This window comes from Coenobita brevimanus, chromosome 38, assembly GCF_032717465.1.
Source record: "Coenobita brevimanus isolate Jiangsu-jjx chromosome 38, ASM3271746v2, whole genome shotgun sequence".
Classification (NCBI taxonomy): Eukaryota; Metazoa; Arthropoda; class Malacostraca; order Decapoda; family Coenobitidae; genus Coenobita; species Coenobita brevimanus.
This window is the reverse complement of record NC_136991.1, coordinates 17,304,350-17,376,438: the sequence shown is the minus strand read 5'-3', so window position 1 is coordinate 17,376,438 and position 72,089 is coordinate 17,304,350.

Sequence of the window (72,089 nt, the reverse complement as noted above, 5' to 3'; positions counted from 1 at the left end):
CAAGTACAACCTAATAAGGAAATCATGTGCTGACACTCTTAATTAATAAACATTAACTCACGTGTGGCAGATATACTGCTATATACAATATGTCCCAGAGCAGACCACACCAACACACCAGTCAAACTTCAGCTGCCAATTCATCTTGGGACAGTTCGTTCATTCGTTTAAAGATTTATCCCTCCTACAGCGGGAACCGGGCCATACATTAGCCCGGTCAGTGGGGATGGCTTTAGCTGGGGTTGTCCCCTGGCTGGCAACTTTGTCATCCACAGGGTCCCTTAGTGGGCAGCCCAGCTGTCCATCAGAGAAACCCAGCTGCCCACCAGAGGGATTACTGAGCAAGGCGAGCGATGTCTTGGAACAGACGGTTCACTCGTTCGGTCACAGATTTCCTGCACCTATAATACAGGGCAGGCCATACATTAGCCCGGTCAGTGGGGTATGGGCTGATTAAAAGTAGTAGGGGGGGAAGACAGGGCCTGTGGATTGCCCAGCACACACACCCTGTCTCCTGGCTGGCTTTGTGGTGTGTGTGTGTGTGTGTGTGTGTGTGTGTGTGTGTGTATGTGTGGAACTGACAGATGGCCCGGCCTTTGTATACAAGCTAACAGAAGCACAAAAGGCATAACAGGAACTCATTAACAAGGTTGAAACCAACATGGAGGGACATGAGAAGGTAGCTCTAATAGCAACAACTATATGGAATGTTACTGAAACTTATGTGCGCTTCAGCTTACACACTGAAAAGGCTCAAAATTACATATCAGTAGATGATAGAAACTCCGACTGGCAAATTTCACCTCACGATAAAACCATTCAGTAAACGTTAACAGGCAGCCAGGCCAGCTGGTCTCTCACGGTTTGATAATTCGCAAAAACTCTTCTCTAGTCACACATGTGCTAAGCATGATGTTAACAACCTGAGTGGATAATAAATGCTCTGAATGATTTATGAGATGATCGGCCACACGTAACACGCCCTCACGTAAAAAAGAATTTCCCAGAGGAACCCTAGTTCAGTAGCATCGTCCGGGATTCCGAATTTAGGCCTACTTTGCGTTGTGGAGGAGACGCTCCAAGGCCTACGGCGCTCAGCTGCCATGACATTTCAGTTTGTACTCTGTCCTGTGTGTGCGAGGTGTGTTCGTGTTGCTCCTGTATTTTTCTCATCTGCTATAGCCAATTGTCCAGTATTCTGTACAATGCTATTAAAATAGGACCTTGTGAGTGTGCCTACGAAACATATACTGTAAAATGTCGAATTTTGTCTAGGGAGGCTGGAGCATTTCGGGGGACGTCTGGACTTCATGCGTGGCACAAGTCATCACCATCAGGCAACACTGTGGCTTGCTGTGATGAAAAGATTACAAGGATGTGGCATTGTTTGTTATTTTTACACATTTTTTTTTTATATTTTTTTTATAATATTTAGTTAAATACGGTACATTTAGTTCATAGTTCCTAGAGTGAAGATTAGCATCTAATTTAAGTGAAAAATTTTTGAAGTAAACTGTACCATTTCTATATGTATATTTCTATACCCAAAGTTTGTCCGGGATTCCGGACATCGCTAGTAGGCACGTGGTGCTGACAACGCTACTATTCCAGGGTTAAGAGTGCGTCAGGCAATCGGCAGTCACATTATTAACCCCCTTGATATGCTCTATGTTCAAATTATAGTAATGCAAAAAGAGGCTCCAGCGAGTCAGCCTTTCATCCAGCAGGAGGACAGCTCCTGCTCCTACACTGCTGGCATCTACGGCCAGTTTGAATGGCTCTGAAAAATCAGAAGCAAATATTACAGGTGAAAAAAACTAAATTTCCTTTAACAGATTTAAAAGCACTTTCACAATCTTCAGCCCAACACAGTTTCATTTCTTTCTTTAACAAGTTTGTCAGTGAGGCCACAACACTTGATAAGCTCTTAATAAACAATCTTAATAAACAAAAGTTCCAAAGAACCCCTAAAGCTCATGCCTGGTTTTAGGTGCAGCAAAGTTCTGCATGGCCTCCACCTTTGAAGATGGGCAGACATGACCGTGACCAGCTATGTTGCCAAGGTACGAACTTCAGCCTGAACAAATTCTCACTTCTTTAAGTTAACAACAAGGTGAGCTTCCAAGTGCCTTGAAAGCAACTTATTAAATTGTTGTAGGTGGTCTTCCCAAGTATCACTGAACAACACTACATCATCCAAGTACACTACACAATTTGGAAGCCCACTAACGACTCGATTCATAAGTCTCTGAAGGTAGCTGGGACATTTTTCATCCCATACGGCATCACATTACAGTGATAAGCTCAAACGTCTACCACAAAACATGAGACTTCATTCTCCTCCTCCATCAAGGGTTCCTGCCAGAAGCCCTTCTCAAAGTCCAGCCTAGTTACGTAGCAGCACGAACCAATGAGGTCAACACATTCTTCTAGTTATGGGGGGGTGGGGATATGTGTCAGTTCTAGTCAGCACGTTGACCATGCAGTAGTCAACGCAGACTCTCGCTGTTCTATCTTGCTTGGGCTGCAGGGTCACAGGGAAGCTCCACAGGTTCACACAGTGGGAGATAAGATCACTGTACAGAATGTACTTCAGCTCCTTGGAGAGGACTTGTAGGCACTGGGACAGACACAGTAAAGTGGCAACTTAACAGGGAATGCATCGCCCACATTTACATCATGCTTTATCCAGGTCATCTGCCCAGGGTAGCTAGTAAAGACATCCTTAAATGAAGAAATCAGAGGTAATAGCTGTTTAGAATGATCTTCTGGCAAATGCAAAACCTTCTAACCAAGAGATAACCAACCTCAGCGTTATTCCACCAGACACTCGCAGTATCAAAGTCAAAGTCCTGCTCATATTATTCATGGGTTATGAAATCACTGGGAACCTCCTCACTCTGTTCAACCAAGACTAGATGCACATGTACAGGGGCCTCTGGAGCACGATAATAGGGTTTCAGTATGTTAACATGGCAAAAGTGATGTTTCTTATGCCTGTCTGATGTTTCCACTAAGTAATCATTATTACCCGCTTTATGCACCATGGGATAAGGGCCACAGAACTTAGCAGCAAGAGGCTGTCCTTGAAATGGCAACAGCACTAACACTTCATCACCAATTATAAATTCTTGCAAATGAGCTTTCTTATCATACCACCTCTTCATGCTGTCTTGAGCCTGTTTCTGATTCTCTCTAGCCACTTCCAAGCATTTAGACATCTTGTTCTTAAAATCATTACTAAACTCAAGTACACAATGGCTCATGGTGGAATCATTAGACCCAGCCTCTTCAATGATAGACAATGGGCCTCTTACCTTGTGGGAAAATACTAGTTCATGAGGGAAGAAACCCAAACTCTCTTGAGGAACTTCATGGGTGGCAAGCAAGAGGAATGGCTCTCCCTGATCCCAGTCCTTCAAGTACTCCATGCAGTACATTCAAAGCATCGTCCTAAGGGGCTGGTGGTACCTCTCTTAGGCACCCTGGCTCTCGGGATGGTAAGCACTGCTCTTCACATGGACGATACCAAGCTGGTCCATAGACTGCAGGAAGGCATAAGAAAGAAAATTAGACCCTCTGTCTGACTAAATCTCCCTCAGAAACCCAAACTTAGTAAAGAAATCAAGCAATGCGTGAACAACTATTCTAAATTTAGGGGAACGAACAGGGATAGCCTCAGCGTATCTAGTGGAAGAATCAGTTGTAGTTAACAGGAACTTATTATATAAGGAAGTAGGAGGCAGGGGTTCCACCATATCAATGACAATATGAGAAAATGGAGGGTGAAATGCAGCAGTTGGAATGAGGCAACTTAGGTATTAGTTGGTTAGGCTTCCTCACAAGCTGACAAGTATGGCAGCACCGGATGAGCTGGACCACATCTGAAGCCATGCATGGCCAACAGAACTCCACATGCAGCCACCCCAGGGTCTTCCTCATGCTCATGTAGCCTGAAAATGGGGTGCAGTGAGCCAGCACCAACAATTCCTTTCTACATGCACTTGGAACAACAATCTGATGACAATCCCACACTTTGTCATCAACACTAACATACATGGGATGCTAGCACCTCCACAATACTCTGTCCATCACATAAAAGCAACCACGTTTTTCGATGGCACAATCCTCCACTGCAGCTTACTTCAGCTTTTGAATCACTGGGTCACTTGCCTGCAACTCCTACAATCTCTTCAACACTCACCTCCTCAACAGGAGTGGGGCAGTCATCGTTGGGCAAGTTCATGAACGTATCATCCGTGGAACAGCAATCGTCAGAGCATCTCTTGTTGGTGTCCTTGGTGGTCGCCTCTGGGCGAGTTTCCACTATGGCTGCAGGATCATCAGACTCCTCTTCACTGAGTGGCACATTTCTCGGCTCTTCCCTGCCGTGCCATAGATGTGGTCAGAGCACATGCCGGAAACCTAACTGCTTCCTCTTTATCAACCCATGGGGGATCATCAGGCACAGGCATCTCAGACATTACAGGGGCAATATACATACTCTCACCTGCCAAGTCATTTCCCAACAGCAGGTCAACCCTTTGAAGAGGTAGAGAGTCAATTGGCGTGTGGCACACTGGCCCATCAAATAAGTTTCAAGTCTCAAGTCTTCATAGCGCAAACCTTTGCACCAGTTACTCCTTAAAGTACATACTCCATAGTTAGGACTATAAGTTCAAGGCTTTCCCACATGACATCGAGGCTCCAGTGTCACAGAAAATTTGGCTCTGTCAAACAGTGCCATGCCAGAAAATAAATATGGAGCAAAAGAAGAGGCAGAGGCAGTTCTGCTAACTACCACCTGGACAACGTCTCCAGAGAGTGACTTGGCATCAGGAACCAATGCGGGCATACCATCTCCCGCCTGCAGTTCAAACGTGGGCTCCTTATCCCTATCCTCTGAAACAACAGTCTGACAGCAGGAAGAGGGACGAGACTCCAGCCACCTTTGGGTCTGGAGGGCCCACTTCGACCAAGCTTGATGTGTTTAGATGAAACATTCTTCTTAAAACACTTTCCAACATTGTGACGTGGATGCTTCAGTAAGTGCAGAACTGATAAAGGTGCCTGAAAGAACTTGAGGAGGTAGTAGACAGTACAGAAGAAGGATTAGGCTTGGAATTAATGGCTAAGTCTGGCTTACCCATGCGTTGGTTGTTCTGTGAAGGATATACCTCTTAGATGGGAAAGTCCTAGAAAATTCCTTAGGCTTATTGCCATATTTGTGCAATACATAATCATCAATGATGGCAGCTGCTTCAGAGACTGTTTTAACTGTCTTGTTTGATTAAGGTGTCCTTAATTCACTGTCTAATTTATGCAGGAAATTCTCAAGGATAACGATATCACGCAACCTAGTACAGCTTAGGTTATCACAATTTGCCTCATTTTCACTATGAAACCACAATTGGAAAGTGTCAGTCACATGTCTGACAAATTCTACGTAAGACTCCTGGAGGAACTTCTTAGCATTCCTAAACCGCTGATCGTATGCCTCAGGTCTTAGTTTATAAGCACGTAAATCTGAACTCATTAAAACCTCATAATCTGAGCATTCTTGAAAACTTAAACTGTCAAACACTTTGAAGGCCTTGCCTTTAAATACACAATGAACTAAGGTAGGCCATCGGTCTTTAGGCAACTTATTCCTAACAGCAATCTTTGCGAAATGTAAGAACTCCAAAACAAGGGTCTCGTTTAAAGAAGTACTAATATAGTGGGATCAATAGGACTGAAACCTGGGAAGGAATGGGAAGAATTTGTCTAGCCTTCCAAGAATCTCATAAGGTACTCATGATCAAGTTTCATTTGTTCTAACTTAGCATGTTCTCTGGCCTGCTCTAACTTTGCCTGTTCTATCTTTGTCTGCTGCTCTATCTTTGCCTTTTTTTCTAGCTTGCTCTATCTTTGCCTGTTTTCTAGCTTGCTCTAACTTTGCCATATGTAACTTCATCTGCTCTAACTGAGCCTCGTGTTCCCACTTAGCTTGCTCAAACCAACATTCTGGAAATATGTGTTAGAGAGAGGGGAACTTAGATCTTCCCGACTAGGACAAAAGGAATGAAGCACTGACTTCACAACACCTTCAAGCAGAAGTGAGGAATTTACATGAGCATGGGCAACCTCCTCCAAAACATCAAGGAGAGGGGCAATGGGAGAGCTAGGGGTTATGTACTCCATGACGACTAAAGCTTGGCACTCCAACAAACAAATATATAGTACCCAGGGGATACGACAACTTACACAAACTTTCTTAAATTCTACAAAGGCCAGTATTGACAATCCTGGTTTAATGGGGCGTATAAAAGCCCACGCTGCTTAGAGACAAAGCGGGGATCCTCTCTTTGGCTCAATGGTAATGTGCGCACTTATGAAGCGCTAGAGCCCAGTCAAATCTCAACCACGACAGTGTGATTAATTTGTTAAGTTTCAGTCCGGTTATTACATTGGTTGGCAGTGGTGTGGGATGTGAGGCAAGACCTTGGGGGCAGTGATGTTTAGCCTTATATTTCGGGGGTGGGCTGTCCGGTGTGGTCCACAGCACCCCCACTGGTGGCCTCCAATGCGCTAGGCTACAACGTGTGTTGGTATCTGACCAAATTAATCACCAGGGCAAGAAAAGAGTGATGTAATGGGTGTATAAAAGCCCTCATTACTGAGAGGCAAAGTGGGAATCCTCTCTTTGGCTCAATGGTAACGTGCGCGCCTATAAAGCCTGAGGGCCTGAGATCAAATCCCAACCAGACCAGTGATTTATCTGTTAAGTTTCAGTTCAGTTATTACACTGGCAGAGGTGACCACTCCATTACCATAAGCTGGGGCTAAAGATCTGACTTCCTTAAGATTAAATTAAAGTGCGCAACGAGAATTTTAGAGTTCAAAGTGGGTGTTTAGCCACACCAAGTTGCAAGCTCAAAAAGGGAAAATGGTAATAAAGTATAAAACAAATAGCAATGACTAAAGGGTGGAAAAAAAAACAGGCAATTAAAAATACTTACTTGACACTAACTTAATGCTCCAAGAACAAAAATCAAACAGGTTCGAAAAGGACTGTCAAACAGAGACTTGTAGAAATTATCCAAAGGTTCCAAACATCAATAATAAAGGTAGACCAGAACACTGAAACTTGCCATTGGGTTGTAAAACCGCTGGAGGCAAAATAAAGACATTAAAATTAAATATACAGACTCTTGACACTTGATTGAAAAGGTGATCTTTGCACAAGCAACTGGAATTACGTTAAATTTACAGTTCTTATACTCGAAAATATTTGCAATATCAGTAGGTACAACCTAAGTAGATCATATGCTGACCCTCCTAATTAATAAATATTAACTCACATGTGCCGGATATACTACTATACACAAAATATTCCAGAGAAGAGCACACCAACACACCGGTCCAACTTCAGCCGCTAAGTCAACTTGGAAACATCGTTTGTAGTTTTCCTCCACCTATAGTGGAGGCCGACCCACAGAAGGATCAGAATGGCCACAGAAGGATCAGACAATAAGAATGATAGTGGTGCGGCAGACGCCCCAGGCAGTGATGACGACAGTGAGGAGGAAAAGGAGAAATGATAAGAAAATGGTGAGAAGCAGGAGCCCAAAATCAAAGACACAGAAGCACAGAAAAATGTTGAACAGCAAGAACGGAAAATTGACAGGCGAGGGCGAATGAACAGGAGACTGACGACAAGAACAACTCAGTAAACATTACTTTTAACAGTCTGGAAATCATAACATCTACACAAAAGTCTCCAAATACAAAATAGAAAGTGTGCTTGAAGCAGAAAATATGTGGGGAAACAAGACAATGCAATGTGGTATGATGGGTGTGAAGATGGATTCATATACAATGGGGACAAGAAAACACTGCACTGAGCACAAAATGTCAAGTGAATTATATGAGGCAGTTAGGAAGGACAATGGAGAGTGCGTAAATATCAGGTATAAATGCAATCATTGTCTAATAATTGAGAGAGAAAATGGAGCAGGGAAGGAAAAGAAGGGATTAAAACAAGCTCATAAAAAATTGGAAATTATGGCAAAAAGGTATTATGTAAGAAAATAGAAGAAAATCTGAAGAAAGCAAAGATATGAACAAAGTGAAAAGAAGGAAATATTGCGTAGTGAGAAAGAAAAAGCAGAGGAAATGCAAAAGAAATTAGAAAAACAACTTGAAGAAAATAGGAAAAATTCTTATGATGAAAAAGAAAGTAAAAATCTGAGGAAAATAATTAAAATTTTGGAAGAAAGGGTCACGTATGAAAGTACTGAAAAAGAAGAAGCAAAAATGAATGAGGAAAAACAAGAGAAATCCTAACTGTAGTAAAGGAAGACAACACTGAAGAGAAGATTAGATACAGTCAACAAAAACTTAAAGAACAGTATGACAGGATGGAAGAAGAAACCAAGAAAAGAAAAAGATTAGATTACAAACAGCTAACGATGCCAAATCACGCAATATCGCTAAATTGTTTTCAATTATTCTAACCTTCACGGACCCCCTGAAGCCCATCCATGGACCCCAGGTTAAGAACCCCTGCTCTAGGCATTCTGTGTATTCCTTATATTCTTTTGTTGCTTTATTTGTTTTGTATATCTATATTATTCCGTGACTCTTATCTTTCCTGGGTTTCCTATATCATTTCCATCATTATCTATCACTATATACTGTCACTGGGCTTTGTTGTTAAGTCTTCTTAATTTCCACAGCATATCACTATTAGTCCTATTATCATTAAGCTGATTGGTAATGTCTTCTATCCTTCGTTCCTCATTTTCATTTACATATTTTGCTATATTTTGTTCAATCTCTTTTCTTTCTGTTATAAAGTTTGCTTTTCTGATTTTATCATTCTCTTTTCTTATTTGTTTCCTTATCTTCCTTCTTCTCTCCATTAATATCTTCATCCTTTATCTCTTCCTCATTTAACCCTTTTAGCTATTATCCCAAATGCTCTATCCAGTATACCATACACTGCATCCTTCCACTTATTCCACTCAATTTCTATACTTTGTTCTTGGTTGTTTACTTTTTCCACATGCTCTCAAAAATTTCATTTTTCTCTGTCATTTCTTTAAAATTTCTCATCCTCTTTCTTTTTTAAAGTACAACTTTTTAACATTTTCATTCCTTACTTCTTTCATTTTATCATCCATTGCTATTATGGTCTGGTTCTTTAACTTCTTTGTTTTTGTATTTCGTTAGCTTCTGCATTCCCTCTTCATCTATATTCATATCTGTTATGTCCTCATATACACTTGTATTCTTTACCACATAATCTAATATAGATTTTTCCTCATTATTTCTTGTGTTTAATCTTGTCCATTTACCTTTACATTTTTCAGTTCCATTTACAATTACACCTTTAACATTTTCTCTCATTTGGATCAGCACTTTGCTTCATTTTTCTCTACATTTTTTCCAACTATACCATCTGCCTCATTTCCTATTTTTGCGATTAAGTTTCCAGTGATTATGTAATCCTCACCTGTTTTTTCTATGTTTCTAATATATATGTTCTTTAAGATGCTGGACTGTTCCCTAATTCTATCGTTCGTCACCCTTCCTTCTGTTTTTCTATAAACGGTTATTACATTCAGTGCTCTTTGTCTGGTTTATGTTCTTACTGTCATTTCTCCTATATCTCCTGTTCCTCAATAACTTTTACTGTTTAACTCTGAATTTATTTTGACCATAATTTCTGTTCCTCCACCCACTTTACTTTCTCTGTTATTATTATATGCTTTATATCCTTCTAACTTTCCCACTTCTCCTCGTCTCAAGAATGTTTCATTAAGTACTAAAATTTCTGGGTCTATTTTGTTTGTCACTTGTTTTAAACTTACTTGCTTTTCTTTAATTCCTCTGCAGTTTGCATACAAAATTTTGATTTCATTTTTACCATAATTTTGATGTTTTGTACTGTTTCCTATTTTCATTTGTTTTATGAGTAACTTTGTTCTTTATTTTCTCTTCTCTTTCCGTCTCACCTAGATACCCATTTTCCCTCACATTCTTCATGCAAGTTTTTCATTTCCTTTTATACGTCTTCCACTCTCAGTATTAATTTTCTAGTACTATTTTTCTGCTTTCCCCCAAAATTTCTTTCTTCAATATTTCATGTTCCTCATTTTTTTTTCACTATTTTCATTGGCCGGTACTTTTTTGTTGTCTTTTGTTTCCTCGTGCATATAGTTGCAGTATTTACCCTTTTTACAATACCCTCTTTCAAAGAAACTGCACCTTTCATTTCTTATATGATAAAACCTACATCCATTCCCTTTCATACATTATCCTTACTTATAGTATTTGCATTCAATGTTCCTTTTTTCTATGACAGCCTCATTTATTCTCACTATATGTTTGTATCTACGCCCTTCTCCAAACTTACAGCTTCCTCTAGCAAAATATCAGCATTCCTTTATTCCCTTGCCCTCTTCTGGATTTCCCTGACCATTTTGTTGTTTAACTTTTTCTGTACCTTCTTTTTGATCTTTTCTGTTTTCTACTTCTTCCGCCAGTTCTTTTTTAGCATTTTCTTTTCTGTCAATGGCTTCGTAATTTTCTTGTTCCTTATGTTTCTCTCTATCAGTTACTGTTATTTCACTATTACATTATTCTCACTGGATTTCACTACTTGACAGTTTTCCCTTCTATTTCATATAATTCTCTTTGTTTTTTATTTTCATCTATTTTTTTCTCTTTGCTTTCTCCACTTTTTTCTATATTTTATTTGTAATCTGCTCTTTTTCTTTTCCTGGTGTCTTCTTCCATCCTGTCATACTGTTCTTTAAGTTTTTGTTGACTGTATCTAATCTTCTCTTCAGTGTTGTCTTCCTTTACTACAGTTAGGATTTCTCTTGTTTTTCCTCATTCATTTTTGCTTCTTCTTTTTCAGTACTTTCATACGTGACCCTTTCTTCCAAAATTTTAATTATTTTCCTCAGATTTTTACTTTCTTTTTCATCATAAGAATTTTTCCTATTTTCTTCAAGTTGTTTTTCTAATTTCTTTTGCATTTCCTCTGCTTTTTCTTTCTCACTACGCAATATTTCCTTCTTTTCACTTTGTTCATATCTTTGCTTTCTTCAGATTTTCTTCTATTTTCTTACATAATACCTTTTTGCCATAATTTCCAATTTTTTATGAGCTTGTTTTAATCCCTTCTTTTCCTTCCCTGCTCCATTTTCTCTCTCAATTATTAGACAATGATTGCATTTATACCTGATATTTACGCACTCTCCATTGTCCTTCCTAACTGCCTCATATAATTCACTTGACATTTTGTGCTCAGTGCAGTGTTTTCTTGTCCCCATTGTATATGAATCCATCTTCACACCCATCATACCACATTGCATTGTCTTGTTTCCCCACATATTTTCTGCATCAAGCACACTTTCTATTTTGTATTTGGAGACTTTTGTGTAGATGTTATGATTTCCAGACTGTTAAAAGTAATGTTTACTGAGTTGTTCTTGTCGTCAGTCTCCTGTTCATTCGCCCTCGCCTGTCAATTTTCCGTTCTTGCTGTTCAACATTTTTCTGTGCTTCTGTGTCTTTGATTTTGGGCTTCTGCTTCTCACCATTTTCTTATCATTTCTCCTTTTCCTCCTCACTGTCGTCATCACTGCCTGGGGCGTCTGCCGCACCACTATCATTCTTATTGTCTGATCCTTCTGTGGCCATTCTGATCCTTCTGTGGGTCGGCCTCCACTATAGGTGGAGGAAAACTACAAACGATGTTTCCAAGTTGACTTAGCGGCTGAAGTTGGACCGGTGTGTTGGTGTGCTCTTCTCTGGAATATTTTGTGTATAGTAGTATATCCGGCACATGTGAGTTAATATTTATTAATTAGGAGGGTCAGCATATGATCTACTTAGGTTGTACCTACTGATATTGCAAATATTTTCGAGTATAAGAACTGTAAATTTAACGTAATTCCAGTTGCTTGTGCAAAGATCACCTTTTCAATCAAGTGTCAAGAGTCTGTATATTTAATTTTAATGTCTTTATTTTGCCTCCAGCGGTTTTACAACCCAATGGCAAGTTTCAGTGTTCTGGTCTACCTTTATTATTGATGTTTGGAACCTTTGGATAATTTCTACAAGTCTCTGTTTGACAGTCCTTTTCGAACCTGTTTGATTTTTGTTCTTGGAGCATTAAGTTAGTGTCAAGTAAGTATTTTTAATTGCCTGTTTTTTTTTCCACCCTTTAGTCATTGCTATTTGTTTTATACTTTATTACCATTTTCCCTTTTTGAGCTTGCAACTTGGTGTGGCTAAACACCCACTTTGAACTCTAAAATTCTCGTTGCGCACTTTAATTTAATCTTAAGGAAGTCAGATCTTTAGCCCCAGCTTCCCACACCTGCAGCTCAGGTGAAGTAATGGGAGTGGGCTCCATGCAAAGCTCCACAATGGAAAGGGAACACTGCCAGTATTCATCCCCTCCTGCCCGTGCTCCCCACTCCAGTCCAGTCATCACCTCCCTTCAGCTCCCACCACATCCAGTCCCGAAGCATTGAAACATTGAGTTAAAAGAACATGTATTCGAGGCAGCATAGAATATACAGTCTCTGACTTGACACCCAAATCCAATGATAAAAAGTATCAGAATCTGTCTAGTAGGCTGGCAAGTGGAAACAGTGCTCGCTGAGGGCGATAACACACACACACACACACACACTGGTGCAGTGGTAACGTTCTCGCTTGCCATCTGGTAGACGGGAGTTCGCGCCTCGCTCAGGTTGCGAAAAGTTTCACTGACGAAGTGGGTGGTTACTGTCCCCCTTGAGCAAGGGGACGGGTGTGTGCGTGTGTGAAGGTCACAGCCTTGCCCTTAGATCGGACTATATGAGCTCTCAGCTCCCTTCCGGGAGGGTAAAAGCTGACCATCACGACCATCAAGTGATCCTGACCGACCCGGTGAATTACACACACACACATTCTGAGAAAGAAAATGAACGAAATGGGAAATACAGTAGTCACCTATGAAAGAGTTTTGAAGGAGTACAAAAATGATAAAGACAATATTAGACAAGCGGGTAATCTGATAGAGCAAAACAGAGACATTGATGAGAAGATAACTCAAGCAAATGAAAAGATGAGAAGTTACACTGAGGAAGTACAAAATACATGGGCAGAAGTTGCCAAAACAAGTCAAGCTCTATAAAAGAAAAAAAAAGTGCTGAAACAAAAGACATGACAAGAGAAGTGAAAGACATCATAAGGAAGAACCCAAGGCTGATAAAGGAAACAGCTGGGATTAACAAATCTGTAGTCATCGCTGGTAGAGATGAAAAAGAAATAAGGAACAGAATCACCAGGGATAACAAGGAGATGGTAAATATAATGAACATATTGAAAGTAGTATAAAAGGAAACCTGTGAGAAAGATGTTGAGGAATTTAAGAGAAATATGAGAGAAACAAGTCAAGGTCCCTGAAAGTAACCTTACAAACTGTGAACACTGTAGAAGACATATTAATAATGCCATAAACTTAAAGAATCTGAGGAGTACAAAGAAGTGTGGATAAAAAGGTACCTAACTCAAAAGGATAGGGAATTACTAAAGGAAAAGAGGGGAAAAGCAATAAGAAAGAATGGTGCAAGATCAGATGAAAAGAGAAGTAATTTTTTTTTTTTTTTACAAAATACTAGGATTGCAAGTAAAAAATAGGGGCAGATAAACAGCAGGGACTAAATAAAAGCAAGATAGTAGACTCAACCAATGTCAAATATATGAACAACATGGCTAAGTACATGTAATCAAATGTAGATGGAATGGTATCGAAATTATTAAGAGATAAAAGACTATCACAGAAAATGAGCCTCATATTATTTGTCTAACAGAAACAAAATTAACCCCAGCGATATCAAATAACTCTTTAAATATAGATGAGTACAATATTTGGCTAAGAGACAGAAAAAAAAAAGAGTTATGATACTAAAAGAGAAAGGACTCAAAATAAAAGAGACAGAAATAGACATACCCTTACAAGTAGAATTACTTGCAGTAGAGATTAGTACATCAGAAGGGATAATAATTGTGGCAAATTTATATATGCCACCCAAGACAAATACATGGGGTAAAAGTAAATACGAAGACCTGGCAGAAAAGACAGTTCAGAGTTTAAGAACCCTACTATACAGAATGGAAGAAAAATCTGAAAGAATTATACTAACGGGAGATTTTAACACCAATTTAAACTGGAATACTCTAAATGTAAAAAAAACATGAAAGTTGTTGGAATCAAAAGGTCATGGATATACAGGATTTTTTTTTTTTTTTTTTTTTTTTGTAAACCAACATGTAAAGGAGAACACCAGAATAAGAGGACCAGAAGACCCCTCATTATTAGATCTCATATTTATTAGGCAAGACAATTAAATTGACAATATAATCTGTCACCCCCCATTCGGCAAAAGCGACCATGCAATATTAGATCACAATTTCTTTATAGCATACGATATAGGTAGAGGAAATGGAATTTACAAAAGGAGGCTAAACTACAAAAAGGGCACCTATCATGACCTAAAGAAGTATTTTATGCATACAGATTGGGAAAAGGAGGTAAGAGAACAAGGTAAACATGTTATGTATAAAAAATTCCGCGAATTTTATGAAACAGGACTCCATAATTATTTCCCATTGCACAAAGACACGGAAATAAGGATAAAACTCTGGTTTAATACTGATCATAAAATTGCAAAAGAGAAAAGCCATTTGCTATGGATCAGATATAGATGATATAAATGTGAGAGAGCATATAACAATAACAAACAGGCAAGAAATGATTATACAAGGAAAAGGAGAGAACCTGAAAGGCAGTTCGAGGAAGACGTTATAAATCAAAGTAGGCTACTGATCAGTCGAAGTTGTTTTACATGTACATACAAAGGAAAGCTAAAGTTAAAGATAAAATAGAATCCATCATGGATAAGGGGAAAATCCGTATCAATGAAGAAGATTTTTGTGATGTACTAAACAAAAATTTCCAATCAGTTTTTACTAAAGAAAGTACACTTGCGAGGATGAAAACGAAAACCATGCCCACACTGATTAACAATTATACGTATAATGAAACAAGAGGTCCAGGAAGAGATAAGGAAATCAGACAAGGGAAAAGCCAATGGCCCTGACGAGATTGCTTAAGACAAGGAAAACAACCTGATGTTTGGAAGAAAGAAAACATTGTGCCCCTTTTCAAGAAATGAAATAGACAAAATCCACTTAACTACTGCACAGTATCACTAACCAGTAACATTAAAAGGACACTGCAGAAAACTCTACAAAAAGGGAAGTGATAAAGACGTAAGGTAATTCAGTTTCTCAAACAGAGCAGTTGATCAGTGGAATGCACTACCGAATGAAATAATGTGTGCCAAAACAATTCATAAATTTATAGACATATATGCTAAAATTGGTTCAAAACACAGAACAGTACGACCTTGACTCATTCTTGTAAAGATACAATTAGGTAAGAACACACACACACACACACACACACACACACACACACACACACACACACACACACACACACGCACACGCGCGCGCGCGCCGGGGGTGGACTTGACATGCCTACACACTGACGAATATATCAGAGACAGGGATGGGGAGGCTAAGTAGATAAACGGAAGTGAGGTAGATTTTTTGCAACAGGATGTATCCTTCTCACTCCTCCGCCTGTAGTGGGAAAGATTACAGACAGGTAAGGAAGGCGGACATACCAACAGCAGAGGACAGACTGACAACTGAAAAATTATTCTGTAAAAAAGTTAACATTATAAAAAGGACATACAATATACAGTACAGTTAGAAGATGAATGAAATGAAGCTTGATAAACAAAAATAATGTGGATAGACTGGGTACAACAAAAAGAGAGACAAGGAAAACAGAAGAAGAAAACTGAGAACACTGAATGTGAAGACAACCAATAGAAATGATGCATAGTATAAAGAAGAAGGAAAATATTAGGCGAGAAGAAGCTGGAGCAAAAGAGGTAATAACAAGAGACAAGCGAGATAAGTACACCATAAAATGAGAACAAAGATGGGGAATAACGAGAGTGTAACAATAACGTGTGGAAAATGGCCCCGGAAGCGACCGAGGAGGGGGAAGAAACGGAGAGAAGAGTGGGTTTGGTAGGAAGGAAACGCTGTGCGAAAATATAAATGGTGAATAAAGGAGACGGAATAACCATCAAAGAGAGAACACAAGGAAACTTATATTAGAACTGCAAGGAACGATTTGATATACATGAGAGAGAGAGAGAGAATGTTACACATTGCTACATCCATACACACCATAAAGACCTTATGGTCCCTACGACACGTTTTGGTCGCAACGATCGTCAATAGATTTTCGTAACAGAAGTAGATGTGAAGAGTAAAGCAGAATGGTCTCTCTCTCCCCCATCCTCTAAACCCTTTGTCATTTCATATCAAGGAAAACACTGAGAAGCAGCACCTTGTAGGACTGAAAAACCTCAAGGAATTTTCACAGTATCGGCAGAAATTTTCATTATATGAACGCAGCAGCATTTAAAAACATGAATATATTTTCATGGGATAAACAGAATGCAATCGCATAACAGAAATGGAAATGTTGAACATACAGTCACATATTACTGCTAGTTGTAAGGCACGAATGATTATTTTGTGAGTATTCTTCAGGATACAACATTAACTTTTATTTCTTATAGCTTTTTAACATTGATAAGGTAGGCATGTACTGTACAAACAAGCATATATGTAAATCTACAATATATTCATAACTGCATGTGGACATCAATGCATGTGCATATAAGCCTACGTAAGTCTATATAACCCTTCTTCACAAACGTATGTCAAAGGCCACCAGATGTCAGGATTATGTTGCCTTTATCTATTTTGTTGTTGTGAAAGAAGATGTATTAACTTCTCTGATTGATTGACGAGACCCAGGCAGAGAGAAAATAAAATGTTGGTATTGTAGGGGATCGTCAGGGTACGACGTTTCTGTCCCTTTATCCTCTTCGTATCGTAAGTGAGGTGACGTGATGAAAAGGGCAGATTGAGGTCGATGGAGTTATATTGTGAGACAGTTGCTTGACTAAAAGTTAAAGAGCTTGACCAGACCCGTGTGTCAGGGGCAGTTTGTGCTAGCTAACGCCTTCCCATTCTCTCTAGCTCCTACTCTCCTTGTCGCTCTCTGGGGATCTCTCTGGTTCCCTGACTCTCCTACATGTGATTTCGGACTTATATCCCCCTCTGACCTCCGGATAATGTGTGTGGACTCACGTGTGCGTACGTATGCGCGCGCGCGCGTGCATATATATATATATATATATATATATATATATATATATATATATATATATATATATATATATGTGACTGTGTGTGTGGGAGGGGGGAGGTCTCGCACACTTCCAACATGAGAACGGCTGTCAGGTCATCCTGTGTTTGGAATACTTGAGTGTCTGGCTATAAGGAAATGTATCTAACCTGCTCCTCCAGAACTCAAAAATAACTACCTGTCTATTACATACTGTTACCTGTAGCTATCTAGTTAAGTAGTTACAAATATTACACGTTGTCTCATATTAATGCCTACATATCGCTTGGTCACGCCAAACCATCGTACCCACGACGTCTGTATATATTACAGTGTTACAAAGCATATACAGTAGTTACATGGTACATCGATATAAATATATTAAACAAACATACATGGTATTCATCATTGTATTGTAGTGACATTATAACACTGCAAAAACAATAAATAGTAGTAATATATTGCAGTAGCATAACTATGTATGTATAACAGACATATGCATTTATTTATACAATGGTAATAATGATTATTAAACAATGACAAGTCTTAGTCGCCAAGATACAGCTATATGAAATGTACTTACTATATATATATATATATATATATATAGCATGTATTCAATATGGACGGTGGGTGTTAGCGCCGAAGTGGTGACATGCAGAGGTGTATGATACGTAGGAGGACTGCTGGGCCTTGATAGCAGGCTGTGAAGCCTATGCCCAGAGTCGGACACATAAAATATATATATATATATATATATATATATATATATGAGGTATGTTGCTATTGTTATAATACAAGTACTCGTGGGCCCTTCAGGCCCCTCGCACTTGCTCCTGTGGAGGGCTCTTGCATTTATGTGCTGCTTTAGTGTAACGTTGTCACTTGGATTTTTTGCAGCTAACCAATTGATCGTGTTATTTGCAGCTTTGGGAATGGAACCCAAGTTGTCCGAACGCAGGTCCGAAGTACACACACAGACACACGGCTACTGCTACAGTTTATTTTAGTTCTACCTCTGGGCAAAAAATTCTAAGGAGATCCAATGCCGGGCTTCGGGAGCAGCGTTTTTGGTCAAAATGTGATCGCTCATTAAATGTAGTAAAAGTTTTTCAATTGTGATGGGACCAAGTTTTTTTTGTTTACATCAGCGATTGTTTTGCGATTTTTGTGCCAATTTTGGTGCGATTTGAATGTGTAGCTTCGGCTGCCCAAAATACACACACAGACACAGGGCTAGTGCTATAGTATATTACAAGTGCTCGTGGGCCCTTCAGGCCCCTCGCACTTGTTCCTGCGGAGGGCTCTCGGCCCCTCGCACTTGCTCCTGTGGAGGGCTCTTGCATTTATGTGCTGCTTTAGTGTAACGTTGTCACTTGGATTTTTTGCAGCTAACCAATTGATCGTGTTATTTGCAGCTTTGGGAATGGAAACCAAGTTGTCCGAACGCAAGTCCGAAGTACACATACAGACACACAGCTACTGCTATAATATATTTTAGTTATAACTGTGAGCAAAAAATTCTACAGAGATCGTATGCAGGGCGCCAGGAGCAGCGTTTCTGGTCAAAATGTGATCGCTCATTAAATATAGAAAAAGTTTTCAGGTGTGATGAGACTAAGTTTTTTCACTTCAGCGAATTTTTTGCGATTTTTGTGCCAATTTTGGTGCGATTTAAATGTGAAATTTTGGCTGCCCAAAGTACACACACACACACACACACACACGGCTAGTGCTATAGTATATATATATATATATATATATATATATATATATATATATATATATATATATATATATATATATATATATATATATATATATATATATTGCTCTTCTTATAACGGATAAATGTTTATTACCTATGCACAATATTATCTGTGACCAAATAATTTTTTTTTTTTTCCTTTTTTTCTGTATACCGGTATAAATTATATTTCCATTATTTATATAATATACGAATGTACAACTTCCATTCAGGAGGTCTCGTTTGGATATTTAATGCTCTTCCCCCAGTGAATAATGATTCTAAGTTTGCTAGCCTCACTTGCATTCTGTGTTTAGTGAATAGTAATATAGACAATATGATGGAGAAGATTATGAAGACAGATGGAGCTGGGGTATACACATAAAATTGATTTTTTTTTTTTTAATCCGAGGAAGAAGGAACCAAAGGCCATGAGCCCGCAATAACAGTTCCTTCCAAGAGAAAAACAAAATACAATACAGAGCCAAATTCACGATCCGATCATTTTGAGATGCATGGACACACTACGTTTGAAAGACTGGACATCATAGGCAGCAGGAAATACAGACAGAGAGAGACATTTCCAGAGTTGACCTGTTGCATAAATGAAGTACTGGAAGTAATGGTTAACTCTTGCATTACAGAGTTGGACAGAAAAGGGATGAGAGTTTGCTGCTAGACGGGTGCTACGCGCCCATCGTAGAGGTGGAGGAATGCATGCAGACAGTTCAGAGGAGCAGTGACCATTGAAGTAGCGATAGAAAAGAGATAAAGATGCAACAGTGCAGCGAAGAGACAGAGGTTGAAGGGAGTCAGTAAGAGGAGGAGAGTTAATGAGACGAAAAACCTTTGACTCCAGCCTATTGAGAAGAGCTGTATGTGGGGAGCCTCCCCACACATGAGAGTTGTATTCCACACAGGGGCGGATAAAACCCCTGTATAGAGTCAACAATTGTGCAGGGGTAAAGAAAGAACGGAATTGGCTTAGCACACCCAATCTCTTGGAAGCAGATTTTACAAGAGATGTAATATGATCTTTCCAAGATAAGTCTCGAGTAAATGAAACCCCAGGCATGTTCAAGGATGATGCAGGATTAAGCTGAATATTATGAAACATTAGTGGGTATACCTGTGGAAGATTTTGTCAGGTTGATAGGTGTAAGAACTGAGTCTTATATGCATTAAAAACAACCATATTATTTTTACCCCAGTCAAAGATACGAGCCAAGTCAGACATTAGGTGTGCCATAGCCTTATCCCTTGTTTGTTGAAGTAACTGCTGAGATGGGCGTTGTGGGAACCGAATGGAAAGGTTAAGGGTGGAGTCATCAGCATATGAGCGGATAGGGTTAGATGTACAGCTTAGAAGGTCATTGATGAATAAAAAGAAGAGAGTTGGTGATAGGACAGACCCCTGAGGAACACCACTATTGATAGATCTAGGAGAAGAACGATGGCCGTCTACAACAGTGGCTACAGAATGACCAGAAAGGAAGCTAGCGATGAAGGCATAGACAGAAGGATGGAAACCGTAAGAGGGCAGTCTGGAAATTGAAGATTTATGCCAGACTCGATCGAAAGCCTTTGAGATGTCAAGTGCAATGGCAAAGCTTTCGCCAAAGTCCCAAAAGGAGGATGACCAGGAGTCTGAAAGGTAGATGAGAAGACTGCCAGTGGAGCTTCCCTGACGGAACCTGTACTGACGATCAGAAAGAAGGTTGCGATAGGAAAGATGCCTTAAAATTTTTCTATTGAGAATTGACTCGAAAACATTTGAAATACAGGACGTTAAAGCAATTGGACGATAGTTGGAGGGTTGGGAGTGGTCACTCTTCTTTGGGACTGGCTGAATGAAAACAAACTTCCAGCAAGAAGGAAAGGTACAAGTTGACAGACAAAGACGAAAGAGTTTGCCTAGGCAGGGTGTAAGCACAGAAGCACAGTTCTTGAGAACAACGGGAGGGACTCCATCAGGCCCATATGCCTTGTTAGTATTGAGGCCATTGATGGCAGAAAGTACATCAGCTGAAGAAATTTTAATGTCAGCCATGAGGAAGTCAGAGGGGGGAAGTGATGGAGGAACAGCACCAGAATCGTCTAAGGTGGAATTGGAGGAAAAGTCTGTGCGAAGAGATCTGCTTTATCAGTAGAAGAAATAGCTACAGAACCATCAGAGTAGAAAAGAGGAGGGAAGGATGATGAGGTAAAGTTGTTAGAAAGGTTTTCGGTAAGGTGCCAGAAGGAGTTGGAAAAATTCGAGTTGGAAAGTTGAGAGCATTTAGTACGGATTAAATTGTTTTTAGCAGCGCGAAGAACAGACTTAGCACGATTCCGGGCAGAAACGTAAAGATGATGTGATTCAGGGGTGGGTTGGCTCCGGTACCGTTTGTAGGCCCTCTCCTTCTTGTGGACAGCATTAGAACAAGCATGATTAAACCAAGGCTTTCTTGCGTTAGTCAAAGGATATGAGAAAGGAATGTATGTTTCCATGCTCGAGAGAAGAACATACTCATAGTATATTCTTCCCAGGACTTCATTGTTTGGTTGATCAATTGCATGGTTTCAAACTTTGGTGAAATCAACTTAGTATGTATACTTATTTTTATCCCCTACACTGCGGGGTTGTTTTTGCGCTCCTTGAGTGTCCCATGAGGATATTCGTGCTCCGACTGACTTGTTAAAAATGTTTGCCAAAAATCAGTTATTAGTCCTAGAATATTAAAATTATATATGCATATGGCACATATCTTCCCCCCTGGGGGTAGGGGGGTTTTCAAGAATACTCCCCCAGTATCCCTGCTTGTCGTAAAAGGCGACTAAAAGGGTTGGCGGAGGGTTAGTGCCCCTCCCAGGAAAACAACTAACTAAAAAAACAAACAATAAGCCTCGGACAAGGACTGACCAAACGATGACGACCAAGGACGGGACAAAGGACATTGTAATTGGAACCTGGAATGTAAGGGGAGCGAATGATGAGGTGAAAGAGAGAGAGAGATTGTCCAGGTGCTTGAGGATGCGAAAGTGGATGTATGTGGAATAACTGAAACAAAATGGAGAGGAGAAAGTGTGAGAGAATGGGAGTATGGATGGGGTATATGTGCAGGAGTAGGTGAGAATGAGAGGGCAAAGGAAGGAGTATGTATATTCGTAGTTGTGAGTAAAAGATGGAAGAGGAGCATAAGACAGTATGGATCAGTTGGGTCAAGGATTGTGTGGGTAAAGTTGAAAGTTGGAATACAAATGTGGGCGATTGTATGTGTGTATGCGCCAACTCAAGATCGTGCTAGAAGAGTGAGAGAAGAGTTCTGGACAAATGTAGAAGTGTGCATGGAAAAGTTTGGAAGGAATGAGAGAGTGTTTTTGATTGGTGATATGAATGGTAAAGTTGGGAATGTGAAGGTGGATGGAATAGTTGGTGAGTGGGGTGTGCCTGCTGAGATAGATGAGAATGGGAGTGTGTTAGTGGACATTTGTGCTGGGAGGGGGTTGGTGATAGCCAATACCCTCTTCAGGCATAAAATGATTCACAGGTATACATGGCGAGTGATGAGAAGGGTGGGTGGTGAACTGTATGAAAGGAAGGCAATGATTGATTATGTGTGTGTGGATGAAAGGATGTGAAGATGTGTAATGGATGCAAAAGTGTATAGAGGTTGGGGGAGTGGACTTTCTGACCACTACTTGGTGATGGCCAGAATTAAAGTACAAGAAAGTTGGAGGAATAGAAGAAGGGAAAGACGAGAGGAAGGAGTAGTTGCAAGGAGAGTGGAAAGGCTACAGGAGGATGAGAAAAAGGCAGAGTTTAAGAGAGAAGTGGAGGAACGATTGGGCAAATATGATTTGGAGCAGATGGGAGACGTGGAAGGTGTGTGTAGAATATTTACAGAAGAAATATGTGCAGCATGTGATGTGGTGTGTGGATGGAAGAGAAGACGGAGGGGGGTGCAAGGAACAGCGTGGTGGACTGAAGAGGTGAAACAGGCTGTGGCACAAAAGAAGAAAGCATACAATGAATGGATGAGAAATAGGGGCGTGGAAGAGGTTGAGAGGCGGAAGAGAGAGTTATATGTAGAAAGGAAGAGAGAGGTGAAAAGATTAATAAGAGAGAGTAAGAAGAGAGTGGATGAGGAATTTGGAAGAAATTTGAGTGTAAAGTGGAGGGACTGTAAGAAAATGTTCTGGAGAGAGGTGAAAAGAGTAAGACAGGGTGGAAGTGAAGTTAGCAGGGGAGTGAAAGATAAAAATGGTAGATTACTAGTGGAGAAGGGAGAAAAAGTGAGCAGATGGAGAGAACACTTTAAGGAATTGTTGAACATAGAGGATGGAAGTAATGCGAGTATAAGTGGCTGGGGAATGGCTGGGAGAAGGAGGGAGGTGAGAAGACAGGAAGAAATCAGTAGGATAGAAGTTGTGGAAGCAATGAAGAAAGTTAAATCGGGGAAAGCCCCAGGAATTGATGGAGTGTGTGGTGAAATGCTGAAGCATGGGGGAGAGATAGTAGTAGAATGGATGTGGAAGATGTGCAGATTGGCCTGGGAGGAAGGTAGAGTCCCGGAGGATTGGAAGTCAGGTATAATTATTCCCTTGTACAAAGGAAAAGGGGAAAAAGAAGAGTGTGGTAACCATAGGGGCATTTGTCTTCTTAGTATAATAGGAAAAGTGTATGGTAGGATACTTATTGACAGAGTTAGAGAAAGAACAGAGAAATTAGTTGGAGAAGAACAGGGAGGTTTTAGGAAGGGAAGAGGTTGTGTAGATCAGATATTCATTCTCAGATCTTTAGTGGAAAAGTTTCTAGAGATGGGAAAGAAGTTGTATGCGGCATTCATGGATTTGGAGAAAGCATATGACAGGGTGGATAGACAAGGATTGTGGAAAGTGTTAAGAATATATGGAGTAGATGGAAAGTTGTTGAATGCTGTGAAGAGTATGTACGATGGTGCGAAGGCTGCAGTGCGTGTGGATGGTGATCTAAGTGAATTTTTCTCTTTGAAGGTTGGGTTGAAACAGGGATGTGTCATGTCTCCATGGTTGTTCAATCTGTACATGGATGGGGTAATAAAAGAGGTACAAGGTAGGGTAGTGGATGTTGGAGTGGCCATGGTGAGAGAGGATAGTGTTTGGAAACTCCCTGTGCTGTTGTTTGCAGATGATACTGTGTTGTTGAGTGAAGACGAAGGAGAGCTGCAAGGCTTGGTGGATGAGTTTGGGAGAGTGTGTAAGAAACGGAATCTAAAGGTGAATGTAGGGAAGAGTAAAGTGATGGTCTTTGAGAGAGGTGAAGTCAGTGAATGTACAGCGAGGTTGGATGGTGAGGAATTGGAAAGTGTGAGTACGTTTAAGTACTTGGGTAGTGTGATGAGTAAGGATGGAGGTTTGGAGGGTGAAGTGCTTGAAAGGGTACAGCAGGGAAGAAAGGTTGCTGGTTCCTTGAAAGCAGTGATAAGAAACAGGGAAGTTAGCATGGAAGTGAAGAAGTTACTACATGACAGTATTGTGATACCAACTCTAACGTACGGAAGTGAAGCTTGGACGTTGTTGGAAGGACACAAGTCAAGAGTGAGAGCAGTGGAAATGAGTTATTTAAGAGGAGCCTGTGGAGTCACATGGAGAGACAGGCTGACGAATGAGGATATAAAGAAGCATTGTGGTGTTGATGTGGATGTGATAGGAAGCGTTATGAGGAACACACTGAGGTGGTTTGGCCATGTGGAGAGGATGGAGGGTGAAAGACTGACGAAGAGAGTGTATGTGAGTGAGGTGGAGGGGGAAAGAGGGAGGGGGAGGCCGAGGATGAGATGGAGGGATGGAGTGGAGAGGTATATGAGAGAGGGGGGTGTAAGCTGGGAGCAGGGGAGTGAAATGGCGGGGGACAGGGCGACTTGGAGGCGATTTGTTTGTGGCCACCCCAAACGGGATTGAGGCGTCTGGCAATAGATAGATAGATAGACATACCTTCAGCTTTCCCCTGGGATGTTTGTTGAGCCTTCGTCGTCTACCATAGGACTTGTGGAGACTTCTGAATTTGGGTAACGAAGTCTCCACTTTACACTTCTCAGTATCCCGTAATATAGTTACCACTGCCTGATATTATAACTACAAACACTATTCTATGAATTTCAAGTAGTTTGGAATCCATATTCCAAAAAAACCGCTGTGAAAGCAATGTAAATTACGAGCGCATACAAGCTTTCCTCCCGTGCTGGTTCCCCGATGGTATTCTGAGGCGGAGCTGTCATTTATTATTTATAAACACACTCACACTTTATATTCCTAGTACTTTATTACACTTATTTATATATACAATATTTATCTATAAGTTTCTTTCAGTACTAGTAGTTTATTTTCACTCCAGGCATTCACTTTCTCGTCCTGTATACTAGAGTAAAGAGCGAATCTGTCACTTTCACTTTCATTACTCTCAGTATTCATACATGCTAGAGTGAAACTTTCACTTTCATTACTCCTAGTATATATACTTGTTTTCTTATATTACTGCTTATTTACATTTCTATTTACATTCTCTATTTTATTTACATTGTTTACATTTCTATTTTATTTACACTATGTTATGCACTGTCACTTGCTGTAACTTATAAAACACTTTTCCACTGTTCAGTTATATTTACATTCATTGCTTTCACTTGCTGTTTACACATTATATACACATTATTTACATTTCTACTTGCACTCTTATAGAGTCACCAGAAAGATCGTAGTCACTGTCCATCATTATCATTGATAAATTAGCCAGTTCACGTTCCACAGCAGTCACTTAGCCCTTTACCCCTTTCCACACGAGGTTCAGTAGGGGCAGAGGTCATAGGGCCCTTTGCATGGGGCTAAAAAGCGGCGGAATTGGACAGGCGCGAATCCGACGTGGTTTCACTTTGAAAGACGACAGTAAACTAAATGCTGTGACCTAGGGGCAGTGAAGGGCTGCCAATGTCAGCGTGGTGAAAGCTGCTAATATATACGCTATGAAATGTTTGGCAGGAAATCTAGACAATACATAATAAATTAGGTAGTTCCAGGTGAATGTAAATATCATTTAGGCTTCTCCCTTCCTTTCCCATATATATTTTTATTTTGAGAACAGGTCATCCGGCATATTTCAAGGGGAAATAAACGGAAAATTAGCGAATGAGTGCATGTGAGGTGTTGCCAGGTGATAATTAGCCCATTCCAGATGTATGGCAGTATCAATTACCTTTTCTCTTTCTTTTATATATTATTTTGTATAAGAAATAGGGCAAAGGGCACATTTCAATGGATAAAATGAGTGGAAAAATCTGTCCAGGATTTGTGTAGCGCAGTGCAGCTGGTGAGGCTGGAGGAGAGGGTAATGGAGGGGAGGTAAGGAGGGGGGGACTCAAGGACAGGAGAAAAATGGTTAAACTGTCAACAGTGGATGGGAGTACAGGTGACATTAGCAGAATTGAGTATAGCTGGACACTAATAGTACTGATAGATGATACAAGCCACCACTTGAAAGCCTGGGTGAATTCAAAATAACGCAGAATCACAAAAGTGACGCCCCATGGTTAAGGGGTTAAATCCATCCTAGGTCGTGGTTGGTAATGCTTATGAGTGTGACTGAGGATGGCATTTTTTTTTTTTTTTTTTTTTAGTTAAGGTGGACAATGGTGGTGTAGGCACAGCACAACAGTCAGGTTCTGTGTATAGACCTAATGCTCATGCATGAGACTGTGGTGTACTTGGACAAATTACGAATAGTTATGTGTTATGAGTTGAACAGAACTGTGAAAGACTAGTGCATTGATGATCGGTGAGTTTATCTGGAGCAAATCTGAAGTTGCAGTGCTGATGAATGTCATGATTTCTTATGATAGCCATTTCACAAGGGACTGTTCCAACTGGCTGAAATGTGAAGATGTACACAGGACAAAGATGAAAAGCATGTAATGATGTGTGACATTTATACTCAATTGTTGATTTACTAGTGAAGGTGATAGTGTCCTGTTTCTTAAGGCCCCATCACATGATCGGTCGGTAAGTGTGGTGATTCAGCATAGGAGCGGAGAATGCGTGGAAAATGATCGTGTAGATGTGTGGAACTGAAGCACCATCCTTGCTCAAGCAGGTTTGTCAATGACACAAAACTCCAGCTGAACCATGCTCTTCGACACCATGCTCGGCCACCATACTTACCCACTGATCGTGTGACGACTCAGTGCATGTCCACAGCCCCTGTGCTGGTAGCCACCAAGGATCAGAGGATGGAGTCTGTCATCGCCCCTAACTTACCCACATTGGAGCCACAAGATACCTCTATGTGTTTCACAGATCTTCCATTTGAGTGGTCTAAAGAAGAAACATTACAGCTAATTGAGGGTATAGGGAGCTTCCCTGTCTGTGGCAGGTGAAAAGTGAAGCATTCAAGAACAGAAATGCAAAAAATGACACTTATATAAAACTATTGAAGCATATTCAGAAATATAATAGCAAGTGCACTCTGGACATAATAAAGTAAAATTAACGCCCTTCGTTCCCAGTATAGGAAGGAACTTAAGCTGGTAGAGGCATCAAAGAAATCTGGAACTGGTACCGCGCCGGGCACAGGGGAGTCAGTAAATATGTGAACAGTCTTGATGCTGAACCACGCTCTCTACCTTGCTTCGTCACCATGCGTCGAAACTGCTATGAAGCGTGCTTGGCCACCACACTTGCTCACTGATCATGTGACGGGACCTTTAGAGATCATGATGAGTTCCATGTTAGTGTTGATGGTGACCAATGCATCATCTTTCTTGGAGGGGAAATGGTATATTAGGCAGACTGTGAACAGAACATCTGTTATGAATCGTACATGAACTACTATTGTTGTCGGTGTAAGAGTTGCATCTAAATACAGATAGTATAGCATGAGATTCTTTTCCTCAAGCAACAGCTTTAATCCTAGATAGGTAATCTTTGGTGTTTTCTACCCCAGGAAATCATGTTTTCGCTTACCGTACCGATGCCGTGTGTCATTCTGGCCTGGGCCTCTCAGTAGCTTCATTGTTCGGCCAGACATCATTGGGGGGGGCGTGGGTCAAGTTGCACTCTCCATAGGTTTTCTAGATATTGGGCCCCAAAGGCGGTATTGGGGTAGAAACTACCCCAGGTTACCTACATATTGACTTTACACTTACTGACATAATTTGATTTATGAATTTATAATTTTTTGTGAAACAAAAAGTGAAAGTTATTACTTATTAAACTAATTATTGTGTTAGAGATGCTGGGGCTCCTGTACAGTGAATGCCTAGTGAATGTACGTAACCTTCAGGCCGCGTTGACCCATCAGATAACCTGGGGTGGCATTAACCCCACGAAGGAAAAGAATGTGGAAAAATAGTTCTTGTACATTTATTATTGTAAAAAATACAGAAATAAACTTTCACCTTTTTGGTATTAACTTGCATTAACCCCACGAAGGAAAAGAATGTGGAAAAATAGTTCTTGTACATTTATTATTGTAAAAAATACAGAAATAAACTTTCTCCTTTTTGCTATTAACTTCATGAATTGAATTATGAAAATATTTTTTTTGAATATTTTTTTGGGAAAATCAAAAATATTTTGAAAATTAAAATTTTCTAAGCTGAAGCTGAGGTAGGTCCAACTCCTTATGTGGCACAGATATGTGAAGGTTGGAACCTCTTGTAGCCCAGAGCACAACACAAGGATGCACAGTAAGGAATCCAGAAATACCTAAAATTACTTGATGTAAATTTTAGGTCTGTTTTGGCTTTCTCTCCGGAACTAACTGCGAGTCCATGGGGGTTGTGCTCTGGGTTATAAGAGGTTCCAACCTTCACCTATATGTCCCACATAAGGGGTTGGACCTACCTCAGCTACAACATTCCTAAATGTTTTTGTTTTTCAAAAAAAAAGTTTTTAAAATTATTTTTTAAAAATGTTTTCTTAAATCAGTCTTAAAGTTTTGGGGAGTAAAACATAGCATACAGGTGAACGTTTATTCCTGTATTTTATTACAGTAATAAATTAACAAGAACTATTTTTCTACATTTTTTCCCCTGCGTGGGGTTGGCTCCACCCCAGGTTACCTAATGGTCACCTAGGGATGAAGGTTACCTATCTAGGGTTAAACCTTGTTTATGTATGCACTGACTGATATTTGAGTAAATCGTGCACTGGCAGTAAGATAATGGTGATCTTGCGATTACCAGCATTGGCAATATAAGCTTGATAACGAACCCTGGTATTGTCTAACTGAAGTATTAGTATGCCAATATGTTCCAAGGCCACTGAGAAGTGTTGGAAATGTGTCATATTCCCTTCCAGTGCATTTATTTTCTCCACACTTTCTTGAGTTGTTTTTTTTCGCCCTTTCTGGATTTTTTTCACAATCATCGTCATTGCAGTGTTCTGTCTGTCATGTAGTTTCTGTTGATATGTCAAGACTGAGCTATTCTGCTGAATTTGTTATTTATTTCTTCAAGATCTTTTTCTGTACCAAATCCAAAAATGTTACCTAGAACTGCTCCACCTAGAGCGAAAAGCCGCGTCTGTCACGTGTATGTACGATGTTGTCTGTCCCAAAGTGTCTCAGTCCCACGTGATGAGATATCCTGGATCATGGTGAGCATGAATGTTTTTGCTTGTTCCAGCGTCCATTCTACCAACTTAATGAATTCAGTCACTTGCGTCAGGTGATGAGCTTCTGACGAAGTTCTAATCACTGCTCCCAAAGTCCTAAGTGGTCCAGCAATGTTCAACAACATCATTGGTAAGCTGTTGATAGTATCCAAACTAATTTCCATAATCATTACATCCTGTATTAATGCTCTCAAGGTTGTTGAGGCGATAAGGCACCCTTGCCTTAATATATGTTGAAGGTGTAAGTGAGCCGATCCTCTGGCTATGTATCCTACAGGTGAATCCATGGAATAAGTCTCCTCATTGTTGAATGCTGTGATGAGTATGTATGAGGGTGATAAGGCTGCAGTGCGTGTGGATAGTGAAGTGGGTGGATTTTGCTACTTGAAGGTTGGATTGAAACAGGGATGTGTCATGTCCCCATGGTTGTTCAGTCTGTATATGGATGGGGTTATAAAAGAGATACAAGGTAGGGCAGTGGATGTTGGAGTGGCCCTAATGAGAGAGGGCAGTGTGTGGAAACTCCCTGTTTGCAGATGATACTGCATCGTTAAGTGAAGAATACGGGGAGCTGCAAGGCTTGGTGAATGAGTTTCGGAAAGTGTGTAAGAAACGGAATCTAAAGGTGAATGTAGGGAAGAGTAAAGTTATGATCTTCGAGACAACTGAAGTCACTGGATGTAGAGTGAGGTTGGATGAGGAGGAAATGGAAAATGTGAGTGCATTCAAGTACTTCGGTAGTGTGATGAGTAAGGATGGAAGTTTAGAAGGTGCAGTGCTTGAAAGGGTACAACAAGGAAGAATGATTGCTGGTACTTTGAAAGCAGTGAAACGAAAAGGGAAGTGAGCATGGAAGTGAAAAATTTACTGCATGACAGTATTGTGATACCAACTCTAACATATGTAAGTGAAGCTTGGATCTTGTTGGAGGGACACAAGTCAAGAGTGAGGGCGGTGGAAATAAGGAATTTGAGAGCAGCATGTGGAGTCACATGAAGAGACAGACTGACAAATGAGGAAGTGAAGAAGTGTTGTGGTGTGGATGTGGATGTGATAGAAAGCATTAGGAAAAACACGGTGAGGTGGTTTGGCCATGTGGAGAGGAGGGGGAGAGAGAGACTGACGAGGAGAGTGTATGTGAGTGAGGTGGAGGGAAGGAGAGGGAGGGGAAGGTCAAGGATGAGATGGAGGGATGGAATGGAGAGGTATATGAGAGAAGTGTGTGAGTGGGAGCAGGGCAGTGAAATGGCGGGGGTCAGAGAGATATGGAGGCGATTTGTTTGCGGCCACCCATTACGGGATTAAGGCTTCTGGCAATAGATAGACAGATCGTTACCTACAGAGAAAATAACTTTATTAAGTAGCTAATTCAGTCATGCTGAGGAAGATGATAGTGATGATGAGCATTATATACTGGCTCTATGAGAACATTATAATTCTGCTCTACAATCGATGTTTCACCTATAGGAGTTTAAATAGATTCATTGATCATGTAAATGCTGATTTGTGGCATTTGCTGTAACCGTCGCATTAATCTTTGTGTTATGCGACCATAATTTATTCGTGTATGTGTTAATTTCATCTTGTTTATCGTATGAGTTAGGTTGTTCTGTTGTATACGATGTTTCATAATTGTTGGCTAAAGTCCTTAAGACCCTTTTTAAATTAATAATAATTTTCTTTTTCTTCTCCGCCACCTGACAGCGACTTCATTGCTACTTTATTGGCTGTTTTCTTAATAACTCTGTATGGACCTTCAATTTTGGTGCCAGTTTATTGTCTCTAGTGTGGATGATGCCATATGCCATGTCGCCTACGTTAATTCTTTTTGTTAAATGATTCCGTAATTTCTTCCTCTGACATCGTTAATTGTCTGTGTACCTTTGTGTGTATCTCTTGGAATTCACGTAAACGAACTTTAGGGTAATTGTCGTAGTTGTATACTGGCAATTTTTCACGCACTAGGATCTCGAAAGGTAAACGTTTGTGTGTCCCGTAGATAATGAAAGGGGGTGTATCTCCTATAGACTCCCCGTTCTCGACTCCCCTCCCTACCTCCCCTCCATTACCCTCTCCTCCCGCCTGCCCCAGCTGCGCCGTGCTAGGCAAATCATACCCGGATTTTTCCACTCATTTCATCCATTGGAATGAGTCCTATGCTTTATTCTTATACAGAATAATATATAGAGAAAAGAAAAAAGGTAATTGATAGTGCCATACACCTGGAATTGGCTAATTATCACCTGGCAACACCCCACGTGCACTCGTTCGCTAATTTTCCCTGTTTATTTCCCCTTGAAATATGCTATATGACCTGTTCTCAAAATAAAAATATATGTAAGGAAGGAAGGGAGAAGCTTAAGTGATATTTACATTCACCTGGAACTACCTAATTTCCTGCCAATCATTTCACAGCATATAAATTAGCAGCTGTCACCTCGCTGACGTTGTCAACCCTTGGCGGCCCCATATCCTTCTCGTCATTCAGTTCAGTGTTATCTCTTGAGATAACGTAGCACTCGCGCCCCTTCATTTCCGCCGCTTCTGGAGGGCCCTGTGACCTCTACCCCTACTAAACCTCGTGTGAGAAGGGGTAAAGGACTAAGTGACTTTGTTGTGGAGCGTGAACTGGCTAATTTATCCACGATAATGATGGACAGTGACTTCAATCTTTCTGGTGAATCGTGTGATGAGCCAGTGGAGGAAATGGTGAAAAACTACGAGTGCTTCAGTGTCCCAAGTTCATCCTGGTTCCAAGGGAAAGGAGCCCTTAGTTACTGGAAGTGACAGTGTATAACACAGTGTGAATAAAATAGAAATGTAAATAATTACCGATATCAGAATATCAGTACAAATACTTGGAGTAATAACAGTGAAAGCCGTGCACTCTTCGCTAGCTTACTGAATGAGAAAGTTAATGCCTGGAGTGAAAATAAACTACTATTACGGAAGGAAACTTATAGATAAATACTGTATATATATATATATATATATATATATATATATATATATATATATATATATATATATATATATATATATATATATATATATATATATATATATATATATATATATATATATATATATATATATATATATATACTGTATATATATATATATATATATATATATATATATATATATATATATTGTGTGTGTGTGTATTAAAGTAATAGGAATATAAAGTGTGAGTGTGTTTATGAATAATAAATGACAATACCAGCGGGGAACGAGGGCAAGTGGGATGCTCGTACGCGCTCGTAATTTTCATTGCTTTCACATTTTTTTTTTTTTTTGGTGCATGGATTCCAAACTTCTTGAAAATCATAGAATAGTGTTTTTAGTGATTATATCAGGCTGTGGTAATCATATTACCGGGTGTCGGGAAGTGTAAAGTGGAGACTTCGTTACCCAACTTCAGAAGTCTCCACAAATCCTACGGTAGTCGGTGAAGGCTTAACAAACATCCCAGGAGAAAGCTGAAGGTATGTGCCATAAGCATATGCAATTATAATACTCTAGGACTAATAACTGATTTTTGGCAAATATTTTTAAAAAGTCAGTTGGAGCGCGAGTATCCCCGCGTGAGGTGCACAGACCGCCTCCGACGTGCCCGTGCTTAAGGGGTTAATAAAGTCAACCACAACGACGTCCCACGGTTGATATGATATGGGATATGTGTCTACTTTTGCAGGGGTGAGGGTATAACCTTTGTGTTTTGCACAAGACTCACATTTATCAATGTGCTCATGTATGTCTTTTCGTAATGATGGCCAGTAGTATAACATCCGGGGCTGTCTGACCGTCCTCTCTGCACGTCCTGCATGTGGACTATCGTGTATTGTCCTTAAAATGTGAGGTATCATTTCATCAGGTACCACAAGTTGTATGTTATTTATTTTATGACATGGTTGTCCTGGGTTTACCCTATATAAGGCATTGCTGGCTATTGTTAATTGCTTGAGTGATTTATGTAGTTTGGATAATTATACAGTATGTAACAGCCACTCTCCAACTTGTATATAGCTTTAGACCTCGTGAAACCAAGTCTCTGTGCTTGTGAGATTTTGTCGTGGGTGGGGTTTGCTTCCCTTAGACTTACTCTAGCAACGTGAGTTGTCGTACGGTTCCTTGATAAAGCATCAGCCGCTGAATTTATTTTGCCCTTTTTATAATGAATATGTACATTGTAATTTTCAAGTGTACATCACCATCTTGTCCTCCTCCCAGAGAGGAGCGTTTCCTGAAGCATAGCCACGAGTGGTTTATGATCTGTAAAAAGATTGATTTCGTAACCATAGGCTATACCAAATCACGAAACTTTTGTAATGCAAAGACCACTGCCAGAGCCTCTGGGTGTGTAGTGCAATAATTTTTCGTTGCACCTTTTATTTGTCTGCTAGCTAATGAAATTGGTTTATATTTTCCATGCTTATCTTCTTGCATCAGTACGGCCCCTAGTCCTTTAAGAGATACATCCATGCAAATTATACATGATTTTGTGAAATTAGGATATCCAATAAAGGTGCACATTTAAGTTTATCGTTTAATTAATTAAATGCTTTTTTATTTTTGTCCCTCTCCCCACTAAAATGTAGCTCGTATTTTTCAGTAGTTTGAATAAATGTTCTGATATTTTAGCAAATCCTTCTGTTGAAGCACAGTAGTAATCTGTTAGACCTAGAAACTGTCTTACTTCATCCTCATTTCTTGGTTTGGGTAAGTCTCTCACTGCCGTTGTTTTATCATTTGAGGTGTGTATACCTTCTGCATCCAGTCTGTTGCCTAGGATTTTAATTTCCTTAAAGCAAAATTTACATTTTGTCAGCTTTGTTTTTAAACCATCATTGGCTAGCTTGTGTAGGAGCTGGTCTAATTTCTGTAAATGTTCATCTACTCACATTTTGTGTTGTGATTATGATGTTGTCCAGATACACAACAGTACTGTCTATAATGCCTGATAATACACTGTTAACTAATCTTTAGAATGTGCCTGGAGCTGTAATTAATCGCATCATGATTCATTTATATTGATAATGACAGCTTTTTGTCGAGGAAGCAGTGTATTTGCGTGATTCGTCATCAAACTCAATTTCGTAATATCCACTAAACAAATCGACTATGGAAAATATATTGTTTTCTGCCCCAGTATTTTGAAAAGACGTCACATGAAAATGGAATAGGAATCTGGTCTGGGATTGTGTGTTCGGTTAAAGTGTAATAATCAACGACCGCATGCATTTCGCGGTGGCTCAATCGGTAGAGAGGTGGCCTGCAGTCCTTACGGACCCGGGTTCGAATCCCGGCTGGGGCAGGGAACAGTTTAAGGATTTGAATTTCATTAAATCAGGCTTTACTGATCTACCAGAAGACCCGCCGACATGTCGTAAAAATACCCCCGCTAATACCAATACACCAGTCCTGTATGAGACAGCCCTAGCATGTATTCAATATGGACGGTGGGTGTTAGCGCCGAAGTGGTGACATGTAGAGGTGTATGGCATGTAGGAGGACTGCTGGGCCTTGATAGCAGGCTGTGAAGCCTATGCCCAGAGTCGGACACATAAAAAAAAAAAAAAAAAAAAAAAATTCACCGTTATGCTTGGTCACAAACAACAGTGATGCATTCCATGGTGACATTTGTAGTTCAGTAATACCCAATTTTAATATTTCATCAACATACTGATTTGCTAGGGTACGTTGTGAGTGAACTACCCCATTTGCTAGTGCATATATTGGTTTTGTGTCCTGGAATACGGTAATCTTGTGTTTAATCAGGTTAGTACAACCTATTTTCTCACCTGGTATAGCAACTGTCTGTCGGTGTTTTTGTAAAAAATCTAGTTGCTCATTTTCCACTTCAAAATTTCTTGAGTGAATCAGATTCTCCTTTGTGCACTCTCTGTCGATTTTGTCTTATTTGATATTTCACCCATTGTTACTTCGCATATAGGAGCTGGACAAGTCTCTAAACTGCATACACAAGTTCCCTTTTTGACCTGCACTTCTCCATTCATCTGATTATTAGGAACACATGAGTTTCCCCATTGTTATTCATCTGGCATAGGGGATTTTCCACAGAAACTCCTTTCACTTTACAACATTCCTCTAAGACAATAACAGTACAATAATCTCCAAATTACTTATTATCGTGACTCTCGTATATGATTTAAGTGGAAAAACAACCTCACTGGTGTGATGTGGGGAAATTAATGTGGGAAGAGTACTGTCACTTCGGTCCCAGGGTAGAGGCTTTGGTAGAGATGGGAGGGAAGGGTGAGTTGTCTCGTCTTCTTTGAGGTCAGACTGAATCGTTCTGCCGTGGCATATAATCGTTCCAACTCCCTTCGATTTCCTATCATTGTTGAGTTACACTTCTGGTGAAGGAATTTCCTCTATTAATTCTCTGTCGTAATTTGTCCCACTGAAGTATGGCATTAAGATGATATTTTCCTGTCTCATGTATTTAGTCCTAAAAGGATTTTTTTTTTTTTTGTAACTGCTAAATCATCCACTAAATAGAAATAGATGTGATTGTTTTAGTAGTCTCTGTGAATTTGATGTCTAACTTTATCATGACCTTACGGATATTGCTTGCCATCTACAGTATATAAATCTAAATTAGAATCGTCCACAAAAGTTACATTGTTCTAATATCTAAAAATCCTCTTTAATTTCTCTTTTGTTATTATATTCACTGGTGAGCATGAATAAAAAACAAAAATGAAATCTCTTCATCCTCACGGGAAGTGGAAACCAGAATACACTCATTTCCATGCATGCTCCCTATTTGAACTTTAGGTTTGGTTTTCTTTATTTATGATCGTCTTTTGCACTAGTATAATCTTTCCCTGACTTATAAACAGATAATAATCTCTCTACCATCTTGCAATTTGATATCCAGTGTCCTGTGGCCTTATGCCTTCTGCAATAAGGCTCAAGTCCCTTTTCTTTGTCCTTACCCTCATTGGTTTTAATGTAACACTCAGATTTTGTATGACCTGGGTTAGCAGAATAATAATAGAGTGTAGGCCAATCTCTAGAGCAACGATTATTAACTAATGTGCTGCTGCACATTTGTGTGCCGTTGAAACATCTGTAGGTGTGCCACGGGAGTTTAAATAGCATTTGGATAGGGGTTTTAAAAATAGTATTTGGATACGTTTTGGCATTACTGGCACCTTTTTGGAGTGCATTATTATTTTTTTTTAATGATGCAGTAAGTAAATAAATGTGTTGTTCATTAAAAGCCCAAACAGCAATTTTAAATTCTCTCCTGAATTCCGTAGTGTAGAACCGCCGATCTACACTGCCAGCCATAAGACGCGGGTATCCCTGTCAACCATTTGACCTCAGACAAGGAACAACATGAAACAGCACTAAGCACAGGTTTCCCACTGATGTTTTTATGTAAGCAAAGGCTTTTCATTTTGACTCATGTTTGTATTTGAGTACTGTCTATATTTGAAAGTTTCATATTATTTTTAAATGAATGGCATCTTTTTCAATGACATCTTGTTTCAGTGTATCACAAATATGCTGAGGCCTTTCAAAATCCTTTAAAAACCATGAACAACAATATACTTTTGGCAATAAAATTAATAAATTATTAGCCTCTTTAAAATTATGAACACATTCTTATCATTTTCTTTAAACACTAGAATGCCCAGGCTTTCAATTCACCCTGCATGCCTGGCTGGAGTCATTTTGACTCCTTACCAGTGTTTCGTCTTTCATGCTGTTCACTAAGAATAAATACTCATATTTCAATCTTAATTGACTTCTTATGTTTACAGTGTCTTATTTTGGTTGTAATCTGTTGTGCATGATACATATAATGCTGACGTATACCAAACAATGGATGTCAAAAATAAAGCTAAGCATACTGGCTCACAGACCTTTTGTTTTTTGCGAATCGCAGGCAACATCACAGTGTAACAAACAGAAACAGGAAATAGCAAGAAAGATACTTTAAAATTATTTGAGACTAACTACAATGAACAAAAACTCAGGTTTTCTACTCGTAATGTAACAAACCGAAAAGGAGAATTGCAAAAAAAAAAATAATAATAATAATACATCAAAATTATTTGAGACTAACTATAATGAACAAAAACTCACATTTTTCTACTCATTATTGCATTTTTTACAAGTGCGTCGAACCTCAGATGTGCAAGTTCCACACAACGATTACTTGCAGTGATAACAGATACCAACAGTCTGGTTCTTCTTACAGAGTATCTTCACTTGGCAGTACTTTTTTTGTTTTGTTTGTTGCTGTGTATTCTTTCCTTGAGCTTCGCTGTGAGTGGCCTTTCTTGACTGCTTATATGGCTCAGCTAGCTCTTCTGCCAGATTTTGGAGGAATATTCTGCTGGAAATATTCTCCTTAGTGAATTCTTTGTAAAGGATCCATGCATTTATAGCAACTAGATCCAAAGTATTTTGGAACTAGTGTACAGGCCAACGTCTTGTGCTTGTTCTGACAGTGTGCTTTCTGGCCATTTGATCTACGATGTCCATTCCATACTTCGTTTCATTATAGCATCTGACTGTTTTTGGCGTTTTCTTCGCATCGTCACCTACACCAACCTCTGGATGGAGAGTGCTAAGAAGTATGACATTTTCCTTAGCCTTGCCTTGGTATACAGTTAGTGTCATGCCATCTCCTTTGAATACCATGGTAGAGTGTACTTCCTCCTTCATGCTTTTTGTTTCAACAGGCATTTCTCTTCTAGTTTTATTCATGGTCCCTACAGGGCTGGTGCTCTGCCTTTTCAATTACTGGGCTAGCTTTACAGATGTAAAGTAGTTATCTATGGTGACATTTCTCCCTTTGTTGAAATATGGCTGCATCAGGCGCATAACAACGTGTTCAGCGACTCTCTCATCGACTGGTCGAGAATCGTCCATCCCAACATAATACTTTTGGATTTTCTTACAAATAGTGAGGTATAAATGAAATCATTCACACTACTATTAACTCCAGTGATTTCACAATGAACCCCACAACAATTGAACAACTTCAAGTAAATTGATATTAACTGAAAACAACACTTCAAATCAATATATCAAAAGGCAGTCAAAATGGCTCCCCTGGGAATCGGTAGACTTTTTTTTAAAATCAACTAAAAATATTGTAGCCGTTAGTGTAGACTCCGCTGAATTCCACAGCTGACCACCAAATGATGTTCCTGCGGCTTTAGTCTCTACCTGCCACAGTGTCGCCAAGATTGGTGGTGATGAGCCCTAGGTAGCATGCAGGTGAATCAGAAAAAACTGGAGCAGGTGTGTTTCTCCCTCTTTACTATGCCACAGAAAAGTACAGCTGTGACAAGAAAGAACAACGGACTAGAGCATCTCCCTCTGACGAGAGTTAAGAGTGATCCTCTCAGCCTCACTGCCTGCCCTGGGAATCAGTACAGGTCTGCGAATTAAGAGATGCCACATCTCTCAGGCATAGTGAGATATGTACGGTACATGAGTAGGTGTGAGTTACAACTCTACCATGCACATTATACATCTCAATAAGGCAGTATTAATTGCATATGGTGTATTAACACACACACACACACACACACACACACACACACACACACACACACACACACACACACACACACACACACACACACACACACACACACACACACACACACACACACACACACACACACACACACACACACACACACACACATATATATATATATATATATATATATATATATATATATATATATATATATATATATATATATATATATATATATATATATATATATATCCCCAATACTTAGACATATGGAGAATTTATATCCTTCTCTCACCCTCGTTCACTCTCCCTGTGTACGTCTGAAAATGCTGGCCTTACCATGTCTGGCCTCTCATCTCTCTCCACCACCACACTCACAGTGACGTTGTATTTGGACATTCGTTTCAAAATTACAATATATTTTCAATAAATATGAATAAACACACTTATGTATATAATATGTATAAGTAGCGTGAGACATAACCCATTGCAGAATTGATACCAGGACCAGAACATTGCTCCGCCACACCTTTTCGATGTCCCCGTCGACATTGTAATCCTAACTACTATGTAGCCTAACCAATGTGTAAGGTAGCTAACTACTCAGACAGATCCACTTGTAATCCACGAGAACGAACCCGTGGTTTTAGTGGGTTTTCCCCTTTAATGCATTCAGATAACAGCCCCAAACACAAACACAGGACAAGACCAAAAGAAGTAGAAGACCAACACCAGGGCCAAAATAGGAAGGAGAAAGATAAGAAGGAAGACAGGACTGGTTTTAAATCAGTCTTCTTCAGATAAGTAACAAACTCCATTCCGTTTAACACGTGAGACAGCCTGTTCACATTCAACAAAGAAACATTGAATGAAGGCAGAAAGGGTCATAACTGGGACGAGAAATTCACCAACAAAGCTTGATGTTGCTTGTTAGGTAGGATTACCATCTCTTTTCTGTGCAGCTCACAAAAATTGGGAGCAACATAGTATCTGACTACCTTAAGGAACTGGTGTTGTGATGCACACGTCAGTGTTACATCCTCTGTCTCAGGAAAGAAGAAGTACTGTTTTGCATGTACATGAGCATGGAAAACTTATTTCAGTTGGATGGATTGGAAAATGCAAGTTACAGTGTAGAGGAAGTATTCGTGTCCAACAAGGCCGCCTTACACACCTCTACCTCTGACGGTATAAAGACAAAATGGAAAGCAGGACATACATGGAGATCAAGAAAGGAAACCCTACACATCTCAAACTCATTCACAGTCGTTTCTGCTATATACCTTTTGTCATCAGACACAACTAACACTTCTGGACCCTCCTACAAAATGACAAGTGTGTCGTTAGTAGTAGCAAATGGGAAAGGAATGAATTGCCTTGCATGGTATATTATAGCATTCCTCATAGGTACCAATATCAGGATGCCATCATGGGTCAACTGGGCCTCCAATAGTGGATAATAATACTCCAGCTGATTTATACCAAAAAGTGGTGTAAGTCCATGCTTCACCATAGCTACGTCAAGAGCAATACATATAACATGAGTAGGAAACAATAAAGCATTAACCCTATTCAAACCTGCATCGATTAAGCCGTCCACCATATTGGCTGCATGCAACTCCAGAGTGGTAACTGACTCATCGAGAGCGTGTAGACACTCGTGATTAACACTAAGTTAGTTAGGGTTGGTAGATTAGTCTGGATATTGTTCACAATTTCTGCGAGATGGTTGGTAGTCACAATTATCTCGTTAGCCTTGTTAGTAAACTCACCTAGTTCATACATGTGTACGATTAGCCTGTTATTTGCCTTAACCGCCAATGCCAAATCATGCATCTGTCTGACCAATTGCACTACATCCTTGTCTGGCACCCTACCAAAGAGCTTTTGAGACAGGATATCTACAAAGTCCACAAGTCCTCTCTTAGTACGTGCATGAACATGCTGGGAAAGATCAGAATCTGCATAAGGTAAAGCGACATGCAATTTAGTAAGCGTGTCTAAGAGCCTATCTACAGATATATGTTCAGTCTGAAGTTCGACTAATCCATGTAAGGCTTGTACGAAAGCTTCACTGTTCAAGTCCATCAGCTGCTGTTTCAGATCAGGTGACTTCCCTATTTCCATTAGTTGCTGTTTCAAGTCGTGTGACTTCCCAATCTCCAACACTTTGTGTTTTAGGTAAAACAATCCTTCAAAAGCACCTCTAACAGTGTCTGGAGCTCGGAGATAGTCATCCATCGGGTAGTCCACACAGACTGCATCCTCTATCACCACGACTTCTCCTAGAGGGCTCTTCAGTGCTCTTGGCATCAGCATAGTCGTGTCCGTGTCCGTTGTCATTCCATAGGTCCACCCTAAGCAACACGAGAGGAGTACAAGCCACAGCCACATTTCTGCAAGAGAAGATACTCCCTTAATTGCCCTTGCTGTGGGACTGTAGCTTGCTTCAATACTCTTGGATAGGGACAGGTATAGACGACGACATAGACTGCGACGAAGAAAGAGGGGACAACACATCAGACGATTGATTAGTTAGGCCTAGCTCTTGACTTACTGGCTTGATCCTGTCAGCATGTACTACCTCCTGACTTCCACTCGCATCATTCCTTATTCTATAGGTATGTCCATGCACTCTTTCCATAATTGTACATGGCCCACGGAACTTAGGGTTGAGCTTAGAAGTTCTTGAAAGATTCAGGACCATCACCTTCTGGCCTACCTCCAACGTCTTTTCTTGACTACCTCTGTGTTGTTTCGCCATCATCTCTACTCTTGAGGCTTTTATTCTTTTCTGTACTTCACTATGTATGTGTTGAAATTTTGCAAGTTGGACCTTGTTGTAATCTTTGAGATTGTACACCAGGGTAAGAGCTCCAGCTAGCAAATCGTAGGGCAACACTTTCTCTTCTCCATAGAGGATGTAATGAGGAGATTTCACAGTTGACGAATTGTCTGAGGAGTTTATCGTAGCTGCTACATGTGGTAACCAGTCTTGCCAGTCATTTTCCATCGAGTTGATCGCTGGTCTCAGGGCTTCCAATATCTTCCTGTTTGTCCTCTTTACAAGGCCATTGCTCTTCGGACTGTAAAGCGTAACAAAGACTTGTTTTACCCCATACATACGACAGATTTCTTGTAACATCTGGTTATGAATTCACTGCCTTGATTGCTGAGCAATACCTTGGGTGTAGACTGTGGACAAATCACTGAAGTTACAAAAGCGTGCAGCACCTCCTCTGCAGTTTTAGTCTGTAAAGGTGATAAAACAGTGAATCCTGAAAAATGGTCTACTGCCACCAACACATAGTTTGAGCCTTGATGACTTCTTGGCAACGCCAATAGATGAATAGAGACTGTATCCCAAGGTTTTTCTGGCAGGGGATACTCCAAGATGGGAGTTGGATGTCCAGTTGTTCCTTATAATTATGTGAATTTGACACATTGACTTCTTGCCTCACATCTGCATCTGTCACGTCCGGGATGACCCGCTTGAGGTACGCCATGAACCAACTGCAACACAGCTTGCTGTAGAGTAGCAGGAACAACCAACTGATAACAGTGCACTTCCCCAGTGGTTTCTTATACAAGAGACCTTGTTGAAGGTGGAAGTGAGTCATCGGTACCGGAAGTTCGGGTAGACAAGTCTCGTCACCAGACTCCAAGGCATAGATGACTTGAGACCACATCACATCCTTCTGTTGTTCCGCTTTTACAGTGTCCAGGGAATACACAGTGAGAGGGATATCCTCAGATATGGCAGCAGCAGTGTTTCTACTCAATGTGTCGGTAACGACATTTTGACGGCCCAATAAATATCTGACTTCTGGGTCAAATTCCATTACCTTGCTGTACCAACACACTACCTTACCATGCAAATTCTTCCCCTTGAACAAGTCGTGTATGGGTGCATGGTCAGTTAAAACAATTATCCGGTAACCGAAGATGATATCCCAGAAATATCCTAATGCCCACATGATTGCTAATGTCTCCAAATGTGTCGCCAAGTAATTCTTTTCTGGGGATCTTAGTGCCATATTGGCATACGCAATGGTGTGTGCTTTGCCTTGCTCATCCTTCTGCTGTAACACCACTCCCAGACCCGAACCTGAGGCGTCTGTGCACATGTAAAAAGGTTGAGTATAGTTAGGAAACACTAACACAGGTGCCTCAGTCATGGCTTTCATGAGGTCGTTGAAGCTTTTCTCTTCCGATGATCCTCATTTCCATGCTGCATCCTTCTTGAGCAGCAACGTTAACGGTGATGCGATAGCAGCATATCTGTGGACAAAGCTCCTACAGCAGCCAGTGAGCCCTAGAAACGAGCGAACGTCATCCTTGGACTTAGGTGTAGGGAAATTTATGAGGGCAGTAACCTTATCTGGAAGAGCCTTAATGCCATCACCGTCAACTAAGTGCCCTAGAAATCTAACACATGACTTCAGGAACTCACACTTTGACAGCTTGATTTTCAGACCCGCGGACCTTAAGGTTTCCATCATTCATTTTAATTTATTGAAGTCAGTGTCCATGTCCTTGCTCACAATTATCACGTCATCTAGATATGCCAAGACGTCCTACCCTAACATGTCACCAAACAACTGATTTATCATCCTCTGAAATGTCAAAGGAGCATTATTCAATCCAAAAGGCATCCAGAGAAATTCAAAGTGCTGACAGTGAGTGCTAAAGGCGGTGATGGGACGAGACTCTTTGGTCAGTTCCACCTGTCAATCCCCTGCCGCTAGATCCAGGCATGTGAAAACGGTATTTCCCTTACCCAGGGACTGTAGTAAGTCTCTGAGATGCGGAATCGGGAAACGATCCAGTATGGTTACCTTGTTCACTTGCAGGAAATCCACAACAGGTCTCACACCACCGTCCTTTTTAGGCACAAGGAAAAGCGGTGCATTCCAAGGTGAGGAAGGAGGCTGAATGACTCCATCATGAAGCATCCTTTCAACTTCCTCTTCCACTGCTTTCCTTTGGCTGTGCAGTAGATGGTATGCAGGCACATATATCGAATTTGTACCAGGGCACAAACCAATATGATGTTTCACCTTACCAGTCCTACCTAGCGGTTCTCCTGGAAGTCCACTATGTCGGAGAATTCTTTAAGAAGTGCCAGCAATCGCGCTTTATGGTTAACATTGTCTGTTAGCTTCACATATTGTCCTAGCAAACTTCCTCTCCCTAGACGTGTAGGTTCCGACTGAGTCGCTTTTTGCGAAGTAACTGCTGGAGAGATCACCGGTACATCATCAACTTCCCTTACAGGGGTGTCATAGCGTATCAAGTCGCCTACATAACAACCATCTCTGAGCTTAACTGCACCACCACTCATATTTGCAATGAAGAGGGATGTCTTCTGGTCTTTTCCGACACTGCTCAGGGGTGGACTCCAGCGACAATGTCTTATGTTTTATGGTCTCCGATAAGCATGCCACATCAGTTCCCACTGATACATCAGGTACTTGGACAGGAATTTTGCAGACAGTCCGACTGGGCAAGTGGTGATTCCCACTCACAATAGCCTTGACCTGCTTTCAGCCCATACCCTCGTTTCATGTTCGTCTGGTGATTCCCTTGACAGTTCAGCTGTCGGGGTAACAACTGGTTAAATGGCTCCTTGTTGGATGCCACTATCTCCAGCTTTGGTTGCTGAGGGAACAAGGCCCACAAACTCCTTCCCATTAAAGGAAATGGAATGTCTCTGAGGGTGTATAATCACATTATACTCTTCCATGGACTCAAGGCCTAATAACCCATCAGCTTGCAGAGGGAAGTCCTCAACCACATCGAATGTAGTAGGTAATACAGTAGATCGTTTATCTGCCCTCAGTGTCAATGGAACCTGGCTTACGATCTTCATTTTACTCCCTGTCACACCTGTCAAAATCACATCAGGTGCTGATAACATCCAATGTGGATGAGGCATTAGATGTCTTTGTCTTTCTAGAGCTTTACTAGGAATAGTTTGCACATGCCCCAGTGTCAACTATCAAGGACACCTGTCCTTTCCCTATAATCCAAAGAGCTGACAGTAAATCCACCTTTTCTATAGCTGCCACACATGCATCGATGGACTGCACAACCTTTCAGGTTACTTCTGCATGCGGCTCTGAGCTTCCCCCGAATTCGCCCTATTACTTGGTTGTTCCCTATTGGCAATGACAATGGGGCAATAGTCCGAGGAAGAGGACACTGCCAGTGTATGACACACCACCTTTGTACCTTTGGCTTTGTGGCCTTGGCTTGCTTATGCTGTGGTGGGCTGGTTTGATTGCTTTTTGCCTGACTGCTTTTACCAGAAGCACTAGAGTCAGATGTGGCAGTTGTGTTAGCCTTGGCTGCCTGGCATGCCGACTTTTTAGCCTGCCAACACTTTTTATCTATATGACCAGCTTTATGGCACACAGAACAGAACTTCCCAGCAGGGTTTTGTTTCTCTGTGTCCACGGCTAAGATAGTTCTTTTGCCCTCTCCTTCTGCTTTCGCCTTTAACTTGAAGTTCAAGTCATGAAGGGCTATGTCAGGAGGTCTTTTCGTCTGCCTAAGCACTCTATCTTTCCTAGCAGGGGCCAAACAAAGCAAGTACTGGAGGTACTCTAGAAGACGAGCTACTCTCTTATAAGACAATCCCCCCGCCATGTCTCCCCAGCCTGAAGTAAGCAAAGCTTTGCTAGATTCAGCAACACCTACCTGCCTTCGCGTGAGCTTGGCCTTCAGTACAATTTGGATACTGTTGTGCCCTGTTTACCAATCTGAACTCCCAAGCGTCTGACACATAACAGTCACTTTCTAATGTATTTATCAGAGCATCCTTAAACCTCTCATATTCCTGAGGGCAGTAGATCCGGTTTGAAAAATAGAGGCTTCAAGCATTTTAGCCACCTGGGAAGGTGGCTTAATATGGGCTTTAACATGCCAAATTTTCTCCCCATCTCTAGCAAGCTTCAGTCTATGTATCTGAGCCTCACAGTCTCTTAGGAACCTATGTATGTCATAGTCATCTTCCCTAGTAAACTGCATAGTCGGTTTTGCTGTTGGCAACACCTTTATGCAGTCTGAGTTCAGAGGTGACTGGGCAATGAAAGGTCCCTGAGATTGACTAACCGGCACTACAGGTGATAATGTTTGAGGTGTAGCAGTAGTAAGGTTAGTAGTTGCCATATTAGGTACATGCCATATAGGAGAAGGAGGATTAAGATGGGTTTGCATGCCAACATTGTTAGTATTCAGGCCCCAGAGATTAACATAAGGAGCATTAGGAAATAAATGATACTGCCCATGTTGTCCCAAAGCCTGTGGGGTGCCAAACATGCTTGAGGAAAAAGTGGGTATGTAAGTGGTTGCATTAATTTCAGAGCTTAGTGGAATTTGTGGATTTGTCAGAGTGTCCAAAGATGTTGCTGCAGCCTGTTCTCCAATGAACACAGTCTCCTCTGCACTAGGAGTGACTTCTTCAGTGAGACCAGTGGCCATTTTTAAACTAGTTTGACACTCAGGTACTGTCTGATATGTACATCCTGAATGCAAACATAAAGTGTTCAAGTCTCCTTCGCTATCTAATTGCCTAGAAGTGTCTTGGCTACTTTCAAGATCCCCAAGATTTCCGTCACTCATATAATCCAAAACTTGTATACTTTTATCCAACTTCGCTATTCTTCACTCAATTCTAACTCAGATTTGGATTCTAAGTCAGATTCACTAGACAATCCTGTTCTAAAGAGACAGTTCCTTCCTCAGTTGTTGGTTGTTTTGTATCTCCTTTAATCTTTCATCCCAACCATTTCAGCTTATCCATCTGATCCTTGTCAGCAACTATTCCCTTCCCAGTCACAGGAAAGTTAGACTGACACAAATAGATTAGTTATGGCTTAGCAATAGAGAACGGGACACAGACCAGATACATAGAAAACAACAATTTAAAGGGGGGACTGAGAAATCTTTATTCTTCACACATTTCCTAACTACCATGTGCTGATTGGAGAGTGTATGTCTTGTGGAATGATATGTATGTACACTAACCTAGGTGTATTCAGATGACGCTGAAAATCCAGGTAGATCCGCACTACAACTCCACAGGAATTGCACACATTCGCCAGGTCTCATGCCTCCCCTCCACACTGAGACGTTGCCTCTTTCGCTCGCCTCGAGATGATTGCAGCGACCCGCTCTCTTGTGCCTCACCAGGGTTACCAGACGCCCTTGGATGACACCATCCCACTACACACTGGCCTTGGTCTATCCCTCGCAAGGAGAGATATCTTGCTGAGATCGCTAGAGATAGAGATGCTAATCTGAGAGAATGAGTTCACTACATCGTTTTTCCTGCTCTTACTGTCCTATACTTTATCTCACTCCACAATTGGTCCCTTTGCAAAAGTGGAATTTGGATTTTCTGTTATTCACCTGAGATTTAAGGTGCAACACGAGCGGTTCCAAGGGTTATTCACTTCACATAAGTTAGCGCCCCTTTTGGCTACTTTGTATCCCAGCACTAGGCCACCAAATTAATGTAGCTGTCGGTATAGACTCCACTGAATTCCACAGCTGACCACCAAATAATGTTTTTGCGGCTTTAGAGTCTAGCTGCCAGTGCCGCCGAGATTGGGGGTGATGAGCCCAAGGTAGTGTGCAGGTGAATCAGAAAAAAACTGGAGCAGGTGTGTTTCTCTCTCTTCACTATGCCATAAAAAAGTTCAGCGGTGACAACAGAAAACAACGGAATAGAGCGTCTCACTCTGACGAGACTTAAGAGTGATCTGCACAGCCTCACTGCCCTCCCTGGGAATCAGTACAGGTGAGCGAATTAAGAGATGCCACATCTCTCAGACATAGTGAGATAGTGTACATGAGTGAGTGTGACTTACAGCTCTACCATGCACATCATACATCTCAATAAGGGTTGTATTAATTGCAAATGGTGTATTAACACATATTTATATATATGTATTTCCCCAAGACTTAGACATATGCAGAACTTATATCCTTCCCTCACACTCCTTCACTCTCCCTGTGTACGTCTGAAAATGCTAACCTTAGCATGTCTGGCCTCTCATCTCTCTCCCACACCAAACTCACAGTGAAGTTGTATTTGGATATTTATGTCAACATTACAATACATTTTCATTAAATATGAATAAACACACTTATTTATAGAATATGTATAAGTAGAGTGAGACATAACCCATTGTCGAAGTGATGCCAGGACCAGAACAATATGACAGTAGCAAATTCTCCTTCATGTGTTTGTGTAAAGCTATTGAAATCATTAAAGTCACCAAAGAACTTCGGTCAAATGAAAGAAACAGAAAGGTGAAAGCCATTAGAAGAGCTTAAAGGAGTCAAAATGACTCCTTCGGGCATTCTAGTGTTAAATGATCAAATCTATCCATAAATACTGATGGTATGCCAAAACCATTTTAGTGGCTGGCTCGCTGTGCCTCAGATGAAAAAGGTTGAAAATCACTGCTCTAGAATATAACCTGTGAGTCATTTTACCATCTTTTGTTTTTTCTGTAGTATGGTTTCTGCTTGGACTACGTGCAAATTTTTTAATCTGCCTGTAGCCTGGTGTTTACGCATGGTGTCTTGATGTCTGATGCTGTTTTGTTTGTCTGTTCTCTGGTTGAGATATCCTTTAATCTGTACTTATGCTAGATGTATTTATAGCTGCCACTGTGTATGTAATCATCATCCCTGTTTTAATGGATGCCGGTGTTTCAGCCACTCTGGTTTTGTTACAACTCGACTGCGTGTCATCTAAAAGGTCAAGTAGGCTTGTTCCATGTATTTTATTTGCTCCAGAAATTGGCTATAATGGTGTAAATTGTATACCATCATCTTCCCTGATGTTTATACTATACGGTAGGCTAAGAAAAACACACAAAATAGATGAGTAAAAGTACTGTGAAAGTACCAAAATGAGTTGGGAATACTGTTGTTCAACAGTGAAAGTAACTGCCCTACACTCTAGCACAAAATTTTGCTTGCATAATGCAACAGCTCACCATGTGTCTAGATGCAGAATTTCATGAGCTTTCATGTGGTGTTGTTGGAATTCTGATACGAACAATAGTTTTCAAGCAACTCGCCAAAAATTGTGCGTGCCCTCCCCTCCCCCTGAACAGAAAACCGAGAGAATGCCGACTATTTGAGTGTTGGCCTGGAAATAGACACCCTACCCTATGATGCACCAAATATCGACACATTTCATGCTAAAACATTTGTGGTGAATATTTTTGTCCAGAATTGCCTAACTGGCATCCCCTCAGACCAACACTGACAAGCGCATCATAGTGCATCATCGGTTCCTCTTAAGACTAAAACCATTTTGACTCGTTTTGAGTCATTGTGCACAAAGGGGTTATAAAAATCAAGTAATGTAAGGAATATAAGAAATGTGTGATTTACCGTAACTAATGTGACTGTGTGCAGCATGAGTGTTTATAGTGCCATATACTGATATAACATATAATAAAAAGTGAATGTGAAAGTACGTAAAATTAACACGGAATTCCAACTTCCCACCATCATAGTTCAACTGCGGCTGCTTTACAGAAACCATGTTGCATTTCCATGTTGCAGGTACTCCATGCATCCTCATGGTCCACATCTCAGTGGACTATCTATCCACATCAGCCATTTGCAGTATCTGAAAGTAGCCATTTGACATAAATCAGGGCATGCTAGACCAGAACACCTGTTTTCAGGCAGAAAACAGCCAAAGTGAGCACTTTTACTATTACAAGGCTTATTTTGACCACTTTTCAGGTCTATTCATGGAAATAAAAAGAAAGTTGACAATGGCCAGCATTCTAGGTAACTTTGCCACCCAGATCCTTGGCAATCTAGGCACAAAAGCTGACAAAGGCTTCAGCACTGAATGGGTTAATCATGGACACATCAGCTGTAATTTCACTTAAATCATGAGAAGCGTGTGTTTGATGAGATCTATGATTGTATTTAATTCTGGAGCTATACCTGTTGAATAATTTCTACCTGCAGAGAATTTCTTTATGAATTCTGAAAATCATTATATATCCCAGCTTGTAAGAGTTTATCAGATCTGAGCAAGTTTCCAGTTGGACATTTTTCTTGATTAATTCTAGATGCAAAGCATGCTATTATCTCTTTCTCATCTGTTATACTTCTAACAAATACCTGATCACACTGATTTATGACTGTGTGGACATCAGTTCTATCTTTCTCAGTGCCTGAGAATTCAACAACATTTTTGTGTTCGTGATACACATATATTGGAAGCTGATTTCTGTATAAACGGGTGGATTCTGTGAGGTATGTAAACAACTGTCGCCTGTTGCACTAGCCATTGTGTTTGTGTGTTTGTCCAAATTCACATAAATTCTTGTGCTACTGAAATTGGGGAATGTATCATATGTGTTTCCAGATCTATGTACTCTGTTTAATAAATTGCTTGCCTCTAAATTTTCATAAGTATGTGAGGATTGTCTATAATCCTCATTATCTAGATATAAAAAACCTGGCCATGACACATCCTCATCCTCATTTACTCCTTAAGGTGATGTGTTTGTTTCTTGATCACGTGTTTATGGGGTGTTATGTGTGTTATTTCCGTGTTCCTCTCATTAGGGGGAGGCAGTGGCTGAATCGGTAGAGAGGCGGCTTGCAGTCCTGATGGACCCAGGTTCAAATCCCGTCTGGAGCAGGAAACAGTCTAAGGATTTGAATTTCATAAAATGCAGACTTTCCTGATCTACCAGATGACCGCCGACATGTCTTAAAACTACCCCCGCTAATACCTATACACCAGTCCTGTATGAGACAGCCCTAGCATGTATTCAATATGGACGGTGGGTGTTAGCGCCGAAGTGGTGACGTGGAGGTGTGGGAGGACTGCTGGGCCTTGGGATAGGCTACTGCACCCGAGATATAGGCCCTGAAGCCTTTGCCCTGAGTCGGACACACACAAAAAAAAATGTGAGTCGTTATTTATTAGTTAGGGATTTACTAGAGAACTACTTTCCCTTCTAACTGTTATGACATTGGGTATTGCTAATGTTGGTGCTTTTTTTTAACACACCATAATAGCCTAATACTCTAATACTAATCACTAGATCTCATTAACCCCTACACCGCGGGCTTGTTTACCAATGACTTGCGTGTGCCGCGGGGTTATTTGGGCTCCAACAGACTCTCAAAAAATATTTGCCAAAAATCAGTTATTAGTCCTAGAATAATAAAATTACAAATGCTTATGGCACATACCTTCAGCTTTCTCCTGGAATGATTGTTGAGCCTTCGTCGGTTACCGTAGGACTTGTGGAGACATCTGAAGTAGGGTAACGAAGTCTCCACTTTACACTTCCCAACAACCCGTAATATGATTACCACAGCCAGATACAAACACTATAAACACTATTCTACAATTTTCAAGTAGTTTGGGATCCATACTAAAAAAAAAAAACACTGTGAAAGCAATGGAAATTACGAGCGCGTCTGATCGTCGCACTGGCACTAGTTCGCTCTTGGTAGTCTGTCATTTATTATTCATAAAACCCCTCACACTTTATATTTCTATTACTATATAACACTTATATATATCTACAGTCTTTATCCATAAGTTTCCTTCAGTAGTATTAGTTTATTGTCACTGCAGGGATTCAATTTCTTTCAGTAAAATACGTAGCATTCACTTTCTCGTCCTGTATACCGGCATTGAGAGTGAATGTCACTTTCATCTTCACTCTCATAACTCATAGCATTCAGACATGCTAGAGTGAAACTTTCACTTTCATTACTTCTAGGGTATATACTCGTATTCTTCTAATACTACTCATTTACATTTCTATTTACATTCTCTATTTTATTTACGTTGTTTACATTTCTATTTTATTTACACTGTGCTGTGCACTGTCACTTGAAATAACTTATAAAACTATTTTCCATTGTTCACGTATATTTACATTCATTACTTTCACTTGCTGTTTACACATTATTTACACATTATTTACAATTCCACTTGCACTGTTTTACTCAATAGAAAGATCGTAGTCACTCTTTTATCAATTGTCAGCCCTTTACCTCTTTCCACACGAGGTCTAGTAGGGGGTAAAGGTCACAGAGCCATTTGCATGGGGGTGAAAAAAGGCCTTGAAGTCAGCAAGATGAAACATACGTCCTCTCACTTCGGAAGATGAGAGTACACTGATAACGCAGGGCCAGCCAGCCAGGAGGCCTTTTTAGGGGTTATTCAGAGTTACCAATATTACTTCTTGAAACAGCTAAGTCTAGCACTGATATGATTGGCAGGAAATCTAGACAATACATTATAAATTTGGTAGTTCCAGGTGAATGTAAATATCACTTAGGCTTCTCCCTTCCCTCCTTACATGTATATTTATTACGAAAATAGATTAGAGGCCTACTTAGGAGATATATAATCAGAGCTACCAATGTTAAATCTTGAAACAGCTTTGTGTAGCACTGATATGATTGGCAGGAAATCTAGACAATACATTATAAATTAGGTAGTTCCAGGTGAATGTAAATATCACTTAGGCTTCTCCCTTCCCTCCTTACATGTATATTTATTACGAAAATAGATTATACGGCATATTTCAAGGGGAAAAAAACAGCGAAAATTAGCGAACGAGTGCACGTGAGGTGTTGTCAGGTGATAATTAGCCAATTCCAGGTGTATGGCACTCTCACTTACCTGATTTCTTTCTTGTATATATTATTTGGTATAAGAATACGACATAGGGCTTATTTCAATGGATGAAATCAGTGAAAAATTCCAGGGAAGATTTACTTACCGTAGCATGGCCGGTCAGGCGAGAGGATAGGGTAATGGAGGGGGGGTAGGGAGGGGAGTCAAGAACGGGGAGAAATGGCTAAATTGTCAACAATGGATGGGAGTACAGATGAGATTAGGAGTGCTGACTAGTGTTGGACATTGTCAGTACTGATAGATGATACAAGCCCCCACTTGGAAGCCCGGGTGAATTCAAAATAACACAGAATCACAAAAGCGACGCCCCGCGGTATGATCCCTTGCTCCCAAGCGTCACGAAAGTGACGCCCCATGGTTAAGGGGTTAATAAGCACATGTTGCTAATAAGTGTTGTCTAGTTACACCTATAAAACCTTTTTTTTTTTTTTTTTTTTTTTATGTTTGAGCCCAATATATACTTGTGTATCACTTATGTATTGGCAACACTATGATTTGATGAATATATAAGATGGGAATAAATGAATGGTATAAAGGACTGTATGTGTAGGTCAGATAAACAGCTAGCTGAGAAGAACAAAAGCAAAAGAACACTCAACTCACTGATGTCAGCAGCTACGCGTTGCACTGGCTCCCGTCTTCAGCAGATGCCATCATCAGCTTGGTAGGTAGGTCAGCAAAGCAGCTGCAGGCTGGCAGGCTGGCTGTTGTCAGGCACTTGGAATGATTGGTGGGTTATGCTGGTCATCTTGACTCATCAGCACTCGTGGCAGTGAAAGAGTGGTGATACTGGCGATGGTGGTGGTGGTGGTGGTGGTGAAAGAGTGATAATATTGGTGGTTTGCTGAGTTGTCACTCCCCCAGTCACAACACTTGGTCAGTGCCTCCTCACTTTCTGCTTGCTTGTTGTTGCTTCTAGTTTCTCACTTGGTATGTAATTTGTGGAATTGTAGTATCTTGTTTGATTGTTGAGTTTTAATCGTGGGGTTTTAAACTGCAGAGTTGTGTCGACGCTAAGTAATGGTGATTGTTGCTCGTAGAGCAGTTGTAGATTGTTCTGATTGTGAAGTTGATTCTTAAATTGTTCGTCATTTGTTGACAGAGACGTTAATCAGCTTCGTTTACCGCTTGCATATAAAGTCTTGCGGCGTAGATTGACTGTACTTGGTTCGTTTTTGCCGCTTTCCACCAGTGTCAAAGGCCACAAGATGTCAGGATTATGTGGCCTTTATCTATTTTGTTATAAAGAGAGAAGATATATTATATCTTGTCTGGTTATCTGAAGAGACCCAGGCAAACAGAGAATAAATGTTGGCATTGTTGGGGAACGTCAGGGTAGGCCATTTATGTCCTGTTATCCTCATCGTATTGTAAGTGAGGTGAGTTGATGAAATAGGCAGATTGGGGTCGATAGAGTTTTATTGTGAGAGAATTACTTGATTAAAAGTATAAGAGCTTGACGTGACCTATGTGTCAGGGGCACTTTGTGCTACTTAACGCCTTCCCATTCTCTCTCTAGCTTCTACTCTTCGTGTTGCTCTCTAGGAATCCCTTTGGTTCTCCTACTCTCCCACATGTGATTTCGGATTTGTAGTGTGTGTGTGTGTGTGTGTGTGTGTGTAGGGTTCCGCACACTTCCGACACGTGAACGGCTAGCAGGTCATCCTGTGTTTTGAATACTTGAGTGTTTGGCTACGGGGAAATGTATCTAACCTCTTCCTGGAGAACTCAGACATCACTACCTGTCTATCAGATACTGTTACCTATAGCTGTATAATTACATATTACATATTGTGCCACAGCAAATTAATGCCTACACATATATCTCATACAGACACATGTATAAGTCTACAGTATATGGATAATTGCATATGTACATGTGTACATCTATGCATGTACGTATAGCACATATGCCTACATAGGTCAAAATAGACCTTTTATTCACATAATTACATCACATATTCACATATATAAGAATATTTCGAGACATGCTTAAGTGCGGCAAATACACCAAGGAGCGTTATTAAAATTAATGATGCAGTTCGTGAAGAAGTTGAAAAAGTACAATTACTAGGGGCAACTACTAGAGCTAACGACAGACTACAAAAACGAAATCAAATGATGCATCGCAAATGAATAGAAAGTGTCTGGAAATATAGACATCATAATGAGTAGCTTCCCAGTATGTATGACGTGAAAAGTATATAACGAAAATATAATCCCAGCTATGACATATGTTTGTGAGACCTGCAAACTGACATAATCACTGGAAAGCAAACTAATCTGTACTCAAAATGCAATGGAAAGGTCAAGAAAATTGAAGAGACTAGCATCGATGAGAGAAGACTAAGGCCAAGATATTATAGAAGTTATACAAAAACAGAAATGAAAGGAAAAAGGTCAGGTAGCAAGAATAAGGAATAATCGATGGAGTATGAGGCTGAGTGAAGACTCCAAGAGACTGCAAGCATAGAAGAGAGAGAGAGAGAGAGAGAGAGAGAGAGAGAGAGGTGGACAGTTTGCAGGCAAAACCTGGTAGAGATTGGCTCAGTGAAGGAATTCGTAAAATTGAATGGTAGAGGCCTTTGTTCAGCAGTGGACATGTAGTGGCATGTGCTGCAGCTGATTATATATATATATATATATATATAATATGAAAGATCTGGAGTGAGGAAGTCGGTGGACACCAGAATCGAAGACAGTGTGCTGACATAGTATGATCATGTGGAGAGAATGGATAAAAATAAGAGTGGTGAAAAAGGTATAGGCTATCAGAGCGAATTTAACCCACTGCGTCCCGGAGACGTGAATTCACGTCCTCACATGATGTGCACTCATATCCCGGAGATGTGAAGTAACACGGCAACATTGCAAGGTCAATAATTTGCACAATTTTCAATTTTCGTGAGTGATTTCGCTAGTGATTTATTGGCACGTATACATGGGACACCTTCCTCTATTCCTCTACAAGATGCCAAGCAGGGACAATGCCTTACACCGCATAACCTCTGCCCCCCCCCTGCACGCCATTGTCTCGGCAATTCACCTGTTACCAGTGACCTGGCCAATAAAGACATTCAGGGCCAGAGTGATTCCCCAATCGATGACAATGTGGAGGACAAAGTTTACATAGCATTAGAGGAAGAAACAGTCAGAAATGATGATCAGGTAATGTGGAAAAAAAAGGTCATGAATGGTGATGACTTAGTGAGTGAAACAATGCTTATAATGCCTATATTACTGTTTGAAAACCAATATACTCTTGTAATACATATAAATTCGTACCAAGTAAATAAATAAATACTGTTTATGAGTGGATAAAATAGTTACCCTCCTATAGAACTCGTTTTCTTTGGTGCCAGGCTGTTAGAAAACCCAGTCAGGTAAGGAGGTACTCGTACCTAGATCGAGTATTTTAAACCTCAGGTGAGCTATTTCTCTATGAATTTTCGATGTTTCTCACCAAAAGCGGATGTTTGAGCCAAAAAAAAAAGAAGGTCCAAAAATGTTGGGACTGGGGCGTGCCACTGCCCAGAAAACGTCGGGATGGGGCAGGTTAAAGGAGGGAGGGGGCAAGGTAGGCCAAGGAGAAGGTGGAGAGATATGGTGGATGATTGTGTGAGGAAAAGAAGTTTGGAAGTCGGTGAGGTTAGGGAAATGACAAGAGATCGAGCTGGTTGGATGAATGTTGTGAGAAGTGCATGATCAGGGATTTGGCACCCCTTTTTAACGTGGCAGCGTCCGGATTGACTCAATCGGATATATTTATGTAATGCTATATATATATATATATATATATATATATATATATATATATATATATATATATATATATAAAATCACCATTATCATCATCATCATCATCATCATCATCCGGACCTCTTTTCCCACTCTAGGGCAGGGTGATGAGTAGCAATGTCCAGACAACCCAATATTGCCCTATTCAATGGGCCACGCTTCCTCTCACTCATCATTCAAGCCCCCGGAATCCTTGCTTTATTGGATAGGCCAAAAACATTCACCATGATCAGTAGCTTCACATAAACCTATCCGATTAAGTCAATCCTGACGCTCCCACGTTAAAAAGGGGTGCCAAATCCCTGATCATGCACTTCCCTCAACATTCATCCAACCAGCTCGATCTCTTGTCAGTTCCTAGCGTCATGGACTTCCAAACTTCTTTTCCTCACACACTAATCCACCTTATCTCTTCACCTATTCCTTGGCCTACCTTCCCTCCTCCCTCCTCCAAATTGGGTCAGATATACCTTTTTCACCACTCCATTGTTATCCATTCTCTCCACATGACCATACCATCTCAGTACACTGTCTTCGATTCTGGTGTCCACTGACTTCCTCACTCCACACCTTTCACGGATCATAGTATTTCCCATTCTATCCACCCTCTGTACTTCACATACATTCTTCAGCAGTCCCATCTCCACTGCCATTACTCTTTACTTTTCATTTTCACGCCACACCATAGTCTCACATCCATCTGTTAAAGATGGCAGTAACACTCCTTCATGTAAGCCTCGTGCAGCTGCAACACTGAAGCCTCTCTTTCTTATCAAGGCCTTCATTGCACTAGCTACTGTTCTTCCTCGTGTCACTCTACTTTCAACCTCTTTTTCACATTTTCCTTTCCTTTCTATCACTGTACCCAATTATTTGAACTCTCACCAATTCCAGTCTCTCTCCTTTCAGTATAAATTGCAAAGGGAGTCATCTTCTCTCTCAATAACCATCACTTTACTCTTTCCTACATTTATTCTCAAGGCATGACGCTCACAGACATCAGCAAAACTCTGCACTAGCCTACCAAGTTCTTGTTCGGTATGTGCATGCAGTACTGCATCATCAGCATACAACAAACTTGAGATATTCCAGCCATCACCACTCATTACCAAAGCCATCCCTCTCTCCATTACTTGTGTTTTTACTTCTCTCATCACCCCATCCATATATATATATATATTGAACAACCATGGGGACATCACACAACCTTGTCGCATGCCCACACGGATCGTGAATGATTCACTTAGTTGCCCATTAACCCTTACACATGCTTCACTGCCATCATGAAAACTCTTGACGGCACCTAGCAGCTTACCATCTAAACCGTACATGTGCAGAACTTTCCACAATACTTCTCTGTCCACTTTGTCGCATGCATTTTCCAGATCCCAGAATACCATAAACACCTTATGGTCCTTCTCCCAAGCCTTCATTGCTATGTCTCACTGCAAATATTTGATCCACATATCCTCTGCCACTTTTAAAGCCATCCTGTTCATCACTCACTAGGACCTCTGATATCTCTATTAATTTCTGTATAATAATTCTTCCATATAGCTTCCCTACCACACTCAATAAACTTATGCCACGATAATTCTTGCACTCACTTCACTTACCTTTATTTTTGTACAGGGGTACAATCAGCCTTTTTCCAATCTGCAGGCACAGTTTCACTCATCCATGCCTTCATACATATCTCCAACAAGCACTTAATTCCACTCTGTCCACTACACTTAAGCATCTCTGCATATACTTCATCAACCCCAGCTGCTTTTCCATTTTTCAGCTGCTTCACAGAACTCTTCACCTGTGCGAATGTCACGTCTCCTGGCACTGCATTCCTTCTCTGCACCCGCCCCCCCCAACCAGTCATGTTTACAGCCGCTCTGCTTTCTCTATGCTCATTCATCAGGCTTTCAAAATATTCTTTCCATCTGGTCCTTACTTCATCCCATGTTTAAAAATCTAGCACCTACATCCTTCACACAATCACATTTCTTTCCGCTTTCATTTCTACATTTTCACACCTCTTTCAAGAATAACTTCCTATTTTCAGAGTAGTTTGCATTCATTTTTCTTCCTAGATCATCATTTATCTCCTTCTTCTTCTTTTTCACTAATCTCTTTATATTCCTCTTGCTCTCAATGTATTGAGTTCTTATTTCAACTGAACCCCTGTCCTGTAACCACTTTAGCCACTTTTTCCTCTTTTCCTCCACTGCTTTCTTAACCTCCTCATCCCACCATGCTGTACCTTTCTTCTTTGTTGTTACACTTGTCACACCACACACCGCTTTAGCATTCCTAACTAAGCAATCCCTGTATACATTCCACAGGCTATCCAGATCCATTTCATACCAGTTCACTGATTCTAACTCCTCCTCTACTTTGGTCCTGTAATCATCTGCCATTTCTTTGATCCTCAGCTTCTCAACTTTCAGTGTTTCTCCCTAACTGCTTCTCTCTCCTGATCCACCGCACTCCTCTCAGCTTGGTTTTGCATACTGCAATCATATGATCTGACAGACCTCCACATCGTCCTCTCACGACCCTCGTATCAGTAACCATTCCCATCATCGGCCTCTCTACGAGCACATAATCAATCAGTCTTCCTTCAATACGATCCCCGTTCCCTCTATACCATGTACAGTATACTGTATTTATGTGCGTCTTTGTGTTTGATATACGAGTTATAATTGCACAACCTCCGCTCCTGACACATATCCTTTAGTCGCTTCCCATTATCATTTTCTGGTACTCCATAACGACCTATTATGTCATCTTCAGGACCATTGCCTGCTCTTCCATTCATATCACTCATCATAATCACTTTATAGCTCCTAGGCATTTCTCCCACTACTTCATCCAGCTCATCCCAAAACCTGTCTTTCTCTCTCTCACTCTTGTCCTCTCACGGTGCAGATGCTACAATTTCTACTACTTTCACCTTCTCAAACATGAACCTGACATACATACACCTCGAGCTGACACATTTGTAGTCTCTCATTCCATTCTGCTACACCTCATTCATCAACAAAGCAACTCCTGCCTTGCATCTTCTTTTCCCATTCATTCCAGATCTTACATATTTCACACCCTCTCACTCCTCTACTTCACACCCTTTCATTTTTGTTTCACACAGTGCCATCACGGCATATCTCGCACTCTTGAACGCATTCACCACTTCCACCTTCTTGCTCTCCTGACTCACACCTCTCACATTCCACATGGTCATGCGAATCTCCCCATTTGGTTAGGGCCCTGAGCAGGTATTGGGCCCTCCGAGGCTCTCTGAAACGACTGCCATGATTAACCCGAGGTGTCCCGTCAACATATGGGTATGTTGCAACGTTTTGCATTTGCCAGTCCTGGCAACATACCGGTATGTCGCGCAACTGCAAGGTGCATAATTTGCACAATTTTCAAAATTTGTGCTTGATTTTCGATACGTAGGGTCGCTCGACCTTCCCCTACCTGCCACCAGGCAGGGACACTCGGTGACCCTGCACGACCCACGCTCACCCGCGGCTCGGTCACTTATCTGTTAGCAGCGGTCTTGCTCAGACATGGCAAAGAGAGGTCTCTCAGAGGGCAAAATTCAAGCTGCCCTGGACGCCTTTACAGGCGACAGCGATTCCCCACTGGACGACGAGGTTGTAGACAAAGATTATGTGCAGCCAGAAGAGGAGTAAACCACCAGCAGTGATGAGGAGGTCCCCAGGAAGCGGTAGTACGTGACTTACTGTGCTGCTAGAGAGGGGCAGCTGGCCAAAAAACAATGTGGAACATCCTCTGCCCAGCCCCAACGTGATGTGGAGGCTGAATTTGATGACGAGGACGAGGACGAGGACGGAGCCGTGGGATGTGCTGCCACGTGGTACGGACGTGAGGTGATAACTCATCGTGGCCCCGAGCACACACCACGTCGGACAAGCAGGTATGGGCCTAGTCTTTTGTTTGGGGAGGTAGGAAGTGCCGTGGAGGGAGTGGGCAGTGAAAGGGAAAGTGCAGGGAGGAGTACGGAATGTGAGAGTGGCGGGAGTGAGTCATCGCTCTCCCGTGGTGGTGTGAGGCGGCGGGGTGTATCACGTGGGCGAGTGAGGGTGCGTCCTGAATCACGTGGGGTTGTGATGGAGGGGGAAGGTGGGGAGGCACCACTCCCCAGCACATCTTATGCTCCCCAATATTCCCTAACACATGGGCGAGTGAGGGTGAGTGAAAAATCACGTGGTGTTGTGATGGAGGGGGAAGGTGGGGAGGAACCACTCCCCAGCACGTCTTATGCTCCCCAATATTCCCGAACTTCATCCCTACAGCCCCCTAATGTTCCTCAAGGCCGTAAGGGGAAGGGAAAGGGAAAGGGTAAAGGCCAAGGGAAGAGGAGTGCGAGTGGGGAAGCCCTCCGCACTCCTTCTCTCCAACTTCCCCCACCAGCAGCTCCTCCCCAACCAGACGAAGGTGCTGATGGGGACGATGGGGACGAGGGATTTGTGTCTTGGAATTGGGAGGATGGGAGTGATTTTTCTCCCCACATTCACCCCTTCACTGAGCAGGGGCACGCTGGCTGCATTGCTCCCGGAATTCACCCTAATTCCACCAGGCTGGATTTTTTCCACATGTTTTTCAGTGAGCCTTTCATGGAGGAGATAGTTGACCAAACCAACCGTTTTGCAACCGCCGTGAGAGTGAAAGATTGGGAACAAGGAGCAGGCATTCTATCATAAATGATTACCCTGTCTCCCTTTCAGAAATGTTCCTATTTTTTGCCCTGGTCCTTTTGATGGGTATTATGCGAAAGAACAGAATTCCGGCATACTGGACAAGGGACCCTGTTATGCCGACACCAATATTTGGCCAAGTCATGAGCCATAATCGCTTTCAACAAATTCTAAGTCACCTCCACTTTTACGATGCTGATGATCCTGCAAATGCGAACGACATGGATAAGATGAGGAGAATTAGGTTGGTCTTTGATCAAGTGAGGCAAACATTTCGTTCGTCATTTTATCCCTATAGAGACCTCGTCATAGACGAGAGTCTCGTGTTGTGGAGAGTAAATATTTCATTTAGGCAGTATATACCCAGCAAAAGGCACCGTTTTGGGTTCAAGATCTTTGTTTTGTGTGACTGTAGGACTGGTTATGTGCAAGACATAGTCTTGTACACCGGTGCACAGACAGACATAATAGAAGATCGGAGTATTGGACTGTCGAGAGCAGTGGTAAAGACATTGATAGAAGACTACCTTCATCATGGTCACGTCCTCTACCTGGACAATTGATACACTAGCCCTCTTCTCGCTCATTATCTACACAGGCATGAAACGGGAATCTGTGGTACCATCAAGGTGAACTGGCGTCACATGGTCAAGGTAGGGCGGAAACTTGACAGAAATGAGGTTGTCTTCTTCAAGGCCAACAACATTCTTGCAACTGTGTGGAACCATAATAGAGAAGTAAGCCTCTTGTCCACGGTTCACCGCCCCTTGATGCACCGTACAGATTCCGTGGATTACCAGAGCGAGAACAGGCGGCACATATGGAAACCTGACTGTGTCCTAGATTAAAACATAAACATGCGCCTGGTGGACCAGTCAGACTCCATGATATCGATGGTTGAGTGTGCCACGATGAAGTGGTATAAGAAACTTTTCTTTCACTTGCTAGATATCACTGCTCTGAATTGCCACCACCTGCACGCCGTGACAACAGGAGTTCAGGAAACCTTTGAAGGGTTTGTGAGGGAGCTCACAAGAGAGATGTTTGCACGGTATGCTGTTGAAAGGCCCCAACATCGCACCCGCACTGCCCCTATTGCCCAAACTCTCCTGAGAATATCCGGCTGCCATTTCCCCACTCATATCCCTCCCCAGCCAAATAGACCAAGGCCCCAGTGCAGGTGTCATGTGTGTGGCAATTCCTGGGTGAGACTCACCACTCAGAGGAAAGACACCCGCTATGAGTGCGTCGAGTGTGACGTGGGTCTCTGTATTCACTCATGTTTCAGCGAGTATCACACCTTGATGCAATTCTAATATGGTGTGAATTCGATAGGACACTGTTACTCAGAAATAAACGTGACAGACGCTCAGTGTAAATATAAGGTCTTTTGATCTGTAAACAGTTGTATAAAGTGCAAACGAGTCTAACATAAGTGCAAAAACACTATGTAAGTGTATAAATATGATCTAAGTGGAAACATACCTAGCGAGGGTATTTTGATGCGATGTTCTAACGCTCAGTGGAATAATTAAGGCCCCTAAATATGTAAATATTAGTATGGAAAATGCAAACGGGTGTAATATAAGTTCAAAGTTTTGTAAGTGCTGAAATATATTCTAAGTCAAAATATTCCTAGCAAGTGTATATAGATGCGATTTCCTGACGCTCAGTAGAATGAATAAGGCCCGTAAATATGTAAATCGGAGTCTACAAGTGGAAATGGGTGTAATATAAGTGAAAAATTAGTATGTAAGTGTTTGAGTATTATCTTTGTCAAAACATTCATTACGAGGGTATTTTCTTGCGATATTCCGACTCTCATTTGAATAAATAATGCCAGTAACTATGTATAGTGCATTATAGGGTGTAAACGTGTGTAATGTAAGTGGGAAAGTATATTTGGAGTGAAAAAATAAAGTAGAAGATGAAACACAAGTGTTTGAAATTGTGCTTGCTATGTGAATATGCGCTAGCATTTTGTTAAATGCCCTCGTAATGAATGTAAATAATTGAAAACATTTACAGTGGTGAAGGAAAGGTTCTATGTAAAGAAAACAATAATATGAAAGTGATAAAACAATTGGGTATGTTGAAATACGAGTCATAGCGAGTGCGCTTAGTAAGCAGATGTGCGCTATACTTATGCTACATGTCATCGTAATGAATGAAAACAGCTGAAAACATTTACAAACATTAAAAAATGGTAAAATGTCACTGAAACAGAAGTATACAAGTAGAAGAAATGATATGTTGACTGAAACATGAAACTTAGCACATAGCATGTTACCACTCAGACCCAACTCGCTATGCTCGCGCGAAGGTACAATGCATATTTTTCATATATATGTCACTGAAATCCATTATATTATTATTCTTATTGTTTATTAGTTCAAATTCAATAAATGTAGAGGTGATGTTTGTTGTTTCTCCCAAAATTTCCTACCATAGAAAACGTGAGCGACTCACACGTCAGTGATAGAATACAATACCTGGCGCAAGGGACCTCACCTGTTCCGACCACTAATGGACCACGGTAAGCCCTTTCTTGGAGATTTTCTTTTGTTTCTCAACAAAAGCAGAAGTTTTAGCCAAAAAAATTTTTGTCCAAAATAGCTCGGGATTGGGGGGTGTCGGAGGTGTGAAAAACTTTGGGACGTGATGGGTTAAGTGATTTTCGATAGGTGAATCTGGGGGACACTTAACCCTGCCAGAAATGCTGGTTATATGGTAACCACACAGCATAGTAAATGGTTTCCTGGGTAAAGCAAAACATTTGGCTTGTCAGTGTAGAGATCATATGGCATCTCTACATCGAATGAGTGGAGGATGGGTGCCCCCATCCACCACCTATATATACATATATATATATATATATATATATATATATATATATATATATATATATACAGTAATCCCTCTAATATCTGAATGCCCAATATCCGAACATCCCCACTAACCAAACATAATCGTCCTGGGATCCAATATTCCCAAAATGGGCCAAAAACCGCAAAAAAAAAATCGAAAAAAATCTTTCTTTTCTCCCGTAATTTGAAATTGCCACGTGGCGCCAAACAGCTGTTACACCATGGTCCCTTCCCCCCTTCCTTCCTCCCCCTCCCCCCTCCCCTGTCAGGGTTGCCATTTGGTATTTTTCATTACCAAGTTTGGGCCAATTTGGTAATGAAAAATTCGTTTGGAAATGAATCAGAGTAATGCATTACCAAATGGATTTTTCACATGTATGAGGATACACAGGATGGAGATGGTGGATTGTTTGCTCTCTCTGATTAATCTGCTACCCTACATTGAGTGAAAATAATCAACATGGTGTTAATTGTAAGGAGAGTGATTACATGTATTTCCACTTGTATATATAATTAGTGAAGAATAAATGCTAGCTTTACGAATTGGATAATGAAAAGTTAAATTTGGTAATGAAAGTTGAGGAGATTGGTAATGTGGGCGTTGCGATCTGGCAACTCTGTTACCCCATCATCAACAGTCACAGCCAAACTCCGATCGAGAGCAGATACTTATAGCAGTGCAAGCCACAGGTGCTTGTTTTTTGTGAATAAACAGTGAATAAACTGCAATACCTCACCGCTAGAGCACACGGGAATTTACAGTGTTGTGCAGTGTTAAGAAATTAGAATCTAGAGTGCAGAGGATTAACTGCGGACTGCAAACTGGCGGTTCAAACCAGTCCAGGAGCCAGGGACTTGTAAGTACCCAGAATGTGTAATATTGAAAAAACTCACCTCTAAAACCTCATTTTATGGTTCTTTTGCATTTATTTCAGTCTTTTATGTCCCTTATTGGTGTGATTTGGGTCTTAAATAGGTGCAATGCATGTCCAGATGCAGTTGTATAGGTGTTTTTCTGAGTTAGGGTCCATAAGTACAAGTCCAGGAGGCTGGGGCCCAATATCCGGACAGGATCACTATCCGGACATGCCTTTGGCTCTATTATGTTGGATATTGGAGGGATTACTTACATATATATATATATATATACAGTAATCCCTCTACTTTCTGGATGCCCACTTTCCGGATATCCCCACTAACTGGACATAATCGTCCCGGGATCTAATATTCCCAAAATGGTCCGAAAACCGCAAAAAATTCGAAAAAAAAAAAAAATCCCGCTTGTAATTTGAACTTGGTGCACGCTGCGCAAGACAGCTTTGTTGTGGCACGTCATTCCTCTGACGACCGCTAGAGCGCCCCTGTATCTTCCCCACTTTCCGCCTGTCTCTTGTCGTCAGTGAACGCTCGTCGTCATGGCTGCCCTCGTGCTTGTTTTTGTTGTGGTGCCTTACCTGCTGCAGGCACTCATGCTGCTCTCATGCCTCTCCTTCGTGTGTGTGATGATGGCCTCGCCGCCTGAGAAGAGGAAGAGAGTGGTACTGACTCTGGAGAAGAAGCGGGAGATATTGGAGAAAGTAGATGTGGGATGGTCTTCTTCACGCATCTTCTGTGAGTTCAACCTGGCCCGATCTACTTTGTTTGATATTAAGAGATCCCAAGACAAACTCATGCAGTACACGGCTGACTTCTCGTCAAAAAGCAAACGCAACGTGGAGAGGAAGATGATGTTTACTCCCAAGTTTGCTGAAGTCAACCGCTCCATGTTGATTTGGTATAGACAGCAACGTGCTGCTGGTGTGATGGTGCGTGGTACGGAGCTGAAGGCTGCTGCTGAGAAGTTCACAAGGTTTCACGACACCCTAGACTTCAAGGCATCCGAGGGTTGGCTCTTCGCATTTAAGTTACGGCATGGCCTTACCAACCGTAAGTCTCATGGCGAAGCTTTGGATGCTAACGAGGATGGAGTAGAGGAGTTTTGGCACAAGGTGAAGGGCTTGATCGACAGGGAGGACCTCACTCTCAGTCAAGTCTACAACGCTGACGAAATTGGTTTATTCTATTGCTCTTTGCCTACGAACACTCTAGCTGAGGAGATGGAGAAGCGTGTACCTGGCCGCAAGCTCTCCAAGCAACGGATATCTGCTTTGTGTTGTGCCAATGCTAACGGCATGCACCGGCTTAACCCCGTTATTGTTGGCCGTGCAAAGCATCCTCGGTGTCTTCGTGGGTGATGGATGTCCTTCCTGTCGTCTGGTACCATTCCTTGAAGGCATGGTTCACAGCCCAGATCTTCAAAGACTGGTTCCACCGCCATTTCGTCAAGGAGGTCATACATTACCAGATGGAGAAACTGGGAATCCCATGCAACTAGGTAAAGGCCCTCCTTCTCCTCGACAATGCACCTGCCCACCCGTGCGACAAGGACTTGGTGGCTGAGAATGGCCACATTAGGTGCATGTTTCTGCCACCTAATACTACTGCTCTTATCCAACCAATGGATCAAGGATTGATCGTGGCAACGAAGCACCTATACTGACGAAAGTTCCTGGACGAGGTGATGGTTGTTCTCGAGGATGAGGATGAGCGCAGGGAGGGACGGGACACGCGAGGCCAGCGGACTTTGGAAAACCTTCGCCGCTACAACATCAAGTCTGCCATTTACAACTGGGCCAGTGCATGGAAGGAAGTCCCTGTCAAGACTCTAGAAAATGGTTGGTCTCGTCTGCTTCTTGGAATGGATGCGGAGTATGATTTCCTAGATTTCGACGTGGATGACTTCCATGCACGTCTTCGTGCGCATGGCGACAATGTTGATGTGGACGAAGTGCGTGAGTGGTTGGATGATGACGAGGGCGATCCTGGGTATCAGACATTGTCTGATATGGAGATAGTATCTTCAGTTGCAGGTGTCAGTACCCAGCTTGAAGATTCCAACGAGGACGACGATGATGATGCGGACTCCTCTCAGCATGACTCTACTCCAGCCATCCCCAAGCTGAGCGCACTCCGCGAACACCTAGAGTTTGTTCTCAACTACCTGGAACACCCGGACTGTGACAGGGAGATGGGGCCCTTGGGACTTGTGGAGGAAGTGCGTGCTTTCAGGCAGCGCATCATCAATCGTCAGAATCGTCGGTACTTGACAGTTTTTTCAGGCCCGTGACCCCTGCTGTGCCCAGCCCTGGTTCCACTCCGTTGCCTCCCCAAGACAGGCCCTCATGCTCCGAGCCACAGCCCAGCACATCAGCCACGGTGGAGTCACCACTCGACGTGAGTTTGCGTCTGTCTTCAGAGTCGTCTGCAGTGTGTATGCCATCACCACGACCCAGTGACGCACCCCTAGGTCACCTGCCAGTGATACTCTCAGACTCTGACTGTGATTAAACAGCAAGAACTTCTCCACTAGACCACACGGGAATTTACAGTGTTGTGCAGTGAAAAAAACAGTGTGTTGTGTTAACCTGCCCCATCCCGACGTTTTCTGGGCAGTGGTATGCCCCATTCCTAACATTTTTGGACCTTCTTTTTTTTTGGCTCAAACATCTGCTTTTGGTGAGAAACATCGAAAATTCATAGAGAAATCGCTCACCTGAGGTTTAAAATACTCAGTTCAGGTATGAGTACCTCCTTAGCTGACTGTGTTTTCTAACAGGCTGGCACCAAAGAAAACGAGTTCTATGGGAGGGTAACTACTTTATCCACTCATAAACAGTATTTATTTATTTACTTGGTACGAATTTATATGTAGTACAAGAGTATTTCTTGTTTGTTTTTTGTTTGTTTTTTTAGTTAGTTGTTTTCCGGGGAGGGGCACTAACCCTCCGCCAACCCTTTTAGTCGCCTTTTACGACAAGCAGGGATACTGGGGGAGTATTCTTGAAAACCCCCCTACCCCCAGGGGGGGTTACTGGCCATGTGGAGAGGATGGAGGGTGAAAGACTGACGAAGAGAGTGTATGTGAGTGAGGTGGAGGGTGGAAGAGGGAGGGGGAGACCGAGGATGAGATGGAGGGATGGGGTGGAGAGGTATATGAGAGAGGGGGGTGTGAGTTGGGAGCAGGGTAGTGAAATGGCGGGGGACAGGGCGACTTGGAGGCGATTTGTTTGTGGCCACCCCAAACGGGATTGAGGCGTCTGGCAATAGATAGATAGACAAGAGTATTTTGGTTTGCAAACAGTAATATAGGCATTATAAGCATAGCTTCACTCACTAACTCGTCACCATTCATGACCATTTTTTTCCCACATTACCTGATCATCATTTCTGACTGTTTCTTCCTCTAATGCTATGCAAACTTTGTCCTCCACATTGTCATCGATTGGGGAATCACTGGCCCTGAATGTCTTTATTGGCCAGGTCACTGGTAACAGGCGAATTGCTGAGACAATGGCGTGTGGGGGGGGGGAGAGGTAATGCGGTGTAAGGCATTGTCCCTGCTTGGCATCTTGTTGAGGAATAGAGGAAGGTGTCCCGCGTATACGTGCCAAAAATCACTAGCGAAATCACTCATGAAAATTGAAAATTGTGCAAATTGGGGACCTTGCAATGTTGCCGCGTTAATTTACATCTCCAGGATATGAGTGCACATCATGTGAGGACATGAATTCACGTCTCCAGGACGCGGCGGGTTAAGGATTTACAGTTGTGAGTGAGAATACAATTTTGGAACTAAATTTAACGTAGACTTGTTTGTTTTTGCTTTAGAAAATGGTTAGAAGAGTGGGAAAAGTTAAAGTGCAGAGTGCAATACTTAGTAAGTTACAATGGAGCATAAGTTAGACAAGAGTACACACTGTGAAGAGAACGGACTTCTGAGTGCGATTGACTAAGTTCAGTGCAAGACTTCATGAACAGTGTACTGGAAGTGCTTCAGGAAATCCTTCTTACTGTCAGAGTCCGAGAAGAGGCAGTTATTCATCGAGATGGCCATGGACTTGCTGTAAGTAGGCAGAATGTTTCATACTGTACTTTATTCAATACTATACATACCTCAAACACCTCATTTCACTCTTTAATGTCCTTTATTGGTGTGAATAGGGTGTTAGGAGGTATGCATGTGCAGTAAGAAGGTGTTTTTCTGAGTTAGGCTAGGTTAGGGTCCATAAGTACCAGTCCAGGAGCCAGTAACCAGAATGTTGAATATTGTATGAACCTACCTCATAAACCTCATTTTATGCTTCTTTTGCATTTATTTCAGCCTTTTATGTGCCTTATTGGTGTGATTTGGGTCTTAAATAGGTGCTATGCATGTCCAGAGGGAGTTATATAGGTGTTTCTCTGAGTTAGGGTCCATAATTACAAGTCCATAAGCTGGGGCCAAATATCCGGACAGGACCACTATCCGGACCTACCTATGGCCCTATTATGTCGGATATTAGAGGGATTACTGTATATATATATATATATATATATATAGAGAGAGAGAGAGAGAGAGAGAGAGAGAGAGAGATACTGGATATATATATATATTCTCCCTACGTGTCAAGTGGGGTTTGTGGAGGATTAGTGACCTTCCCTGTAAAACAATTAACTCTAAACCCTTGCCCACCCCGTTTGGGATACATGGGCGTCTGGCAATGAATAAAAAAAAATGAATATATATATATATATATATATATATATATATATATATATATATATATATATATATATATATATATATATATACTGTATATATACCCCCCCTGGGGGTAGGAGGGGTTTCAAGAATAGTCCTCCAGTATCCCTGCTTGTCGTAAAAGGCGACTAAAAGGGTTGGCGGAGGGTTAGTGCCCCTCCCTGGAAAACAACTAACTAAAAAAACAAACAAGAAGCCTCGGACAAGGACTAACAAAACGATGACGACCCAGGACCGGACAAAGGACTTGGTAATGAGTACATGGAATGTAAGAGGAGCGAATGATGAGGTGAAAGAGAGAGAGATTGTCCAGGTGGTTGAGGATGCGAAAATGGATGTATGTGGAATAACTGAAACAAAATGGAGAGGAGAAAGTGTGAGAGAATGGGAGTATGGTTGGGGTATATGTGCAGGAGTAGATGAGAATGAGAGGCCAAAGGAAGGAGTGTGTATAGTTGTGAGTAAAAGATGGAAGAAGAGCATAAGACAGTATGGATCAGTTGGGTCAAGGATTGTGTGGGTAAAGTTGAAAGTTGGTATACAAATGTGGGCGATTGTGTGTGTGTATGCGCCAACGCAAGATCGTGCTAGAAGAGTGAGAGAAGAGTTCTGGACAAATGTGGAAGTGTGCATGGAAAAGTTTGGAAGGAATGAGAGAGTGTTTTTGATTGGTGATATGAATGGTAAAGTTGGTTATGTGAAGGTGGATGGAATAGTTGGTGAGTGGGGTGTGCCTGCTGAGATAGATGAGAATGGGAGTGCGTTAGTGGACATTTGTGCTGGGAGGGGGTTGGTGATAGCCAATACCCTCTTCAGGCATAAAATGATCCACAGGTATACATGGCGAGTGATGAGAAGGGTGGGTGGTGAACTGAATGAAAGGAAGGCAATGATTGATTATGTGTGTGTGGATGAAAGGATGCGAAGATGTGTAAAGGATGCAAGAGTGTATAGAGGTTGGGGGAGTGGACTTTCTGACCACTACTTGGTGGTGGCCAGAATTAGAATGTAAGTAAGATGGAGAAATAGAAGAAGGGAAAGACGAGAGGAAGGAGTAGTTGCAAGGAGAGTGGAAAGGTTACAAGAGGATGAGAAAAAGGCAGAGTATAAGAGAGAAGTGGAGGAACGATTGGGCAAATATGAATTGAAGCAGATGGGAGACGTAGAAGGTATGTGTAAGATATTTACAGAAGAAATATGTCCAGCATGTGATGTGGTGTGTGGAAGGAAGAGAAGACGGAGGGGGGTGCAAGGAACAGCGTGGTGGACTGAAGAGGTGAAACAGGCTGTGGCACAAAAGAAGAAAGCATACAATGAATGGATGAGAATTAGGGGCGTGGAAGAAGTTGAGAGGCGGAAGAGAGAGTTATATGTGGAAAGGAAGAGAGAGGTGAAAAGATTAGTAAGAGAGAGTAAGAAGAGAGTGGATAAGGAATTTGGAAGGAATTTGAGTGTAAAGTGGAGGGACTGTAAGAAAATGTTCTGGAGAGAAGTGAAAAGAGTAAGACAGGGTGGAAGTGAAGTTAGCAGGGGAGTGAAAGATAAAAATGGTAGATTACTAGTGGAGAAGGGAGAAAAAGTGAGCAGATGGAGAGAACACTTTAAGGAATTGTTGAACGTAGAGGATGGAAGTAATGCGAGTATAAGTGGCTGGGGAATGGCTGGGAGAAGGAGGGAGGTGAGAAGACAGGAAGAAATCAGTAGGATAGAAGTTGTGGAAGCAATGAAGAAAGTTAAATCGGGGAAAGCCCCAGGAATTGATGGAGTGTGTGGTGAAATGCTGAAGCATGGGGGAGAGATAGTAGTAGAATGGATGTGGAAGATGTGCAGATTGGCCTGGCAGGAAGGTAGAGTCCCGGAGGATTGGAAGTCAGGTATAATTATTCCCTTGTACAAAGGAAAAGGGGAAAAAGAAGTGTGTGGTAATCAGGGGCATTTGTCTTCTTAGTATAATAGGAAAAGTGTATGGAAGGATACTTATAGACAGAGTTAGAGAAAGAACAGAGAAATTAGTTGGAGAAGAACAGGGAGGTTTTAGGAAGGGAAGAGGTTGTGTAGATCAGATATTCATTCTTAGAACTTTAGTGGAAAAGTTTCTAGAGAAGGGAAAGAAGTTGTATGCG